Source organism: Trachypithecus francoisi, unplaced genomic scaffold (assembly GCF_009764315.1).
Source record: "Trachypithecus francoisi isolate TF-2019V2 unplaced genomic scaffold, Tfra_2.0 Lachesis_group21, whole genome shotgun sequence".
NCBI lineage: Eukaryota > Metazoa > Chordata > Mammalia > Primates > Cercopithecidae > Trachypithecus > Trachypithecus francoisi.
Window position 1 is genome coordinate 26,019,488 of NW_022681467.1, and position 71,137 is coordinate 26,090,624.

The window sequence follows — 71,137 nt, forward strand, 5'->3', positions numbered from 1 at the left end:
TTTTAACCTCGAAGCCACCCTGACCAAGGAGTATTTCACCGTCCACCACCCCTGCGGCTTTCTGACCTTGGTCCTGACCACCAAGGAAATACTTTACCAGCTCCCACGGCTTCTCCTTCCTTGGTCTGTGTACAGAGTCGTCGCCGCACTATGTGAGAATCCTTTAAGCTAGGTTGCTGGCCATTTTTTTTCCCCCACATTGCTGAAAGCTCGGGTTATTCCTTGCACTGGGTGGGTTCTGATTTCTCCCCTCTGAGGCCGCCACAAGGGGTGGGGCGCACGCCTCCTCACAAGAGAGAACAAGAGACCGCTCCAGCAGGGAATGTAATCACGAGCGAGCCCCCAAATTGTTATATATAAAGTTTCAGTGTCACAAAAGAAATAGCACTTGAATATAAAATTTTCTTTTTAATTCTCAGCAAGGCAAGGTACTTCTATAGAAGGGTGGGCCCTCCAGATAGAGCAATGGTGAGTGCACACGTGGACAAGGGAGGGAAAGGGGTTGTATCCCTGATGCACTGGCCCCTGCTGCTCTGTCATTCCCCTATTGGCTAGGGTTAGACTGCACAGGCTCAACTAATTCTGATTGGCTAATTTAAAGAGAGTGACGGGGTGAGTGCTTTGGCAGGAAAAAAAGTGGTTATGCAGTGTGGAGAATAATGAGTCAGGGTGGAGCAGGTAGCAGGTAACCGCATGAGTCAGGGTGAAGTAGGTAATCAGAATGAATCAGGGTGGAATAGGTAATCGGAAAAGGTTGCTTTATGAGGAAGTTAAGTTTAAAAGTAGAAGGCAAAGAATTGAACACACTGACATATTAATTCTTTGAAGAGAAATTTAGAATTCATATTTAACAATATGGACACAGGATGGGGGCGTGGTGGGCCAGACTGGTCTTGGAAAATACAACATTCAGGCATGAAAACAGGAGTGCCTGTTCTTACTTAGGTCTGCAGGCACAGGCCCAAGGGTGGAGCCATCACCAGGAACCCTACATTTCTGTACCCAGCACTACCCTGCCCCCCTTCCATATCACAATGACCCTCTTGTTTGCAATGAGGGCAAGGTCCTGGGGGTGGCTCGTAACCCAAAGGTTTGGAACATTCTCTACTCCAGAGTCCTGGATTCCTGCAATGATGCTGTCTGTAATAATTTTGCAAAGGTGGTTTCAATGCCTTAATGTCAGTAAGGGACTCATGTTCAGGTTATGATAAAAGATTGTGGAGACCAAGGTTCTTTTGAAGTCTTATGGTGGCTGCCCTTAGAGACAATAGATGGCAAATGTTTCCTATTCAGACCTTTAAAAAGTGTTAGACTCTTAGTTAATCTCTTCAGGATTGGGAGGGCCTGGAAGAAAAAGATCCAGCTATGTTAACAGAGATTCTTCACAGATGCAAATTTTCAGCACAATGAGTTTTGATATCCATGCATTCCAAAGATGCATAGAAATTCTAGTTACTTATAAATTTGGAGGAAAGAAGGCTGGAATAAGATGCCTACTTTAGATAATAGGGAAGTCTAATTACTTCTGAATAAGGAGTTCTGATAAGGAGTTTTGTCTCTGAATGGTCTGCTCGATGGTCACCAGGTGAACTTTGCTCGCCCCAGTGGCCAAATCTGAGAGTGGTGTACATAGGTAAAAACAGAGAAGCTGAAGAAAGGTGTGAGGAGAGCAAAAATCACCTGGTGACCATCAAGCAGCCCCAGGGACAAAAGCTCCTTATCTGAGGAATTTAGAAGTATAATTGTTACTGGAAAGGGGTCCCAATCCAGACCCCCAGAAAGGGTTCTTGGATCTCACACAAGAAAGAATTCAGGGAGAGTTCACAGTGCAAAGCAAAAGAAAATTTATTAGGAAAGTAAAGGAGTAAAAGAATGGCTACTCCAGGCCGGGCGCGGTGGCTCAAGCCTGTAATCCCAGCACTTTGGGAGGCCGAGACAGGCAGATCACGAGGTCAGGAGATCGAGACCATCCTGGCTAACATGGTGAAACCCCGTCTCTACTAAAAAATACAATAAAACTAGCCGGGCGAGGTGGCGGGCGCCTGTAGTCCCAGCTACACGGGAGGCTGAGGCAGGAGAATGGCGTGAACCCAGGAGGCGGAGCTTGCCGTGAGCTGAGATCCGGCCACTGCACTCCAGCCTGGGCGACAGAGGGAGACTCCGTCTCAAAAAAAAAAAAAAAAAAAGAATGGCTACTCCATAGGGTTGGCCATTTTTATGGTTATTTCTCGATTATAAGGACTAAGTTCTGATCTTATTTTGCTGAAATTCCTATCTAAGAGGTCTGGGAAGTCATGCCCTACAAACCATTAATTCTCATCAGATGGGTTTTATTTAACCCTATATATCCTCACTTACTTTCCAATATGACTCTGGCATAACATCATGTGACAAAGAAGAAAGTAAAAATATTTCACCCAAAAACGTGTTTCTTTGCCATATTTTGAAATGGCGCTGCAGAGTTGTCCTTTATCGGGGACACACATTCTGTAAAGAATCTCTATTAATATAGCTAGATCTTTTTCTTCCAGGCCTAATATAATTAGATCTTTCTTCCAGGCCCTCTGAGATTAACTAAGAGTCTGGCAGCTATTTTTTTTTTTTTTTTTTTTGAGTCTAGCAGCTTTTAAAAGTCTGAATAGGACACATTTGTCATCTGTTCTCTCTAACGGCAGCCACTATAAGACTTCAAAAGAACCAGGCCGGGCGTGGTGTCTCAAGCCTGTAATCCCAGCACTTTGGGAGGCCGAGACAGGCGGATCACGAGGTCAGGAGATCGAGACCATCCTGGCTAACATGGTGAAACCCCGTCTCTACTAAAAAATACAAAAAGCTAGCCAGGCGAGGTGGCGGGCGCCTGTAGTCCCAGCTACTCGGGAGGCTGAGGCAGGAGAATGGCGTGAACCCAGGAGGCGGAGCTTGCAGTGAGCTGAGATCCGGCCACTGCACTCCAGCCTGGGTGACAGAGCGAGACTCTGTCTCAAAAAAAAAAAAAAAAAGACTTCAAAAGAACCTTAGTCTCCACAATCTTTTATCTTAACCTAAACATTTCCCTTCTATTGATCCCAGGTCTTTAGACGAACTCAACCAATTGTTAACCAGAAAATGTTTAAATTTACCTATAGTCTGGAAGCTCCCACTTTGAGTTATCCCGCCTTTCTGGGCCAAACCAATGTATTTCTTAAATGTATTTGATTGATGCCTCATGCTTCTCTAAAATGTATACAACCAAGCTGCGCCCAAACCACCTGGGCACATGTTCTCAGGACCTCCTGCGTGCTGTGTCATGGTCCATGGTCACTCATATTTCACTCAGAATAAATCTCCTCAAATATTTTACAGAGTTTGAGTCTTCATCAACATGTCTAAAGTCGGCATCTGGTTCCAGGCGTCTTTCAAAAATTTTGTAGTAACCAGAATTTATATGTGAAACTCATTGTGCAATCCTTGCTGACATTAAGGCACCAAAATAACTACAAATGTAACCATTTGTCATAACCTCCGTGGCTAGTATGGTCCAAATTACCCTCAAGCTTTTGCCTTAAGGTTCATAAATGCTCCTAAGGAATATCCACCACAGCGCTCTCAGTCCTCTCTCGCTGAGGCACCTCGCTGCACTCTTCTGCAGTGTTCTTTCTTTCTAATAAAACTTTCCTTTTTCAGACCTATACTGCTGTTGATAAATTCTTCTTATCAGCCCTTGAGTTGACGACTTTCCGATGCCGGGGCTCTGACCCTTAAACCGGCAGAGGCTGAGATGTAGTTAAAGAGATTTGATTGACTACTCCCTACCTTCTGAGGGGTTGCTTAACATTCCGTTGTAAAGAGGTAACAGTCGCAGGGGGCTCTTTTTCACACACCCTTATGTCCAAGTTTGAATGAGAAATAGGGAACAATGGTTAAAGGTGTAGAGATACAGTTAGGAAAATTGCCTAATAATTGGTCTGCTCAAACGTGTGAGCTGTTTGCACTCAGCCAAGCCTTAAAGTACTTACAGAACCAGGAAGGAAGCAGCTATACCAATTTTAAGTATGCTGTTGGAGTGGCTCATACATTTGGAAAAATTTGGATTGAACCAGGTCTTATTAACAGCAAAGGCCAAGACCTGGTCCACGAGGAATTAATCACCCAAGTATTAAATAACCTTCAGTTGCCAAAAGAAATAACTATTGTCCATGTCCCAGGACACTAAAAAAGCCTTCTTTTAATTAAAATCCCAAACTCACAAGGTTTTCAACAAAAGTAACATTTGCTGAAAGTTAACAGTGTAACTTGTGTTATCCTAACCTCTAATCTTATGGCCTTGGGCAGTCTAGTCCACAGACATGAAGGAAGTTTGCTCTGGGAAAAAACAGTTATCATCTTTGACATTTAAAAAAATGGAGAATTTATGTAAAAGGAATCTTGTACGGTAAATTCTCATCCTAAAATAAATTAACTGGTTGTTTAAAGAAGGGGATGTTTACAAAAAGTCAGAAAGTTAAGTCACGCCAAAGATTGTCTGTGAAAGTCGTGAAAAATCTTATAAAAGGGAATTTATGCAAGAAATGTTGTATAATTTAAAAGTAATTAGGCCTTCTGAATGTAAAACTATTGAAGAAACAGGTTATGTGCAAGGTGTGTAAGGAAGTAAAATATACTTTTGGTAAAAGGATTAAAAGGAGGCATAAGAATGTGGATTTTTACCTGCATTAAAAGGTTAAAAAATTATTTTGAAGGTTTAAGCAAGTTTTGAAATGTTAATTGTAAAGGAAATTCTGTGTGTAAACATATTGGCTAAAGTTAAAGGGGTATCATCCAGTTTTTCTGTGAACTGGACATTAAAATAAAAGCACAATGGGTTTTTCTTAAAGCAGTAACCTGCTCTTTAACAAAAATTATAAACCGTTAAAAAGAGTCTATAACAATTTTGCCTTATGGTCAGACATTAAAATTGGATAAATATGTGTACAAGGTTTTATTAAAATTGAGTTTAACATTAATAGCACACTAATATAAAGGTGAAATTTAGCTTATCCAATATAAAATCATATAGGAAGCATTATCAAATATAAAATAGTGTTTGGCTTTCTTTGGTTTAAAAACTAACAAAAATAGGTGCTAAAGAGAATTCAGAAGGAAAATGGATATTGCTAGACCAGGGAGAAATGTTATCCAAACCCTATATGAGGGAAGTCTTGTTCCAGCTGCATCAAGGGACCACCTACTGGAGGCCCCAAGCCATGTGTGATGCATTTGTCAGAGTTGATGGGTACATAGTAATTTACAGCCTGGCTAAACAGGTTACAGACAGTTGCTTAGTAAAAGATTACCCCTTGGGGGAAGGAGTCCAGGCTTAAGTCCATTCCAAAGTATCCAGATTGACTACACGGAGGTGCCTCCAATTGGTCATCTAAAGTATTTATTAGTATAGTAGATCACCTTACTCATTGGATAGAAGCTATTTCCTTTTCAAGTACAACTGACAATAATGTAGTCAAAGCATTACTTGAAAATATTATACTGAAGTTTAGATTAATAGAAAACATTGATTCAGATAATAGGACTCATTTCACTGTACATGTCATTAAGAAATTAGCCCAGGTACTGGATATAACATGGGAATATCATACTCCCTGGAAGCCATCTTCATCAAGAAGAGTGGAAAGAATGAACCAAACTATTTTTTAAAAAGCCCTTTGGGAGGCCAAGGCAGGCAGATCACGAGGTGAGGAGTTCAAGACCAGCCTGGCCAACATGGTGAAACCCCATCTCTATTAAAAATACAAAAAATAGCCGGGTGTGGTGGCACGTGCCTGTAGTCCCAGCTACTAGGGAGGCTGAGGCAGAAGAATCGCTTGAACCTGGGAGGTGGAGGTTGCAGCGAGTCAAGATTGTGCCATTGTACTTCAGCCTGGGCGACAGAGTGAGACTTGGTCTCAACAACACCAAAAAAGCCACCTAACCAAATTAGTCTTAGAGGTTCGGTTGCCATGGATAGATGCTTTCCCATTGCCCTGTTAAGAATCTGAACTGCTCCTTGGAGAGATGTTGGCTTATCCCCTTATGAAATGTTATGTAGGTTGCCCTGTTTGCACTCCACTGCTGACATTCCCAACTTCGAAACAAAAGATCAGTTTCTCAGAAATTATATACTTGGTTTATTTTCCACTTTCTCTTCCCTCAGAACTAAAGGTCTTTTAGCACAGGTACCACCCCGAGAGTTTGCAGTACACCAACATCAACCTGAGGACCATGTCCTCATCAAAAGTTGGAGGGAAGGGAAACTGGAACTGGCTTGGGAAGGACCCTACCTAGTGCTTCTAACCACCGAGACCACAGTTCGAACAGCAGAAAGAGGATGGACTCATCACACCTGGGTCAAAAGAGCACCACCCCCTCCAGAATCATGGACAGCTATTCCAGGGCCAACTCCAACCAACCTAAAGCTAAAACGGGTTTGATTCTCTTATATTGCATCTCTTTCTTTTCTCCTTCTATTGCTAGTCCTCTCATTATTAATGTAACTAGGTCAAGTTTGCCCCAAACTATTAGTTTTGATGCTTGCCTTGCAATGGCCTGTGGAGATTTGCCAAATCAGAGGCAACTTTCCACTTCAGAAAAGTATCTTTGTCCTTCCTGGCTCTCCTCAAACTGAAAATCTGTTAAACGGGATCAGTTAGTCTGGGGAGATTTTGATGATGATCCCAGTATGAACTGAGAATCCTGCCCTCCTAGAACAGAACTTTTATGCCACAGCTGGTCTAATGTCTTATGGACTACCAAGGAGCAAGGATGGACCGCCTCATTGAACCAGTTTTCAGTACAGATTACCACCTCTGCTCCCTAGAGCACCGTTTCTATGGTATAGGAGCAGAAGTCTCAGGGAAGGACACCATAGGATCCTTTGAAATGTGCTTAATTGCCTCCTCACCTCCTGCACCCCGTTCTCCCTCTCCTAAGTTCGCTAACCAGACCTTCTTTTGTTATGTACCCAATGATAAAACCAAAGTAGCCATTGTAGAAGTTATAGATTTAAAACGAACTATAGCAATTGAAACAGCGTACCAGGCCGTAAATGCTTGACTGAAATGGATTAAATATTCTGTTTGCATGCTAAACAAAAGTGACTGCTTGTGCGACAGGCAGGCCAGAGACCCAAATTGTCCCCTTTCCTCTTGAGTGGTCCTCTCACGGACAGGGCATGAGCTATGTGGTAGCTCTCTTCCAGAACCCCACAGCCTGGGGCAATGAGTCATGCAAAACTCTTTCACTGCTGTTCCCTTTCACAGCTGTTTCCTGAGGTCAAGAGCCCTGTGGGTCAGCCCGGAGGGCCCTGATGTTAACTTCACCTGTGCCTTTCACCGCAGGGGGGAACAGTTAGCATTCCTTGGAGACTTAACAGACTGCAGTGAAACCAAGCTTTTTCAAGAGCTTACCAATCAATCTGCCCTTGTTCATCCCCGAGCAGATATGTGGCGGTATTGCAGGGGACCATTGCTGGGCACTCTGCCAAGTAATTAGAGCAGCACTCGTGCCCTAGTCCAGTTGGCCATCCCTTTCACCCTAGCATTCCGTCAACACGATAAAAAAGAAAATTGTAAAATAAGTGCTTTACATGGGTCCTTTGACCCCCATGTTTATATAAATGTTACTGGAGTTCCACGAGGAGTACCAGATGAATTTAAAGCCCGAGATCAAATAGCTGCAGGATTTAAGTCAATATTTTCGTGGGTGACAATTAATAAAAATGTAGATTGGATAAATTACATCTATTATAATCAGCAGCGGTTTATTAATTACACCAGGGATGCTGTCAAAGGAATAGCAGAACAATTGGGTCCCACTAGCCAGATGGCCTGGGAAAACAGAATGGCCCTAGATATGCTATTAGCAGAAAAAGGTGGTGTTTGTGTTATGATTAAAACTTGAGTGTTGTACCTTTATCCCAAACAGCACTGCCCCTCTGGGAACATAACAAGGGCCTTACAAAGACTTATCGCTCTATCCAATGAACTAGCTAAAATTCTGGAGTTGCTAATCCTTTCTCAGGGTGGCTAGAAAGGTGGTTCAGTAATTGGAAAGAAATCATAGCCTCAATTCTTACTTCTCTTGCAGCCGTAATAGGTGTACTCATTCTTGTTAGGTGTTGCATCATACCATGCATCTGTGGGCTAGTGCAAAGATTATAAAAGCAGCACTTACTAAAATCTTCCTTAACTCACCTCCACCTTATTCAGATAAACTTTTTCTTTTAAAGGATTAAGTCGAGCAGCAAAGCCAAGACATGTTAAAAAAGTTTGAAGAGGAAGTACTATGAAAATTGAAAGGGAGAAATTGTAGGATATGATAAATTCCTCTTCAAATGTTTTAGCCTGTAAGTTGTTAAGTACAATGAGTTCTGAGATCCTCTCCAAGGAACCAATGTATCAGTACGTTCAGGTCCCCTGTTCTTTGTTCTCCATTTTAAAGTTAAACTTCCTTGTTCTCTTTGCCTCCTTGCTCCTAGTTTCAGTAAACCACCTTTTCCACCAGGTCTAATTGGTAGTTCACATCTATTCCCCTGATCACCTGCTCTTTCCTGAATTACCCTGATCACCTGCACTGATCTGAGTCACCGTTAGTCACCTGTCCTAACTGTCCTTCCCGCCAAACTACTCACTCCACCACTCCAACTCATACCCTGCTCTCTTTAAAACAGCCAATCAGAATTAGCTTAGACCGTGCTGTCCAACCCTAGTCAATAGGGGAATGACACAGCAGTAGGGGCTACCTGTGTCAGGAATAAAAACCCCTTCCCCTCCCTTGTTCAGGTGTGCTCTCACCATTGCTCCATCCACAAGTCACACCCTTCTATAGAAGTAAAATTGCCTTGCTGAGAAAATCAAATTTATGTTCGAGTGCTATTTCTTTTGCAGCACCAAAAATTTGCTTCTAACAAAGGTGCTGTAAGAGTTCAAGAAAGATAAAAGAAACATGAAAAGAGGTCCAACAGTCAAAGACAGGTTTATTTTGGAGAATAAATCTGAGAGGGGCCTCTATCCAATTTAAGTCAGGAGTGCTCTTTCTCACATACTAAGGGTGTTTATTGGTTTCAGGGTGAGAGAGCTTATCACAGGCTTGGAATGCTCCTGTATAAGGGAGAACTCTTGGAATGTTCCTGTATAAGGGAGAAGTCTATTGAAGGTTGGAATGTCTCTGGTTGGAAAGGTGTTGTCTTGAGGGTGACATCTCTCCAGGCTGGCATGTCTGTGGTTGGGGAGGACTTTAACTTATGGTTGGAATGTTTCTGGTCAGAGATGTCATTTGTGGTTTATGGTCATGCTGACCTTAGCCATTAGGCTGATGGCCTTTGGATTTAGGTGGTTTTTGATCAAGGGGAACTTTAGAATAGTGGTGCTTGTCCAGGATGGTGATACTCCTGCTCTGTCAATCCAGATCTTATGGTTATAAAAAGGATGAGAGGCAGAGTGTTCTTTCTGGCTACTTCGTGCTGATGAGGGGACCGAGTGTTTTCTGGTCTTAGATTAACTGTAGTAGTAACGCTATTTGTAGATGTTTTTGGGTAGTTGTCTGCAAAATGGCCATGATCCTGTCAGTTAAAAATCTTTGAAAAAAGTTAATTAGGCAGGGTAAGAACATTAGTCTTAGGCATATTATTAGGAGAGGTCCCAGGAATGGGATGACCCATGCTATGATTTTGTTCCCAAACCAAGAATCTATTTGGTTGTTTTGGTATTCCCTTAGCTTTTTAGCCCTTTCCTTAAGTATTTCAGCAGTGTCTCTTACTAGGCCTAATTGGTTGACATAGAAACAACATTCCTCACCCAATGACAGGCAGAGGCACATGTTTGGAAAGGCCCATGTGTTATTTTCTGTTAGTAACCATTATTCCTGCTATGAGGATAATAATTAAGCAAAATGGTACAGTAATTGAGATTCTCTGTCAGATATTCCATCCCGAGGGTGCTACAGTACATAATCCTACTGCAAATAGTAGAGTGAGTAAAACAGTTCCCACAACGGTGGCGTAATAAATACTTTCCATTAAAAAGGTTTAATATTTGTCTTAAAAGGAGAGGTAGGAACATCTAAAAGTATTTGGTGAGGTAGGGGTGAGACTGAGTAAGATAAGTAGTTCTCACTCAGTTACTTACTTTTTGTGAGCTTAAGATTTCCTATTTCTTTACATTCATATTTAGGATATTTCTTTGGGCTATCAGGGGTTGCTTCCTCAGCTTTCTAGGTTTTGACTCGAGTGTGATGTATCCAGAAGTTGATTCCTGTTTTTCTGTTTGGTTTTGTTTTTTAAGATGGAGTCTCGCTCTGTCACCAGGCTGGAGTACAATGGCAAAATCTCGGCTCACTATAACCTCCGCCTCCTGGGTTCAAGTGATTATCCTGCCTCAGCCTCCCTAGTAGCTGGGATTACAGGCATGCACCACCATGCCCGGCTAACTTTTTTATATTTTTGGTAGAGATGGGGTTTCACCAAGTTGGCCAGGCTGGTCTCGAACTCCTGACCTCAAGTGATCTGTTCGCCTCGGCCTCCCAAAGTGTTGGGATTACAGGCGTGAGCCACCGCACCTGGCCCAGAAGTTGATTCTTGTAAGAGATGCTGTCTCAATTACCCTGGGTTCTGTGGACTCACTAGATGTGGGAGTGAAGGATTCCAGGCACTCTCAGTTATTAGTTGTCAGTGCCAGCAGTGAAGAGGTTTCCTCCTGTGATGGTTGGGGGGCTTAGAGGCAGCGCCTGCTGAAACGTCTAGTTTTCAGTTCATAGGGCTTTAAGAAAGCAAAGCTTATTTTGGAAACTCGTAGTCAGAAAAATTAGAATTTAATTTAAAATAATAAAAATTGAAAAATATTAGGCACCACTAGAATTTAACAACAGGTGTGCTATAATTTTTGAAACATAATATTCTCTCTCCAGTTTCCCTGTTTTTTTTCCCCAAGACGGAGTCTCGCTCTTATCACCCACGCTGGAGTGCAGTGGCACGATCTCAGCTTACCACAACCTCCGCCTCCCGGGTTCAAGAGATTCTCCTGCCTCAGCCTCCTGAGTAGCTGGGATTGCAAGCACCCACCACCACACCCGGCTAATTTTTGTATTTTTGTAGAGACAGGGTTTTGCCATGTTGTCCAGGCTTGTCTCAAACTCCTGACCTCAGGTGATCTACCTGCCTTGGCTTCCCAAAGTGCTGGCACTATAGGCATGAGCCACCACATCCAGCCAAGAGTAATTATTTGTTACACAGGCCTTAAAAAAAAAGTTAACAGTGTAACATGTATTTAAGACTATCGAAAAAACAGTTTACATATACTTTTGGTAAAAATATTATAAGGAGGCATGAAAATGTGGAATTTTACCTAGATTAAAAGGTTGAATAATTGTTTTAAGTTGAATAAAATAAAAATGAAGGTTTAAGCAACTTTTGGAAGGTTAATTGTAAAGGAAATTCTGTGTGTAAACATATTGGCTAAAGTTAAAGGTATATCATCCAGTTTTTCTGTAAATTGAGTATTAAAATAAAAGCACAATGGGTTTTTCTTAAAGCACTAACCTGCTCTTTAACAAAAATTATAAAGGGTTAAAAAGAGTCTATAGACCAGCCACAGTGGCTCATGCCTGTAATCCCAGCACTTTGGGAGGCCGAGGCGGGCGGATCACGAGGTCAAGAGATCAAGACCATCCTGGCTAACACGGTGAAACCCCGTCTCTACTAAAAATACAAAAAATTAGCCAAGTGTGGTCACGCACACCTGTAGTCCCAGTTACTCAGGAGGCTGAGGCAGGAGAATAGCCTGAACCCAGGAGGCAGAGGGTGCAGTGAGCCGAGATTGCTCCACTGCACTCCAGCCTGGGTGACAGAGCGAGACTCAGTCTCAAAAAATAAAAGGGTCCATAAAAATCTGACCTTATGATCAAAACATTAAAATTGAGTTTAACATTAATAACACACTAATATAAACGTAAAATGTGGCTTATTTGGTATAAGTCATACAGGAAGCATTGTCAAATATAAAATGATGTTTGGCTTTCTTTGGGTTATATTTGTATAACTATGTTATTGGTATGTGTTTCAAAGTTATGGGAGACTCCTATAATTCTGATATGTCTTAGTGTACATTATCAGTAGTAATTATAATTGTTATATTAAAATTTTTATGTGCCACAGAGGTAACGGATTTGTCAACTGTGTCTTTAACTACGGCTACTCTAAAACTTTTGGTCATCCATAAACAATTGTTGTCTTGTTTTGGTCCTCTTTAGAACGGTTTTATAGTCAGCTATAAAGCTGTAACAGGTGCTCTTGAATGCAGGTTTCTGATAACTTTGGAGACTGTGACATCAGAATATAGGAAAAATGGTTAGGACTCTTGAAGAGTTCATTAATATCAAGCAGGACAGGAATTAACTGCATGAACTGAACTAATAAGAGACTGGAGTGATCTTTTTGATATTTTGCTTAAAATATTGCTGATACTTTGTTTTGCTTTTCAAAGTCAAATAAACTTTTCTTTATTTATTGTATTTTATTTTATTTTTAGATGGAGTTTCACTCTTGTTGCCCAGGCTGGAGTTCAATGGTGCGGTTTTGGCTTACCACAACCTCCTCCTCCTGGGTTCAAGCAATTCTCCTGCCTCAGCCTCCCTAGTAGCTGGGATTACAGGCATGTGCCGCCACCACACCCGGCTAATTTTGCATTTTTAGTAGAGATGGGGTTTCTCCATTTGGTCAGGCTGGTCTCGAACTCCCGACCTCAGGTGATCCACCCGCCTCGGCCTCCCAAAGTGCTGCGATTCCAGGCATGAGCCACTGCACCTGCTCTCGAAACTTTCCTTTTGAGTTATTAACCGCTTTTAACAATTTAGTATACTCCCATGAACAAAATCTGTAGCATACTTGTTTCTGTCTCCCTGATTTTCTCCAGAATTTGGAAACTATCTGTGAGTATTCTTAAGTTATGGCAATATAGTTATTTGCACAAGTGTAATAAGAATCTATTTTCTTTTGTAACAGTATACAATTGAAAGAACTGGTTATTTTTACCAAGGCCTTGACTGGAATGGTATGCTTTCTTTTAAGGAATCAACCTTGACTTACGAAGCTAAGAAAGCCCTTGGAAACTGGCCTCATCTTTTGTGTACACAGTCCCTGTACAGAGCTTCTGATCTGTGGTAAGTAAAGAATGCCACTTTCTGAAAGGCCAGGAACCCCAAGTTATCAGGTATTTAACGGTACAACTCCATGGCTAGGCTCAGCTTTACAGTCTTATCTTAGATTCTTTCTATGGAACAATACATGTTACACTGCTAACTTTTAGCAACTTTTACCTTTGATAGTAAGTTTGAGATTGTAATTATGCACTAGATGTAGAGCCTAGGACCTAAACAGAAGTGCAGATAAGGTCTGACTTACTTCAGCATTTAACTCCATGTGTCCTAGGCCCTACCTAGCTACAAAGCAGGCAAGTTGTACAGCTAAGAGTTATAGTGGCATTTTGTAAAGCATTCAGGAGGCCCAGTCACTTTTTTTTTTTTTTTTTTTTTGAGACGGAGTCTCGCTCTGTCACCCAGGCTGTGGTGCAGTGGCCAGATCTCAGCTCACTGCAAGCTCCGCCTCCCGGGTTCACACCATTCTCCTGCCTCAGCCTCCCGAGTAGCTGGGACTACAGGCGCCGCCACCTCGCCCGGCTAGTTTTTTGTATTTTTAGTAGAGACGGGGTTTCACTGTGTTAGCCAGGATGGTCTCGATCTCCTGACCTCGTGATCCGCCCGTCTCGGCCTCCCAAAGTGCTGGGATTACAGGCTTGAGCCACCGCGCCCGGCCCCACTTTTTTTTTTTTTTCTTAGATGGAATGTCGCTCTTGTTGTCCAGGCTAGAGTGCAATGGTGCAACCTCAGCTTACTGCAACCTCCATCTCTGGGTTCAAGCTATTCTGCTTCAGCCTTCTGAATAGCTGGGATTACAGGCACCCGCCACTATGTCCAGCTAATTTTTTGTATTTTCAGTAGAGACAAGGTTTCACCATGTTGGCCAGGCTGGTCTCAAACTCCTGACCTCAGGTGATCCACCCACCTTGGCCTCCCAAAGTGCTGGGATTACAGGCGTGAGCCACCGTGCCCGGCCCCCTAATCACTTTTAAATTGTACAACATTTCTTGTATAAATTCCCTTTTATAAAATGTTTACAATTTACACAATCTCTCACATGCCTCAACTTTCTGACTTGTTATAAACATCCCTCTTTTTAAACAACCAGTTAATTTACTTTAGAACAAGAATTTACCATATAAGATTATTTTTTATATAAATTCTCTTTTCTTTAATATCAAAGATGATAACAGTCCTTTCCCTAAAGAAACTTCCTTCATGTCTGTGGACTAGATAGACTTCCTAAGGCCACAAGATTAGAAGTTAGGGTAGTTAACGAAATAGTTCAAGATACAGTTATCTTTATTAAACCAATATTGATGTTTCATTATTTAAAAATTATACAAGCAAAGATTATTCTGTTTGGATTGAATTATAGTTTTGTACCCTCTATGCCAAATTTTGACACCTCATAGTATTTGGCAGAGATAAGTATGAAGTTGTGGCCAGGTATAGTGGCTCATGCCTGTAATCCCAGCACTTTGGGAGACCAAGGCAGGCGGATCACCTGAGGTCGGGAGTTTGAGACCAGCCTGGCCACTGCACTCCAGCCTGGGCAAGAGTGAGACTCCGTCTCAAAAAAAAAAAAAAAAAAAAAAAAAGAAGAAAGTGGCCATCCTGCAAGCCACATAACTCACTCTGCAGGGCTTAACTTCTCCTTTGGCATCATAAATTTAGAGAGTTCTGCAATTTTTTGTGTGTTTTTTTAACAGACCCAAAGTATTTGGTACTGTAGAGAAGGGAAACATGGCTTCCCTCCACCTTTCATGGTTCTTTGGCTGGGCTATGAATTAAATTGACATGAAACTGACTAATAGGAGAGAAACCATATTTAATTACGTATCTGTGTGTGTAAATCCCACAAAATATGAGACTGAAAGAAGGGTCAGATGATTGAAGTTTAAGGAATAGGGTCTTAGGGCTTCTGGGGGTTGGTGGAGACACAGTTATGGGAGGGTGAGGGGAAGAATTATTGTATGGTAAATAACGGTTGTATTGCTATGCAGATAAAAGTCTCTGGGTGGTCAGGTGCAGTGGCTCAAGGCTGTAATCGAGGCAGAGGCAGGCAGATCACCTGAGGTCAGGAGTTTGGGACCAGCCTGGCCAACATGGTGAAACCTTATCTCTACTACAAATACAAAATTAGCTGGGCATGGTGGAGTGCGCCTATAATCCCAGCTACTTGGGAGGCTGTGGCAGGAGAATCACTTGAACCCAGGAGGCAGAGGCAGGCTGCAGTGAGCCGAGATCACAACATTGCACTCCAGCCTGGGCAAAAAAAGTCTCTAGGGCTCTAGGGTAATTCTTCTGGAGCAGCCCTTTTCCTGATACAGGCACCTTTACTAATGTAGATTTCCTTGATAGATGTAAATTTCTTTTACCAAAGAATAACTTTCCAGAGCTACTCTTCTGTCTGCAGTTTCTCTGAATAACCAGCTCAAAGTATGTCAAAGAAGTATATTTGGGGGTGGCACATTCTGGTTTCCCACAGTCATATTTTGGGCATATGTATGTCCTGAGCCCCAACAGTGGCAACACTTCTTGAACACCTGCCTGCTAAATGAGGGGTCTGGCCCCTTCCCTAGTGCCTGCTCACCTCTCACCCCAAGCATTAGCCTGGAGAGTGACTGATTGCTTGTTAAGTAAATGAATGTCTTGGAAAATAACACAACAGGCAGGCCAGAATTATTTGTAGAAGTCAACATGCACTGAGCATTTACTAGGTGTCAGAATCTGTGCAATATGTTGTATACCCATGGAGGCACCAGTTTGAGTCTGCGTTCAAATCCTGGCCCTGCACTTACAGGCCATAGTACTGTGAGCAACCACTTGTGTAAAGTTAATGAGAGGCCAGCAGGCTGGGGGAAGAAGACGAGCCTGGGTCCTCCTAAGGTGTAGACATAAATGATTGCCAGTCATTATTCTGGAGGTCATAAGATATGCAACTTCCCCAATTACTCCTGCAAATAACACCACTATTGTAGGTTGGTCTTTTGAGATATCTTTCCAGTTGGTGTTTGTTGTTTTGTTTTGTTGTTTTGTTTTTTTGGGACGGAGTCTTGCTCTGTTGTCCAGGCTGGAGTGCAATGGTGCAATCTCGGCTCACTGCAACCTCCACTTCCTGGGCTCAAGCAATTCTGCCTCAGCCTCTCGAGTGGCTGGGATTACAGGTGTCCGCCATCACGCCTGTCTAATTTTTGTATTTTTAGTAGAGATGGGGTTTCACCATGTTGGCCAGGCTGGTATTGAATTCCTGACCTCAGGTAATCCACCCACCTCGGCCTCCAAAGTGCTGGGATTACAGGCATGAGCCACCACGCCCGGCCATCTTTCCAGGTTTTTTGCAGCTCTGACACCCCATGGCTCCACCTAAACCTGATGGCTCTACCTGGACCGACAACCCTGCTCCTGTGGTCCCACCCAGAAGCAATTCAGCCTGCAGGAGGACAGCTTCAACCCCCTATGAGTTCATCTCCACCCCAACCAATCAGCAGCAAGCACCTGTTACCTGGCCACCCCCAACTCTTCCCCCACACTGCCTTTGAAAAACCCCTCACCTACAAGCTTTGAAGATGATTTGAGTACAAACTCATCTCCCATGTGGCATGGCCAGCCTCGTGTCTATTAAACTCTTTCTCCGCTACAATGCCGTGGTCTTTCCTTATGCAGTGGGCAGGAAGAACCCCCCAGGTGGTTGCAGTATTTGCCAGGGTAGCTCAATGAGCATCAGAGACCAGTTCTGCCATATACAAGGTGTATGACCTACACAAGGCTCTCGACTTCTCTGGGCCTGTTTCTTCATCTGGAAAACAGGGATAGTCATAGCATCTCTCCAAAAGGCCATGAAGCTTAAATGCATTAATTCATATCAAGCCCCAAGAACATGCCTGACACTGGCTCAGCTCAGTCCACACTAGCAGCTAGTATTTCTGTCCTATGAAGAGGGCACTATTATTGTACTCACTTTCCACATGACTTACTGAAGCGCCAGTATTTGAACCGATTTTGCTCCAGGGAACTCTCTTCCTGTGTGAAAGAAATTACGGAGATCTCTGGGTGGTGCCAGAACCAACTGTTTGCACATAGCTTTTGTCAACTGGGGATCAACCCTCATGAAATCTGGATGGCAGAGAGCACTGAATAAAGCAAGCCCTTTCATGTACAGTTCTACCATCAGGATCCTCCTCCTAGCTGGGCTGCAGGGCAGATTACAGACACACAGTAGGCTCTTGGTCTTGCCGGGAGCCACACCCACCCTCCGCCTGCCTTTCCCCGAGCTCTGGGCGGGGACAGCTTTATACAAAACGAGCTGCCTCTGGCCCCTCCCATGCAGAGCGAGTGGAGAACTGGACCAGCAGGTAAGTGGGCAGAGCGGGGCAGCTCAGGCTTGTGAGGGTGCCGCTGCAGCTACCAAGGCCGGCTGCTAGCTGGGAGCATGGGACACTGACCAGGATGTGGCAGGGGCACTTGTCTGAAGCCAGCAGGTGTCTCGTGGCCTTCCCCCTAGTTTCAGGCTGCCATGTCGGGAGAGTCCAAAGAGATAGGAGGGAAGAAAGGTTTCCTCCTCAACTGGCATGTTGGAGTTGGGACAGGCTGAGCCATTCAGGTGAATTCCAGACCCCTGGTGCCTTCAGACCAAAAGGCTGGACCTATGTTGGGTGCCACGGCTCATGCCTGTAATCCCAGCATTTCGGGAGGCTGAGGCAGGTGAATCGCTTGAGCTCAGGAGTTCAAGACCAGCCTGGGCAACATGGTGAAACCCCATCTGAACAAAAAATACAAAAATTACCCAGGTCAGACATGGTCGCATGGGTTAATAGTCCCAACTACTCAGAGGCTGAGGTGGGAGAATCGCATGAGCCAGGGAGGTTGAGGTTGCAGAGTGAGCTCAGATTATGCCACAGCACTTCAGCCCGGGTGACAGAGAGAGATCCTGTCTAAAAAAAAAAAAAAAAAAAGAGACTGGGCCCTCACTGACTTTACCTAGGTCCATCTCCATGCTATCTCCGAACAACTTGACCAGCTGAAGCCCCAGGAGCCTGGAAGGAGGCTGGGAGTTGGAATGGACGTGGAGGGGAGGGGAACTGGCCTGGGGGAGGCTGCTCCACCAAGGTCAGCCTGTGGGAGGCCTGAAGCCCTTCCTGGCCTTGGGAGGGAGGAGAAGGGGAAGAGAACTCACAGTCTGCTTCTGCTGCCAGCCTGAGTGCCTGTTATCTCGTTCCCCTTTTCCTGGTCCGCTGAGCCCAGAAAGGCTGGACATTCCCAGACCCTTTCACAGATGGAGAAACCAAGGCCTAGAGAGGGTGAGCAGCTGACCTGAGGTCGCACAGCTGGTCAGCACAGGCCTGGATGTCTGCCACAGCCTGAGGTCAGGGTTGGGGCAGGGTTCGGGGAAGCACTAACTCCTCCCTGGGCCTTGGTTTCCCCACCTATGCAATAGGGATATTGAGTTGAGATGAGTTCCAGGGGAGCTCTGGGGTCCCAGCAACGAGAGGTAGAGATGGCCTCCTGCTACATGTGGCTGTGAGCAGTGAGGGTGGCTGAGCTGGGCCCAGGCTCCCAGTGCTCCAGCTGCCTCCCGCTTCCTGGCACCTCCTTGCCTCCCTCTCAGCTGCAGTTTCCCGTTTTTCCTTGTCTCTGTGCCTCTTTTGTCCTTTCTCCCCATTTCTGCTTCTAGCTTTTGGTTCTTTCTGTCTCTTTGTCTCAGTCTCTTCTCTCTCACCCCTTCATCTCCCCATCTCTCCCTGTGGGTTTTGTGGTTTTGACCTCTCAGCCTCCCTTCTTCAGGGGCTCAAAGCCAATCCATTCCTACCCACTCTCATGAGGGTGAGGCTAGGGCCAGGCCCTGGGTAGACACCTGCAGGGCTCGCTAACTTCTCTAGGAGCCTGGAACCCAGGAAAGCATTAGCTCAGACCCTTGCCCAGGAGTGAGATGTATCCAGTGTCGGGCTACCACCTGGCACTGCCCCAGGGGTCACCCTGGCCAACACAACCCGCATAGCTGAAGCAGGTTTCCTCCAGTCTGGCCCACAGGGCTAGGTGCCTACCAGCTGGCAGATTACCCCTGCAGAGCGAGAACCCAGCCATGGTACCAGGGGCTCAGGTGGCCCAGCCTGCAGCAAGCCAGATGGTCACCTGGGCACTGGGGGAGAGGACAAGCCCCCGCTCACATGAAGATTACACTCCTGTGGGAGAGACCAGCGCTCAACAGATAGACAGATAAACTCCCGTAACTGAGCTGGTGTCAGTAATACTTTGATGGAGGAAAGCAGAGAGCAGGAGAATGCAGAGGGGGGCAGGGGGCGGTGGGTGGGTTGGAAGCTACCTGAGCTCCCTGGAGGAGATGGCCCAGCCCACACAATGAGGGTGCACTGGACCTGGACAGAACCCCACTCCCAACTCCCTTCACTTTCTTGGGCTGGGGGCTCACAGCTTTTGATGCAAGAATGCGAAAGAGAAACCTTTGCCTGGAACTGATCCTTCTAGCTTCTCTATCTGTTGCCCACCCATTATGGGGCATCTTGACTGTCTCATGTGAAGCCTTAGGTTTCTGGTCTCTGGCGATCACAGAGGGGTCCTGGATCCTTGGGAAGCAGATATGTCTCAGAGCCTCTCTCATCTTCTCCCGAGCCTGTACCCCATTTCCCTCTTTCCCTGGCCCAAGTCTCGGGACGTTGTCTGTAAGCGGAAAGAGATCCTGCTCAGCTTGGCCCCCATGGCCTCTTCAGAACCCCTTCACCCCGAGGCCTTTCTCAGGGCTCAGTCCACAGTCAAGCATGCCTGGATGTAAAGTTCAGCTCCCAGCTGTATGACCCTAGGCAAATTTATTTCCCTTTCTAAACTTCAGTTTCCTCATCTGTAAAATGGAGATAATCATAATGCCAGCCTCAGGACTATGGAACAAGATTTGATAGGTTATGTGTGCAAAGAGCTTAGCACAGGCTCTGGCACAATAAGCAGCTGATGAGTGGCAGCTATGGTTGTCACTGTTGTCGTGGTGATTTTTAGCCCTTTTGTTACAGCTTCCTAACCCGCCGAAGGTTTACTCCTGCTTCCTCTCTGGTGCTTCATGTTTCTCCTCACAACAGCCAGCACGATAACTGGATTAGAGCTGGTCTCCTCTGCCTACTCATGGAGCTTTTTGCTCTAGAGAAAACACCCAAGCTGTCACCACAGGGCCCTAGGAAACCTGCCCTGTCTCCTCCCCTCCCACCTTGCTCCCGCTGCTGCAGCCACACTGGCCTCCTAGCTATCCTTTGAACAGCAAAACCCACTTCTGGGACAGAGCAGGCATGGCTGCACCCCAGGGACTTTCCACTTGCTGTTTTCTCCCCTGGACCGTGCTTTCCACAGGCAGCTCACTCCCACACTCCCTTCATGTCCTCTCCATGACGGCTGCACATTCCCCATTCAGGAGCTTTGCTTTCCTCCGGAGTCCTTGCCACCATCTGACTTGCTCTGGGTTTCTGTTTTTGATTCTGCTTCGTGACCGCTTCCCACACCTTCCTGAGAGCAGGGATTGTGGTTGAGCACACAGTTGGTGCCCAAGAAATATTGGTTAAATGAATAAACAAGAACTGCAAGGTCACTGTAAAACAAACAAACAACAACAACAACAGAAAATGCAGACATGCATCTTTTAAAAGTATCCCAACACATTTTGAACACCAGCCATTCTAAGTCTCTCCTTTTCTCTGCGGCCTTTTTGCACATGTAGTGCCCTCTGCCTAAGACATTCGCTTCGTTGTCACTGATGACTGTTCCTCACTGTGTCCCTGAGGTCCAAAAGTATGCCTCGCTTTTGAGGAAGGAGATAATTCGGGAGTGGGCCAGGGCCATAGCGCAGATGGGTCACGTGGGGACCAACCCCACGGTGCCTGGTTTCCAGACAAGGAAACAGACCCCTAGAGCCAAATCCCATCCCTCAAGTGACACAGCGGTGGCAGCACCTGGGTCGGAATCAGAGAATGTGTCTTTGTGGGGAGCGGGGATTTAGGTTTTCAGTGCTTAGGACTTATTGAACATACAGGAAAGTCAGACTCCTTCTGCCCTGTCTGCCCTCATCTCCCCATCCAGCCCTCCGTGGGAAAGCTACTGATGTTTGTAAATGTTTAACTGGACACTCTCATTAGTTTAATAGCATTTCAGGTGGCAAAGGTCACCATCATCTGCAAATTCACGTACTCCCCTTAACTATTGACTTAGCCCTCTTTATTAGGTATATCATTTATTGCTTTTGCTATATCTTCATTTATTTTGCACCTTCGTCTGCTGTCTTGACCTGGAAGGGTGAGCCAGGCCTGTACCGCCGGACTGTGCTTCTGTCCATTTCTCCTGGAATGTCTGATGCTATTTCGGGAAATATTCAGAATACAGATAGTTACTACAGTTTTGACTCCTTTATGAATTAGAGTCTCGATATATGAAATGACTCTTGGTCTCAATTTATACTTTTGGTACCAAATTCTCTATGGAGGGCTCTTTGTTCCTCTGTTCCTCCCTCTTTCTCTCTTCTCCTTTTTTTTTTTCCATTTCTCTGCAAGACATTTGCCCACAAGTGTCTAAACAACTACTTTTGTTAAATTTTGATTTTTGATCAAATCCTGGTTAGGACAGGACCTAAGTTTCAGAGTCAGAAAGTAGGTGGTAAAGGAGATAAATGTATTCATTAGTTTTTGGCTACTATAATCTGTCAATATATATCCTGGAACGTGTATCTGTGTGCACTTAGTACACAGTAGTTTTTGTTTGTTTGTTTTTGTTTTTTGAGACAACAGTCTTGCTTTGTCGCCCAGGGTAGAGTGCATTGGTGTGCTCTTTGCTCACTGCAACCTCCACATCCTGAGTTCAACCAGTTCTCCTGCTTCAGCCTCCCGAGTAGCTGGGATGACAGGTGCCCACCGCCATACCCGGCTAATTTTTTGTATTTTTGATAGAGACAGGTTTTTACCATGGTGACCAGTTGGAAGCTGGTCTTGAACTCCTGACCTCAAGTTATCTGCCAGCATCGACCTATCAAAGTGCTAGAATTATAGGCGTGAGCCACTGCACCCAGCCTCTGAGTGTTTTTGTTGTATATAAGAATGACTTAAACAACATAGAAGTTTGTTTACAATTTAACAGTAACATTAAACAAACAAACAAAACAGTTCAACCAGGCAAAACGGGGCTGGTATGGGTGCGCTCTGCCACAAAATCCCAAAGGAGCCTAGTATGCATCTAACCTTCACTGCATGCCTCATAGCACAAAATTGTTGCTGGAGTTCTGGCCGTCACATCTGATTCCAGAGAGCCAAATGGAGGAAGAGCAGAAGGGCCACTCCCTTATTGTTCACTCTTTCCCCATCTGCCAGAAGAAATACCCACTTGTGACTGCAGCGTTTACCCCAAAATAACTGTGCCACAAAATACCTCGCTTCTATTATTATTTTTGCCTCGCTCTAGTATATTGACTTTGGAAACAAAAGACATCACTCCATTTATAGCATTCTGGTTTTAGTAGTTGTATTTCCATTTACAAAACATAGTCATTCTCAATTGCTGAAAATCTCAAATCCTAGCATTCCTACATGTGATGTCAACATTGCTTTCGAACAGTTGCTGGCCAAAGATTCATTTGATGAATCCAGTTTTTCTGAAATAGATGAGTCTGATGTTACTTCTGGTTAGAAATAACTCCAAAAACAGTTTTTACATTTTATTTTGACATTGAAAATCAGTCAGATTTAGGGTTGGGCGCGGTGGCTCATGCCTGCAATCCCAGCACTCTGGGAGGCCAAGGCGTGGGGATCACTTGAGCCCAGGAGTTCGAGACCAGCCTGAGCAACATGGAGAAACCGCGTCTCTACTAAGAAATAAAAAAAATTAGCTGGACATGGTGGTGCACGCCTGTAATCCCAGCTACTAAGGAGACCGAGGCAGAGGTTGCTGTGAGCCGAGATCAAGCCACTGTAGTCCAGCCTGGGCTACACAGTGAGACTCTGGAGACTCTGTCTCAAAAAAGCAAACAAACAAACAAAAAACACCAGTCATAATCAGTCAGATTTGCTTCAACCTCAAATAGTATATTTACATAAAATTAAATGAGCGCCGGCAACGAGCTGCACTTTTTTTTTCTAAACAGGAAACGGGCTAAGGAGACTACTCAGAGTCGCATATGAAGTCATTGGCTTGATGACAGGGCCGTGTGCAGCTACAAGGAAGGCTGGGAAATGTAGTCCTTTAGTTGGATGGCCATTTGCCTAACAAAAACTGGGTCTCTTTTTTATTTTTTATTTTTTATTTTTTAAGATGGAGTCTCACTCTGTTGCCTAGACTGGAGTGCAGTGGCATGATCTCGGTTCACTGCAACCTCCACCTCCCAGGTTGGAGCGATTCTCCTGCTTCAGCCTCCCGAGTAGCTGGGACTACAGGTGTGCGCCACCATACCTGGCTAATTTTTGTATTTTTAGTAGAGATGGGGTTTTCGCATGTTGGCCAGGCTGGTCTCGAACTCCTGACCTCAAGGGATCCGCCTGCCTAAGCCTCCCAAAGTGTCGGGATTACAGACGTGAGCCACCTTACCTGGCCGTTAACTACATGTTTTTGAATGCAACTGATACGTTTGCTGAAACAGTAATCTTAAATAATGATGGTTCATTGAGCCCTTACTATTTGGCAGGCACGATTTTAGCACTTTGCATGTTCCTAGCAACAATTCTGATGTTGGTACTGACAGCCTACCTGTTTTGCAAGAGAAGACAGGATCCTCTGAAGCACAGGAGATTAAGTCACTTGGCTCAGCTTGTAAGGGTTGAAGCTGGGATTTGAATCCAGACAACTAGTTCCAGATGCTACTGCAGGAGACAGCGTCAAGATGGCCTGAGTCTAGGATGGAGAAAGAGGCCAAAGTGGGTGGCCACTTCTTCCAAAATATTCCTGAGAAGCCAGAAATGCTGAAGGTTGCTTGCCATCCCCTCCATTGCTAATTACAGTAACAAACTGTTAAACACACTGGGCAAACCAAAGTAATATATCTGCTGTCTGGCTTTGGCCAGTGAGTTAATAATTTACAAATCCTAAGCTAAGTCATTGAGAAAGGCCCTTCCACCTTCAAAACGTCAGATTCCCAAGCAGCCCCTGCCCTCAAAAAGCTTCAGTCTCAAGGGATGTGCCTGCATGCACCCACACAAGAACAACCTGAAATGAAGGGGTCATGGGGCCCTGGTGAGGACACCTGAGAAGGCGAGGCAGCCAGAGGTCTCCTGGAGGACGGGATCTTGTAGAAAGCTTGGATGTGGACAGCAGAGGGGGCTGGTGCTCCAGGCTGGGAGGACAGCAAAGGCAAAGGTGTGCCACTGCTGCCTGGGAGTTTCCCCTCCCTCCTTGGGTCCTCTTGGCACGCCTGGAACAGGCCTCGCCTGTGCTGTTAGTCAAGTCAGCTTCCTAAGGGAGAGGACGGAGTCCTCTCAGAAGGGAGGGGGCAGAGCGGGACTGTTAGGAGACCTGACTGCGTTATACCCCAGGAGTGGCTCCTCCCAGAGAGGAAAAGGAGGTGGCCAGAAAGGCAACTGAGCATTGGGTTCGCTCAGTGAAGGTATGAGGAAGGAAGTCCCAGCCCTGTGAGTGAATTCTGTGTGTGGGAACCATGGGGAGGAGCCACCAGGATTCAAGAGTTTCCTGGGTGAGGCGTGGCCACAACTGACACTCCTGCTTTGTACTAGAAGGAAGGAGTATGGAGTTAAAGACTGCGGCGTGAACTGAGGAACCCTGGACAGGCCACTTGCTGCAGGGGACCCAGTCCAGATCCCAGGAGAGCCCCACTGCCCCTTCGGACCCCGTCTCCCATCTACAAAACGTGGAGATTGGCCCAGTTGACGTGTCTCTACAAAAAGGTGCATATACCACTGGTGAGTTAAGTTGATACCGAGTGGGGGAATCTTTTCCCTTTTTAAATTTTCATAGTCCTGTATTAATTCTCATGTGAATTAGACAAAAATAACGATGTCACCAAACCTGCCATTTCACGATAATGATCAGGAACCCTTAGTGGTGCTTACTGTATGCCTGGGAATGTTGGAAACAACATAAACTCACCAGCATCCTTACATCTCATTACAAGCCACGGAGTTCATACTATCACTATCCCCTACTTACAGATGAGGAGATGAGGCAGAGAGAGGCAAAGTCACTTGCCCAGGGTTACCCAGATTGCAAGCAGCAGAGCCAGGGTCAAACTCAAACAGCTGGCTCCAGAGCCTCACTCCTGGCATCTGCCATATTACTGCTCAGACTAAGGGTAGATAGAAGAAAGTTGTTAGTAACAGCACACGTGGGCTGCCACTGGTAGCTGGCAAGGGGGTAAACAGATGGCAAAATGGTTCTGGAGGGCTAGAGGAAGTGGTCTCCAACGGCCACCTAGAGAGTTCTATAATTTCAGGAGGAAAGAAAGCCAGATTGAAATCTCATTTCAGGTAACCATATATTTGCATCAGGCAATATGTTTACATGGTTCACAGATCAAAACTCTATTAAAAGATATACAGAGGCAGGGCCGGGCGCGGTGGCTCACACCTGTAATCCCAGCACTTTGGGAGGCTGCAGGCGGATCACGAGGTCAGGAGATCGAGACCATCCTGGTTAACACAGAGAAAGCCTGCCTCTACTAAAAATACAAAATATTAGCCGGGCGTGGTGGCAGGCGCCTGTAGTCCCATCTACTTGGGAGGCTGAGGCAGAAGAATCACTTGAACCCAGGAGCTACAGGTTGCAGTGAGCTGAGATGGCACCACTGCACTCCAGCCTGGTGACAGAGTGAGAATCTATCTCAAAAAAAAAAGATATACAGGGTCATCATCAACATCCCTGCAGTCCCCGAGTGTCCTTCAAGGGTTGCTTTGTGCAAGTACAAGCAAAGAAAACATATTTTTCCTACTCTTGTATGACCAAAAGGCCTTTTCCTGGTTCCATTTACCTGCCTTGATTTTGTTTCAAGATTATCATTATAGCCTGGAGACCTTTCCTTATCAGCCAGCAAGATCTGCTTTCCTTATTCCTTATTCCTTCAAACAGGTATGTGGTATTCCAACAGGTCCCTTTAATTAGCCACTTCTCTGTTGGTAGCCACCCAGGAGAAAATTTCCCACAACTTGCTATTACCAACAAGATCACAATCTATAATAACCTTGTACATGAGTCATTTTGTCAGGCTTTGGGACAATCTCATGGTGAGAAATGGCACCTGGCGTAGTTTTCCTATTGTGAATGAAGTGATTTTTTTTTTTTTTTTTGAGACGGAGTCTCTGTTGCCCAGGCTGGAGTGCAGTGGCCGGATCTCAGCTCACTGCAAGCTCCGCCTCCCAGGTTCACACCATTCTCCTGCCTCCCGAGTAGCTGGGACTACAGGCGCCCGCCACCTCGCCCGGCTAGTTTTTTGTATTTTTTAGTAGAGACGGGGTTTAACCGTGTTAGCCAGGATGGTCTCGATCTCCTGACCTCGTGATCCGCCCGTCTCGGCCTCCCAAAGTGCTGGGATTACAGACTTGAGCCACCGCGCCCGGCCGAAGGTGATAATATTTTCATGTGTTTAAAGCTTATTTGTACCTTTTTCTCTGAATTGTTCATATCCTTGGCCCTCTTCTATATCGGGTCTCTTTGTTCTTGATTTTTAAAAACTCTTTATATATTAGGAAGATGAGCCTTCTGTGATTTATGTTGCAAATATTTTCCCTATGTTTTCCTTTAACTCTTGACCTTGCTGTTGGTATGTTTTGCAGAGGCTGCTTTGTTTTCTTTTGTGTGTTGTATTGAACTTTTCTTTCACGAGTCATAGTTAGGAAAGCCTCCCCTTGTTTTCTGCTAATAAAAAGCCAGCTTGGGCCAGGCGTGGTGGCTCACACCTGTAATCCCAGCACTTTGGGAGGCCGAGGCAGGCAGATCACCTGAGGCCAGGAGTTCGAGACCAGCCTGGCCAACATGGTGAAACCCTGTTTCCACTAAAAATACAAAATTAGCTGGCATGGTGGCATGTGCCTGTAATCCCAGCTATTTGGGAAACTGAGGCAGGAGACTCACTTGAGCATAGGAGCCAGAGGTTGCACTGAGCCGAGATCATCCCATTGCACTCCAACCTGGGCTAAAAGAGCGAAACTCCATCTCAAAGAAAAAAAAAAGCCAGCTTGTTCACAAGAAGGGGAGTAATAAGAGAAAACACTGGGCCCCAGGTCCCAGCATCTTGCTAGGTGGTGAAGTTGAAATTACTCACCTGGTGTTCTTCTCTGCCAGCCCCACCGCAGGCTGATCTGGGGAAGCCTCTGGCCCAGGGCAGATACCGCCATGGCCTTCCTGATGCACCTGCTGGTCTGCATCTTCGGAATGGGCTCCTGGGTGACCATCAATGGACTCTGGGTAGAGCTGCCCTTGCTGGTGATGGAGCTGCCTGAGGGCTGGTACCTGCCCTCCTACCTCACTGTGGTCATCCAGCTAGCCAACATCGGGCCCCTCCTGGTCACCCTGCTCCATCGCTTCCGGCCCAGCTGCCTTTCTGAAGTGCCCATCATCTTCACCCTGCTGGGCGTGGGAACCGTCACCTGCATCATCTTTGCCTTCCTCTGGAATATGACCTCCTGGGTGCTGGACGGCCACCACAGCATCGCCTTCTTGGTCCTCACCTTCTTCCTAGCCCTGGTAGACTGCACCTCTTCGGTGACCTTCCTGCCCTTCATGAGCCGGCTGCCCACCTACTACCTCACCACCTTCTTTGTGGGTGAAGGACTCAGCGGCCTCTTGCCTGCTCTGGTGGCTCTTGCCCAGGGCTCGGGTCTCACTACTTGCGTCAATGTCACTGAGCTATCAGACAGCATACCAAGCCCAGTACCCACGCGGGAAACTGACATCGCACAGGTACCCAGCATCACCTGGAGCCATCTCAGCACTTGGCTTGGTCACAAATGTAGGGGAGGGAAAAATCTGCTCCCCTCCATCTTTCTAGGTTCTTTGGTTGGTCTATGAATTAAACTGATATAAGGCAGATTAACAGCAGGAAACCCATTTTAATTACTTACATACATACACATGGGAGTCCCCCCAAAATATGAGACTTAAAACAGGGCCAGATGATTTCAGCTTATATAGCATCCTAAGCTACAAAAGGGAATAGGGACTTGGGGCTTCTGCAGGATGGTGGAGAAAAATTATGGGAGGGTAAAGGAGGAAACTTATGATGAATAAACGTTGCACTGTTATGCAGATAAAAGTTCCTCAGGTGATAAAGGCCGCCACCTTTCTCTTCCTGGTTCAGATACCTCTTCTTGGTACAGATAAGATACCTTTACTAATAAAAATGTCCTTTAGATGTAAATTTATCTTACAAAATGGTAACTTTTCAGAGCTACTCCTTAGCCTGCAATTTTTCAAAATAACCATCTAGAAATAAACAATATGCCAATAGGTCAATTTTGGGGTGGCATATTCTGCCTCCTACAGTCATATTTTGGGATGGCATGTCCTGAGGGCCTCTGTTTCCTAGATGGTGGGTGGAGCAGTGTTCTTCTTTAGGTGGGGGCTCTCCCCTTAAGTGGGGGCTCTCCCCTTAGGTGGGGGATTCTCCCTTTAGGTGAGGGCTCTCCCCTTAGATGGGGGGCTCCCCCCTTAGGTGGGGGGCTCTCCCCTTAGGTGGGGGCTTTGCCCTTAGGTGGGGGGCTCTCCCCTTAGGTGGGGTCTCTCCCCTTAGGTGGGCGGCTCCCCTGCTCAGTCAGTCTCTGGCTAGCCCCTCCTCTGAACATGTTTGTGCTTGCCACTGCTGTGGGGTAGCAGAGTGGTAAAAGGTGTAGCTTCCAAGTCAGAAAGCACCAGGTGGAGTCTGGCTTTGCCACATTCTCCCTGTGACCTTCAGGTAAGGGCCGAAGCATTCTGATACCTCAGTTCCCTCTAAAATGGGGGATGCTGGTCCCCACGGCACAGGCCTGTTAGGAGGCACAGGGGCTTATCCATGCCCGGTGCCCGTGCTCAGTGGGCAGTCAGTATGAGCAGTCATTATTGCCACCTTATTAGTTATGTTTATTTATTAATTATCTATTAATAATAACAGGTGATCTGTATTCTGTATTATCAGTGTCATGATTGTTGTTATGCAGTCTGATCCCCTTCCCCGACCAGGGATCTGACTGACCTGTCTTGTCCTTTGCAGGGAGTTCCCAGAGCTTTGGTGTCCGCCCTCCCTGAAATGGAAGCGCCCCTGTCCCACCTGGAGAGCCGCTACCTCCCCGCCCACTTCTCACCCCTGGTCTTCTTCCTCCTGCTATCCATCATGATGGCCTGCTGCCTCGTGGCGTTCTTTGTCCTCCAGCGTCAACCCAAGTGCTGGGAGGCTTCCGTGGAAGACCTCCTCAATGACCAGGTCACCCTCCACTCCATCCGGCCGCGGGAAGAGAATGACTTGGGCCCTGCAGGCACGGTGGACAGCAGCCAGAGCCAGGGGCATCTAGAGGAGAAAGCAGCCCCTTGCTGCCCACCCCACCTGGCCTTCATCTATACCCTGGTGGCCTTCGTCAATGCGCTCACCAATGGCGTGCTGCCCTCTGTGCAGACCTACTCCTGCCTGTCCTACGGGCCAGTTGCCTACCACCTGGCCGCCACCCTCAGCATTGTGGCCAACCCTCTTGCCTCGTTGCTCTCCATGTTCCTGCCTAACAGGTGTGCTCTCATCCGGTCCTAGGGAATCCTAGTGGGGGAACACTTCATTTCAGAACCCAGAATTCCAAACGCGCCCACTGGGCTGTGCATGTAGTGGTTAAGAACGTGGTTTTCAGAGCACTCTGGTCCAAATGCCAGCTCTGCCACTTGTCAGCTGTGTGCGATAAGACAAATCACTTCAGTTCTCTGTGCCTCAGGGATATTTATCGGAAAATGGGAGTAGTAACAGTTCCACCTCCTAGGACTGCTGGAAGCATTATATGAGCTGATTCTATAAAGCTCTTAGAGCAGTGCCTGGCACGTGACAGGTCCAGCCTAAGTGCTGACCATCATTGTCATCAGCCCATGAGGAGGAGCAGACAGCCACTGGAGTTCCCATTTATAAGGGGAAACCCTGAGGCTTGGAGAAAGAGCTTGACCTGGTCTAATTCCCAGAATTTCAGCCCTGCCCTCCTGCCTCTGATCTCCAGCTGATTCCCTTAGAGCCACAGTTCTAGAAGAATGGCTGGGCAAATCGATAAAATGCAGATTGAACCAGCCTAGACTGGGACCGGGGATTTCAATTTTTAGTAAGGAACCCAAACAGTTCTGAGGCAGGGGCTTCAGACCCCTGTATGAGACATACCACCTTGGGATCTTGACATTTGAGGTAGGTCCTACAGCTTCACATCCACGTTGGCCTGCCTGCCCTCACTGGCCTGCTTATACCCACTCTCCCAGCCCAGAAGGAGGACAGTGAGGACAGAAGATCTTGACAAAAAGCTTGCCAGGAAGCTGGATTTTCTACCTTGGGACCTAGAAACTGGAAAGAGGATGGAGGATTTGAGGGAAGCAGGACCAAAGGCCCCGACCTGCAAATCCAAGAAACCCCAAATATTAGAATTACAGAATCTGAGTCATGGAATCCAAGAATCTTGGAGCAGAAAGAGTCTTTGAGGATATAGGCAGACCTCCATCTGTTCTTATCCAGGGCGTGGACCAGTCTTGGTGTTCTGGAGACTGGAGAGTGGGACCCCAGAGACAAGGACTTCTGAGGAAGGACAGTGTCTTCAGTTGTCAGATGTAGGTTTGCATGGAAGGCCACCTGTAGAGAGATGCTCCTAGCAGCAACAAGCCAGCTGCCAGGGCCCCTGGAGATCAGCAAACTCCACATTGCAGAGGCAGGTAGCTGAGGCCAGATGGGGAGGGGTCCCCTGAGGAGGCACAGCAGGGTTTGCTGTACCAATGCCCCGATCCAGCCATCTTCACTTCAGCCCAGCTTCCTGGCTGAGGCTGGGGGTGTATTGCAGGAGGAAATAGCAGCAGGTAAACACTAGATGGACCCACAGCTGAGCCAGGCTCTGCATTCTCTGCTCCTGGAGGTCACGCAGACTTGCAAAACTCCCATTTGGAGGCTCAGAGACTAGTCTCAGCTTAAACAGTAGAACCGGGATTTGAACCAGGACCATCCGGTGCCAGACTCCATTGTGTTTTTCTTGCTGGGGTGCCAGGCCCTACCGTTAATGCTGGGGATGACCCAGGCCAGCCCTGCCTGCTCAGGAACCTCCCTGACCACTTGAGCCAGGCAGCCTGGAATTTTCCACATAGGTCTAAACTAACTCTGGAGACACTGGCCATCCACATGGCCCCTGGCGGGGGCGGGGAGTCAGAGGTCAGGCTTCTCGCCTCCACTCACCTCCCCCACTCTCCTCTAGGTCTCTGCTGTTCCTGGGGTTCCTCTCCGTGCTTGGGACCTGCTTTGGGGGCTACAACATGGCCATGGCGGTGATGAGCCCCTGCCCCCTCTTGCAGGGCCACTGGGGTGGGGAAGTCCTCATCGTGAGTATCCGGCCGGTGGGGCTGCTCCCACTCCATACCCCTCAACTCTGTACCCCTCAGCTCCTAGCCACGGCCTGGGAGAGCCTGGGCGCAGCCCTTTCCCGCGAGCAGAGTCTGTGAGGCTCTCCCAGGAAGCGCCAGGTGGGAGGGGTGCCCCTTCCTCATTTGAGAGTGGAGGCTTAGGGAATCGAGGTGACTGGTAGGCCTCTTCCCACCCTGTGGCCTTCTCTCAAAGGCCCTTGACTTGATCATGAGCACATGAACCCAGAAAAGCCATTGGGTTCTCCTTTGCCGTTGGGCGGTCAACTCATGGGACCCGTCAGCCCCTCAGGATCACTCCCAGAAGGCTCTCCTTGCACCTGGAGAGTATTCCATGGGTTTCCCTGAGCCCTGTGAGAGTTCTTTGCCCTGGCACTCGCCCTGCAAGCCCTGTCACTCTGCATCTCTTCCCTCCTGTCCCCGCAGGTGGCCTCGTGGGTGCTTTTCAGCGGCTGCCTCAGCTACGTCAAGGTGATGCTAGGCGTGATCCTGCGCGACCTCAGTCGCAGCGCCCTCTTGTGGTGCGGAGCGGCGGTGCAGCTGGGCTCGCTGCTCGGAGCGCTGCTCATGTTCCCTCTGGTCAACGTGCTGCGGCTCTTCTCGTCCGCTGACTTCTGTAATCTGCACTGTCCCGCCTAGGCATGCCACCAACCCCGCCCCCATCGCTAACGGACGGAACTGGGATCCAGAGAGGCAAGGTCACAGAGCAAGTGGCAGGAACAGAGATGCAGAGCCTGAGTAATTGAATCATGAACGCAAGTTCCCACTAGGGACTGTGGGGAAGATGCGACCTCGAAATGCAAGGTGCAGCTCTATCCCCAACTCTGTGTCACAGTACCTGTGACTACAAGTTCGAATCTCCTTTGCTTTGACTTTCAAGAGAGGGCTGATTTGCAGCATCTAGCTGGAGGCAGGCCCAAGGGTGTTAGAAGGGAAACAGCTGGGAGGGTGAGCGGTCCCTTCAGGCTGTGTGACCTTGGGAAAGTCACTTGGCTTCTCTGTGCCTGTTTCTTCCTGCATGCAATGGGGATTACAGTAAGTACCAACTACCTCACGGGCATGGCACAGAGACAAAAGGAAGAAGCAGCCGGCATAAAGCAAGCCCTCCTGTGCCACCTGCTGACCTGAGAGTCCATCACAGTAACAAGAGTGGCAGTCAGCACAACCTAGAAGTAGCCAGAAGGGTTGAGACAGGCACCTGTCCTCTCTCCTTTGCCTCTCAGTCTCACAGAGGGGCTTCTACAAGACAAGCAGCTAGCGGTAGAATCTTGGGTATCTTGGCTTTCGGATTCCCAGTGTGGAGAGACATAGTACCCTACACACCCCTTCCTGTCATCCTTCCTGGCCCATAAAGCCCACTTGTTGGAGAGTAAGTACCTTCCTGGAAGCAGGAGAGATGATTTGCCGGTGGGGCTGGAGAGGGCCCATCCTTGAGCCTCTGAAAGTGAAATCCCCAACCAGGCTGGGGACCAGACACGCAGAACCCCTGAAGTATTCTCTCAAATGGAGGTGGCCGAGGTGATTGTTATTTTGTTTTAGCTTTAGGTTTTCATTTTTTTAAATAAAGACATTCCCTGCTTTTACACTCAGATCTTCCTTCAAAGGAGAAGTTCAGGCATGGCACAGTGGCTCACGCCTGTAATCCCAGCACTTTGGGAGGCCAAGGCTGGCAGATCACTTGAGGCCAGGAGTTCAAGATCAGCCTGGCCAGCATGGCAAAAACCCATCTCTACTAAAAATACAAAAATTTGCTGGCCATAGTGGCGCATGCCTGTAGTGCCAGCTACTCAGGAGGCTGAGAATTGCTTGAACCCCGGAGGTGGAGGTTGCAGTGAGCCGAGATCGTGCCACTGCCCTCCAGCCTGGGTGACAGCAAGACTCTGTATCAAAAATAATAATTTTGAAAAGAAGAAGTTTAATGTACACCCTCAAAATGTGTACTTAGTTTCCACTTGGCTCTAAGCTCAAGGCTGAGCTCAGAAATGAACAGAATCAAGTGCTTAGAGGATGTCTGGTTCTGGGGCTTTTTTTTTTTTGAGATGGAGTCTTTGCTATGTCACCCAGGCTGGAGTGCCATGGCGCGATCTCAGGTCGCTGCAACCTCTGCCTCCCAGGTTCAAGTGATTCTCCTGCCTCAGCCTCCTAAGTAGCTAGGATTACAGGTGCCCACCACCACACCCAGCTATTTTTTTTTTTTTTTTTTTTTTGAAGCAGAGTCCTGCTCTTGCCCAGGCTGGAGTGCAATGGTGTGATCCTGGCTCACTGCAACCTCTGCCTCCCAGGTTTAAGTGATTCTCCTGCTTCTCAGTCTCCTGAGTAGCTGAGACTACAGGTGCACGCTACCACACCCGGCATACTTTTTGTATTTTCAGTAGAGACAAGGTCTCACTATGTTGCCCAGGCTGGTCTCGAACTCCTCAGTTTAGGCAGTCTGCCCACCTTGGCCTCTCAAAGTGCTAAGATTATAAGAGTTAGCCACTGTGCCCAGCTCCTGGGACTTCTTTTTAGAGTTTTGTTTTCTTGCCACCACCACTCTTCTCTTCCCTTTTAATTTATTGTGAATAGGTAATATAGTCATGTGTTTCAAAAAATCAGAAAATATAAGGTGAACACAGAAAAGTTTTCACCTTTTTCCTCTCTCTCATCTGCCCAGTTTCTCTTACACACACACACACACACACACCACACACACACACACACACACACACACACACGAGCACTTTTATCAATCTTTGTTTACCCTTCCAGAGATTATACAAATGGCAAATACAGTCTTCTCAGACCTCTTTTTTTTTTTTTTTTTTTTTTTTTTTTTTTTACAGAAAACATAGTAAACTGTTGTGCACATTGGACTTTTCATTCAACAATGAAAACAGCCTCCTTGTTTTTCGTCATGGCTGTGTAGTATTCTCTTGTGTGGAGATGCAATGTTTATTTAACCAGCCCTCTGTAGAAACACATTTGAAGGAGTTGGAGACAAAATTAAAGTTCTAATCCAGAAAACCTTTCCACAAAAGTAGAAGAGAAAACAGTTTTATTATTAAATAAGCATTAAACCAGACTGCAGTGGGCATCACAGGTAATCCACAAAAGAGATTACAAAGAGAAAGAAATTTCATCCTCCTATATAACCAAGCAGGTATAACCTATTGCACACAAGTCCTCACATAATAACTAGGGCCAAGGGTGATGGCTCATGCCTGTAATTCCAACACTTTGGGAGGCCAAGGCGGGCAGATCACTTAAAGTCAGGAGTTCGAGATCAGCTTGGCCAACATGACAAAACCCCATCTCTACTAAAAATACAAAAATTAGCCGGGTGTGGTGGTGCATGCCTGTAATTCCAACTCGGGAGACAGAGGCAGGATAATTGCTTGAACCTGAGAGGCAGAGGTTGCAATGAGCTGAGATTGCGCCACCATATTCCAGCCTGGACAACAGAGCAAGACTCTGTCTCAAAAAAAAAAAAAAAAAATAGTCCTCAAGTCAGATGACTACACAACACGATTTGCAACATATTTCATCCTGAATTCACCTGGTAATTGGAGTGGCCATCTGCGTTAGCTAATTGTCTTTATCCAGAGGAGATAGAAACTCACATCTTTATGATAGATGATGGACTGTTTTGCAGCTTGGAGCCAGGCACTGAAGTTAGGCTCCCATCCTCCCATGGAGACTGGATGAGAAGGGTGCTATCTTGATGTTTACCTTTCAAAGAGATGACTCCTAGGTCCTTGGGAAAACATTCCTGGCTTGTAAAACTGGTAGGAGGTCGTTTGGCTTTTAAAAAGACTCCCATCTTAAAGGAACAGATAAATAATTGAGAAGTTTTCTGAAGTGTTTGCTCTAGAATATTTAAGAACAGGAAACGGGATGTTTCTTTCCCTTTTCTGCACCAGGGAGAATTAGTTTATTTTTCATATTTGCCCTTACAAGGGCATTTGGGTTTCCAGTCAGTCCCTCCCAGGAAGGATGTTGGAGTGGATAATGATCAAGGAGTTTCTCTGTGCTGATGTAGGAAGTTGCCCCAGAATTAATTATATGTGTGCACACACACACAAAGGAGATGCAGAAAAGCATGTGGAGTGTGGCGCAACCCATGCTAATGTCACCTGTCAAGGACTGCGTGGAGGGTGCATTGGCATTTGGAAAAGGCAGCTCTCTGGTTTTGCTTTCATGCACCATCCTTGCAGGTCTTTAGCCCTTAAGGTACTGTAGAAGACCTAGCTCTTGTCAACTTTGTCAGCACATGTGGATGAGAAAAGCACCTCCCTCCCAGGATTGCTGTTAAGGATGCACTGAGCTAGCATGTGCCAAGTACTTGGCACCACACTGGCAAACAGTGAGTGCTCAATAAATATCATTAAAAAGCTGTCTCACTTTGGGAGGATATCCACCACAGACGCTTGATGTCCCCAAACTACACTCTGCCTGCCCCCACCACACCCCCAGCTGAAATGCAGTTTTGAGGCAGGCCTGACACACGTGATGCTCCTATAGACACCAAGTGACCAGCTAGGTAAATTATTTGCAGAATGAGATCAGGGCTGGATGTGTTGGTTTAAACGTGTAATCCCAGCACTTTGGGAGGTTGAGGCAGGAGGATTGCTTGAGCCCAGCAGTTTGAGACCAGCCTGGGCAACATAATGAGACCCTGTCTCTACAAAAAAATACAAAAATTAGCTAGGCATGGTGGCACATACCTGTGGTCCCAGCTACTTAAAAGGCTGAGGTGGGAGGATTGCTGGAGCCCAGAAGTTCAAGGCTGCAGTGAGCCATGATGGTGCCACAGCACTCCAGCCTGGGTGACAGAGAGATGCCATCTCAAAAAAAAAAAAAAAAAAAAAAAGGCCAGGCACGGTGGCTCGCGCCTGTAATCCCAGCACTTTGGGAGGCCAAGGGGGGTGGATCACCTGAGGTTGGGAGTTCGAGACTAGCCTGACCAACATGGAGAAACCCCATCTCTACTAAAAATACAAAATTACCTGGGCATGGTGGTACATGCCTATAATCCCAGCTACTTGGGAGGCTGAGGCAGGAGAATCACTTGAACCTGGGAAGTGGAGGTTGCGGTGAGCCGAGACCACGCCATTGAACTCCAGCTTGGGTAACAAGAGTGAACTCCGTCTCCAAAAAAAAAAAAAAAAGAGAGATCAGAACTCCAGACTCAGTCCAAGGGGTGGGCTTTCCCAAGGATGCCCCTGCGAGCTGGTACCTCAAGGCAGGTAGGAGGGAAGGAAGTGAGGTAAGGAAGAAGGTGCCTTCCAGGAGGAAACTGCACTTTTGAAGGCCAAGGGGTAGAGCCAGCAGGGTGCCTTCAAGGGCCTGATAGGAAGACAGGGTGGGGACCCAGAGAGAGAGACAGAGTACCTTGGAAGCCAAGATCATGGAGAGATGGAAGGCTGCTTTGGCCTGCGTGACATTGAAAGGGACCACACCAGATGCAAGCAGGCTCAGAAGCCATTGCAGCCATCCTGGAGAGAAATAACGTCACCCTGGGCAAAGAGCGTAACCCCCCAAGGGGTTCACCTTGCAGGCTGCCTAGTCAGAGCCGATTCATCAAGACAGGAGAATTGCAATAGAGAAAGAGTAATTCACGCAGAGCCAGCTGTGCCGGAGACCAGAGTTTTATTACTCAAATCAGTCTTTCCCAAGCATTCGGGGAGGAGAGTTTTTAAAGATAACCTAGTGGGTGGGGAGAAGCCAGTGCACCAGGAGTGCTGATTGGTTAGGGATGAAATCACAGGGAGCTGAAGCTGTCTTCTTGAGCTGAGTCAATTCCTGGGTGGGAGCCACAAGATCAGATGAGCCAGTTTATTGACATGGGTGGTGCCAGCTGATCCATCAAGTGCAGAGTCTGAAAAATATCTCAAGCACTGATGATAGGAGCAGTTTAGGGAGGGTCAGAATCTTGTAACCTCCAGCTGCATGACTCCTAAACCAAAATTTCTAGTCTTGTGGCTAATGTTAGTCCTACAAAGGCAACTTAGTTCCCAGGCAAGAAGAAGGTCTGCTTTGGGAAAGGGCTGTTGAAAGTATAAACTAAGTTTCTCCCAAAGTTAGTTCAGCTTATGCCCAGGAATGAACAAGGACAGCTTGGAGGTTAGAAGCAAGATAAGAGTACATTAAGTTAGATCTCTCACTGTCGGCCGGGCATGGTGGCTCACGCCTGTAATCCCAGCACTTTGGGAGGCTGAGGCAAGTGGATCACCTGAGATCGGGAGTTCGAAGCCAGCCTGACCAACACAGAGAAACCTCGTCTCTACTAAAAATACAAAAATTAGCCGGGCATGGTGGCACGTGCCTGTAATCCCAGCTACTTAGGAAGCTGAGGCAGGAGAATCGCCTGAACCCAGGAGACAGAGATTGCAGTGAGCCGAGAACACACCATTGCACTCCAGTCTGGGCAACAAGAGTGAAACTCCGTCTCAAAGGAAAAAAAAAAAAATCCTCACTGTCTCAGTCATAATTTTATAATTTTGCAAAGGTGGTTTCAAGAGGGACCTGCACTGGGCGTGGTGCACTGGGCCAACCTACCACATAGACCAAAAGGTTCTTCTTTTTGATCTTCTAGAATGTTTTTCAGGATGTTGGTCACCAACTGAACAAAGGGACTCTGCAGGAAAAGGACAGAACGGCCCTCCCTCTCTCCCGGGCTGGCAGGTGGGAGCTGAGAGGAAATGCATGTGAGGAGGCAGGGTGGGGCCTCAGTCTCTGCCCTGAGAACCTACAGCAAGAGTGACTGTTCCGGCTTAAAGCTGCCCACTCAAACCTCCAAAGTGGAGGTCCCCAGGAGACACTCCCTCCTGCCATGGTGCTGGGGTGGTGTACTCTGGGAGACTTTTTAATTTTATTTTTTTATTTTATTTGAGATGGAGTCTTGCTCTATCACCTCAGCTGGAGTGCGGTGGCACAATCTCAGCTCACTCCAGCCTCCACCTCCCGCGTTCTCATGCCTCAGCCTCCCAAGTAGCTGGGATTACAGGCACTGCCACCACGCTTGGCTAATTTTTGTATTTTTAGTAGAGAGGGGGTTTCAACATGTTGGTCAGGCTGGTCTCGAACTCTTGGCCTCAAGTGATCTGCTCGCCTAAGGCTTCCCAAAGTGCTGGGATTACAGGTGTTAGCCACTGCACTGGGCCACTGGGAGGCTTTTAGAACTGCCTGGAAACCAGAGCCAGAAGAATGAAGCCTATAGCAGGGGGACCCACCCACTCTGGCTCCCTGCTGTGCTTGACCTGGTCAGCCCTGCCCTAGATTTGGGTAAATCTAGCCCCAGTTCAGGAATCCTGGCCCCAGGCCCAGTTTCTGCCTTGCCCTGCCCTGTCCTTCCCTGGCTTAGGGAGAACTCTCTGCCTCTCAGGGCGCACCGCTTGGCCATGACTTGACTTATACCTTTTAACACTTTCTCTGCAATGGCCTGTGGGTCTGCATGTGTGTCCCCAACCTTGCAAATGGGGTCGTGTGCTGACAGTGGTCCTTGCTCTTCAAGTCTCTGAACTCCAAGAAGGAGGACCTGACTTTCAATTGTTCATTCTGAACAACCGCCACCCCCCTGCCGCCCACCCCTGAGGCTCAGCCTCAGATAAGAGTTAGGCAGGACTGGTTTCACAAGGTACAGGTCACAAAGACCTTATTGATAAAACAGGATGCAGTAAAGAAGCTGGCCAGATCCGCCAAAACTTGGTTGGTGATGAAAGCAACCTCTGGTCCTTCTCACTGCTCATTATAATATATATGCTAATTATAATATATTAGCATGCTAAGAGACACTCCCACCAGTGCCACGACAATTCACAAATGCCATGGCAATGGCCGGAAGATACCCTACATGGTCTAAAATGGGGTGTGGTGGTGGGCACCTGTAATTCCAGCTGCTCGGGAGGCTGAGGCCTGAGAATTGCTTGAATCCAGGAGGTGGAGGTTGCAGTGAGCTGGAGATCACGCCACTGCACTCCAGCCTGGGTGACAGAGCGAAACTCCATCTCAAAAGATTGGCACAAGCCAGTGTCCTCACTCAGAGTTCAGTGGTTAGAATGTAAGACACCAATTTTTCCCTCTTGATGGGGAAAACTATTACCATTGAGAGAATAAAGGCGAATAGCACTGCTAGTTGCCACAATATCCATTCTCCTGTTTCTTTCATAGTCATAGAACCCCTGACTTTTCACTGGGCACAAGGCAGCCCAGAGGAAAGACCACATTTCCCAGGCTTCCTTCTGGTCAGGATGGCCATGCGACTACATTTAGACAAATGAGATGTGATAAAGAATAATGTGGCCGGGCGTGGTGGCTCAAGCCTGTAATCCCAGCACTTTGGGAGGCCGAGACGGGCGGATCACGAGGTCAGGAGATCGAGACCATCCTGGCTAATACGGTGAAACCCCGTCTCTACTAAAAAATACAAAAAACTAGCCGGGCGACGAGGTGGGCGCCTGTAGTCCCAGCTACTCGGGAGGCTGAGACAGGAGAATGGCGTGAACCCGGGAGGCGGAGCTTGCAGTGAGCTGAGAGCCGGCCACTGCACTCCAGCCTGGGTGGCAGAGCAAGACTCCGTCTCAAAAAAAAAAAAAAAAAAAAAAAAAAAAAGAATAATGTGTGTAAATTCTAGGCTGTATACTTAAAAGACTCTCTACTTCCCATTTTCCCCTTCTTGCTGGCAGGAAACAGATGTAATGGCTAAATCTGGGGCAGCTGTCTTGGACCAGGAGGAGGAAGTCAACAGTTGAAAATAATACATATGCATATACATGCTCAGTCACACAGGATGTGGACTGGAAAGATACATACCAAAATGTTAGCCTAGTTAGCTCTAGGGGAGGGGAAGAATCTCAGGTGATTTTTTTTTTCTTCTTCTTCTTGGCTTTCTTTCTTTCTTTCTTTCTTTCTTTCTTTTTTCTTTCTTTCTTTCTTTTCATTTATTTATTTTGAGATGCACTTTCACTCTTGTCACCCAGGCTGGAGTGCAGTGGCACAATCAACTCACTGCAACCTCTGCCTCCTGGGTTCAAGCAATTCTCCTGCCTCAGCCTCCGGAGTAGCTGGGATTACAGGTGCCTGGACCACACCCGACTAAATTTTGTATTTTTAGCAGAGTTGGGGTTTCACCATGTTGGCCAGGCTGATCTCGAACTCCTCACCTCAGGTGGTCCACCCACCTCAGCCTCCCAAAGTGCTGGGATTACAGGCGTGAGCCACCGCGCCCGACTGGTACTTTATTGTACTCTGAATTTTTCTTTGAACATGTTTCAAAATCCAACAAAAATAAAGAAAAGTAAAAAAGAAGAGTCCTATAAATAGATCCTATTGTTTAATTCACCTACATTTGCTTCAGATCAGCCTCCAGAGGTCACATACACACACACACTTGGACTTAGATTTTTTGGAATATTTGGCAGTATTTTCTGTGGGTTATGGAACTTTTTTTTCAGATGTTCTTTTTACTGAACAGAATGTCTTGGAGATGATCCCATGTCCTATGTATAGCGTGACCTCATTTCTTGTAACCAGCACAAAGCACTCCCTGGCTGGGCATGCTGGGGTTTACTGGGTGGCCCCTGTTGGTGGACATCTGCACTGTTTCTCATGTTAAGCTACTGAAAACAATGCAGTAGTGAACGTCCTCATACCCGCCTCTCTGTGCACCCGAGAGAAGCTTTGGAGTCTCACACATGGGCGACTCTCTCGTGTAGGTTCTAATCTGGCTTCCCTGCTTATTTGCTGCATAACCCTCAGGCGACTTACTGTGCATCTCTGAGTCTCTGCCTCTTCATCTGTAAAATAGGGAAAATAACAAGCCTGACCCATAAAATTATTGTGAAGATAATAACAATTGAAATTTATCACGTGTTTACTGCATGCCAGGTGCTTTTCTAAGTGCTTCCCCTGAATTAACTAATTTAGTACTCACAACAGGATGACATGAGGTCATGCTTAGACAGCTGCCCTGAAAGTTTTTTAGAAGCTCCTGGGTTTCAGACAACCAGCATGAAATCTGACTAAATTTTCATATGGAAATGACTTCCACATGAAATATGGAAATACCCTTCCACGGACTTCTTAGGGTTGGTGGATGTATTAGTCTATTCTCTTGCTCTAATAAAGACATACCTAAGGCGAGGCACGGTGGCTCATGCCGGTAATCCTAGCACTTTGGGAGGCCGAGGCATGTGGATCACGAGGTCAGAAGTTCGAGACTAACCTGGCTAACATAGTGAAACCCTGTCTCTACTAAAATACAAAAATTAGCCAGGTATGGTGGCACACACCTGTAGTCCCAGCTACTCAGGAGGCTAAGGCAGGGGAATCTCCTGAACTTGGGAGGCAGAGGTTGCAGTGAGCCGAGATGGCACCCTTGCACTCCAGCCTGGATGACAGAGCGGGACTCTGTTTCTAAAATAAAATAAATAAAATAAAATAAAATAAAGACATACCTGAGACTGAGTAATTTATAGAGGAAAGAGGTTTAGTGGACTCACAGTTCCACATGACTGGAGAGGCCTCACAGTCATGGCTGAAGATGAAGGAAGAGTCAAGGGACATCTTACACGGTGGCAGGCGAGGGAACTCTCCCTGATAAAAACATCAGATCTCTTGAGATGTCTTCATTCTCACGAGAACAGCATGAGAAAAACCCGTCCCCTAATTCAATTGCCTCCCATGGGGTCCCTCCCATGACATGTGGGTATTATTACAATTCAAGGTGAGATGTCGGTAGGGACACAGTGCCAAACCGTATCAGTGGACTTGTGGACCTTGTAAAGTGCAAACATTCTCTGGTGTAAATTAATGGCCACACATTCCTCCCAACCCTTGTCCACACTCCTTTGCAATGTGACTCTGCTATTCCTCCCATCCCAGGTGGAGTCTGTTTCTTCGCTGACTTGAATCTGAGTGAGCCATGGGACTTGCTTTGACCAATAGCATGTGACAGAAGTGACATCCTGTGGTTTTCAGAGTCTATGCCTCAAGAGACCTTGCAGCTTCAGTCTTGGGCTTGGACCGTTGGACCCTTGGGCCGCTATGTAAGGGATGATGTCTGACCTAACAGAGCAAGAGCGACCCCAAGGAGGAGACCACAGACATTCCTGTTGACAATCAGCACCAATTGCCAGTCATGTGGATGAGGTCATGTTGGACCTCCCAGCCCCCCGACCCTCCTCTTAAATTTTTTGGAAGAGTTTGAGAAAGATTGGTGATAGTTCTTCTTTAAATGTGTGGTAGAATTCACCAGGGACTTGTCAAGGGTTTTTCTTTTTTGGTTAACTTTTGATTACTGCTTCACTACAGGTCTGTAAAGATTTCCATGTCTTCATGACTCAGTTTTGGTATATCATGTGTATCTAGGAATTTCTCTCTCCTTCCCTCCCTCCCTCCCTCCCTCCCTTCCAACAGAATCTCACTCTGTTGCCCAGGCTGGAGTCCAGTGGTGCAATCCTGGCTTACAGCAACCTCCACCTCCCGGGTTCAAGTAATTCTCCTGCCTCCGCCTCCTGAGTAGCTGGGACAATAGGCACGTGACACCATACTAGGCTAATTTTTTGTATTTTTAGTAGAGATGGGGTTTCACTGTTTTAGCCAGGATGGTCTTAATCTCCTGACCTCGTGATCTGCCTGCTTTGGCCTCCCAAAGTGCTGGGATTACAGGCGTGAGCCACCATGCCTGGCCAGAATTTGTCCATTTCATCTAGCTTCTCTAATTTGCTGGTACACAATTGTTCATAGTATTTTCTTGTAATTCTTTTTATTTCTGTAAGGTCAGTAGTACTGTCCAAACTTGCATTTCTGATTTTAGTAGTCTGAATCTTCTCTTCTTAGTCAGACTAGCTAAAAGTTTGTCAATTTGATTGATCAATTTTTTGTTTATTTATTTATTTTTTATTTTTTTGAGACAGGGTCTTGCTCTGTTGCCCAGGCTGGAGTGCAGTGGCATGATCTCAGTTCACTGCAACTTCTGCCTCCCAGGTTCAAGTGATTCTCCTGCCTCAGCCTTCCGCATAGCTGGGATTACAGGTGTGCACCACCAGGCTCAGCTAACTTTTGTATTTTTAGTAGAGATGGGGTTTCACCATGTTAGCCAATCTGGTCTCGAACTCCTGGCCTCAAGTGATCCACCCACCTCTGCCTTCCAAAGTACTGGGATTACAGGCATGTGCACCATTCCCAGCTTCACTGATTTTTTACTACTGATTTTCTATACTCTATTTTGTTTACTTCCACTCCAGTCTTAATTATTTTCTTTCTTCTGCTAGTTTTGGGTTTAGTTTGTGCTTCTTTCTCTAGTTCTTTTTTTTTTTCTTTTTTTGAGACGGAGTGTCGCTCTGTTGCCCAGGCTGGAGTGCAGTGGCGCAATCTCAGCTCACTGCAAGCTCTGCCTCCTGGGTTCACACCATTCTCTGCCTCAGCCTCCCGAGTAGCTGGGATTACAGGCATGCGCCACCATGCCCGCTAATTTTTGTATTCTTTCTGTAGTTCTTTAAGCTGTAGAGTTAGGTTGTTGTTTTGAGACCTTCTTCCTTTAAAAAAAAAAAAAAAAAATTTTTTTTTAAAAATTTTTTTTATTTTTTTGAGATGGAGTGTTACTCTGTCACCCAGGCTAGAGTGCAGTGGCGTGCTCTCGGCTCACTGCAACCTCTGCCTCCTGCGTTCAAGCGATTCTCCTGCCTCAGCCTCCCAAGTAACTGGGATTACAAGCATGTGCCACCAAATCCAGCTAATTTTTATATTTTAGTAGAGATGGGGTTTCACCATGTTGGCCAGGCTGGTCTCAAACTCCTGACCTCAAGTGATCCACCTGCCTCAGCCTTCCAAAGTGCTGAAATTACAGGTGTGAGCCACCATGCCCAGCCCCTTTCTCCCTTTTTAGTGCAGGTCTTTACAGCTATAAATTTTTCTGCTTTCACTGAATCACATAAGTTTTGGTATGTTGTATTTTTATTCTCATTCTCTCATGGTATTTTCTACTTTCCCTTGTGATTTCTATTTTGACACATTAGTTGTTTGAGCGTGTTTTTAATTTTCACATATTTGTGAATTGTCTTGGTTTTCTTCTGTTGATTTCTAGCTTCATTCCATTGTAGTCAGAGAAGGTACTTTGTATGATTTCAATCTTCTAAAATTTATTGTCCAGGTAGGGTGGCTCACACCTGTAATCCCAGCACTCTGGGAGGCCAACTCAGGCAGATTACTTGAGGTCAGGAGTTCAAGACCAGCCTAGCCAACATGGTGCAACCCTGTCTCTACAAAAATACAAAAATTAGCTGGGTATAGTGGTGGGTGCCTGTAATCCCAGCTACTCTGGAGGCTAAGGCATGCGAATTGCTTGAACCCAGGAGGTTGAAGTTGCTGTGAGCTGAGATAATGCCACTGCACTTCAGCCTGGGCAACAGAGCAAGACTCCATCTCAAAAAAAAAAAAAAAGATAAAAAAAATTGATGTTTGTTTTGTGGTCTAACAAATAATTTTTCATGTACTCTTGAGAAGAATGTGTATTATCTTCTTGTTGTGTGAAATGTTCTATAGTTGTCTTTTAGGTCTTGTTGGTTTAGTGTTGTTCAAGTCATCTACTGCCTTCTTTTTTTTTTGAGACAGAATTTTGCACTTGTTGCCCAGGCTGGAGCACAGTGATGTGACCTTGGCTCACCACAAGCTCCTCCTCCCAGGTTCAAATGATTCTCCTGCCTCAGCCTCCTGAGTAGCTGGGATTACAGGCATGTGCCACCATGCCCAGCTTATTTTGTATTTTTAGTAGAGACAGGGTTTCTCCATGCTGGTCAGACTGGTTTCGAACTTCTGACCTCAGGTGATCCACCCACCTCGGCCTCCCAAAGTGTTGGGATTACAGGTGTGAGCCACCATGCCCGGCTTTAAATTTCTTTAATAGCTTTTTCACTGTTCTGTTTGTTTGTCTTAATGGGTGGTTTAGGCTTACTACATACATCTTAACTTATCAGAATTGACTTCAGATTTACACTAACTTAATTCCAATGATATACAGAAATATTACTCCTATATATTTCTTTTTTTTCTTTTCTTCCTTTTTTTTTTTTTTTTTTTTGACAGAGTCTTGCTCTATTGCCCAGGCTGGAGTGCAGTGGTGTGATCTTGGTTCATGCAACCTCCACCTCCTGGGTTCAAGCGATTCTCATGCCTCAGCCTCTCCATAGCTAGGATTATAGGCACGTGACACCACACCTAGCTAATTTTTGTATTTTATGTAGAGATGTTGGCCAGGCTGGTCTTGAACTCCTGACCTCAAGTGATTTGGGAGGCCTGCCTTGGCCTCCCAAAGTGCTGGGATTACAGGTGTGAGCCACTGTGCCCAGTGACTCCTATATAGCTCTATTCTCTCTTCTTCCTCTTTGCACTATTCTTTTTATATATATATTACATCTACATATGTTACAAAACCAACAGTACCTTGTTATAATTATTACTTTATATAGCTTTATGTCTTTTGAAGAAGCTGAGAGAAGAAAGGAGAGCAAGTATATATTAAAAGACTTTATTTTATTAACTTTCTTACTTATAATGTCTGGTTCTCTTCATTTGTTCCTGTGGATTCCAGTTCCCATCTGGTCTCACTTTCTTAATCCAATACAGCTCTGCTCCCACTCACCTCCTGTGTGCTATTATTATCAAAATATATTACATTTCTATATGTCTTGGCCCTACAATACAATTATATACAAATTATTTTTAAAAATCTGTTAAGAGAAGGTGAATAAATATGCATTCTTACTGCCTTTCATAACAATCTAATTGCCTTTCTCAGAGCACTTTGGCTTTTGTATGTGTGGATTCAAATTACCCTCTGAAGAACTTCCTTTAGTATTTCTTGTAAGGTAAGTTTCCTGGCAACAAATTCTCAGTTTTTGTTTATCCAGGAATATCTCTTCCATTGTCACTTTTGGAAGATAATTTTGCTGGATGTAAGATTCTTGCTTGGTAGCTTTTGTTTATGCACTTTGAATATGTTGTCCCACTGCCTTAGGGCCTCCATCGTTTCAAATGAGAAATCTGCTGTCAATCTGATTTGGAGTTCCCTTATATGTGATGAGCTGTGTTTCTCTTGCTGCTTTCAAGATTTTCTTTTTATCTTTGGATTTCAACATTTTCCTTTTATGTATCTGGTTGTTGACCACTTTGCATTTATTCTACTTGGAGTTCATCAAGCTTCTTGAATGCATAATTCATGTTTCTCATCAAATTTGCGAAGGCTTCAGTGATTATTTTTGCACATTTTTTTCTGTTCCTCTCTCTTTTTCCTCTCCTTCTGTTACATATGTTATTGTGCATATGTTGGTGCACCTAGCTGTGTCCCACATTTCTCCAAGGCTTTGTTCATTTTTCTTCATATTTTTCTCTCTGCTCTTCAGACTGCAAAATCTCTATTGATCTGTCTTCAAATTCACTGAATCTTCCTTCTGCTGGCTCAAATCTATTGTTGAGCCCCTCTAGTGAATTTTTCTTTTGTACTTTTCAACTCCAAAATTTTCATTAAGTTTTTAAAAATAATATCTTCTTGTTTACATTCTCTGTTCATGAGACATAGTCATCATTAGCTTCCCTTCTTCTTTTTTACTTTTGTATTTCTTTTTGAGATGGAGTCTCTCTCTGTTGCCCAGGCTGGAGGGCAGTGGCACAATCTCAGCTCACTGCAACCTCCGTCTCCTGGGTTCAAGTGATTCTCATGCCTCAGCTTCCCGAGTACCTGGGACTACAGGCACCCACCACCACATCCAGCTAATTTTTGTATTTTTGGTAGAGATGGGGTTTCACCATGTTAGCCAGGCTGGTCTCAAACTCCTGACCTCGGGTGATCCACCCACCTCAGCCTCCCAAAGTGTGGGGATTACAGACATGCACCACTGCACCTGGCCTAGCTTCCCTTATTCTTTAAGCATGGCTTCCATTATTTCTTTGAACATATTTACAGTGGTTGCTTTGAAGTCTGTGTAAGTATGACCTCTGAGCACTCTCACAGGTAGTTTCTGTTTATTGTCTTTCCCTGTGTATGGGTCATATGTGTCTATTTCTTTGCAAGTCTTGAAATTCTTTGCTGGAAAATAAACATTTAAGATGATATATTGTAGCAACTTTGGGTCCCGGATCACTACCAAAATTGCCACTGCTTCTGAGGGTACTCTTAGGCTTAAATTTCTGCATACTCTGTCCTAAAGAAAGTCAGTTCCTTTACGGACAACTTTAAAGATCTGTGTTGTTATGACCTGCCTCTCTCTTGGGCATCTGTGACACTGCTCTGGAGCTGGGGGTGGAGACAATGGCTCACTTCTCTCAGAGTAACCTTCTTGCTTTATGAGCAGGGCTGAGTTGGGGCAGTAGTCTTAGTCTCTGGTCTTCTCAGCTTGCATCTCCAGGCATGGAACCTCTGCTTTAACAAGTAAGCTAAGACAAAAGCAACTGGGGCCTCAATATTCTTAGCCTGCTGCACTTGGAGTAGCCACCACTCTATGAGTGGGGTCTGGGTAGAGGAAGGAAGATCCCAGTCTCCCAGCCACACCTACGTGGAGTTTAGCCTCTGCAAGATATAACTGAGGGGAGGATGACAAATGCTGGCAGCCGTCCCTTCCCTGGGAGATGCTGTACCACCGACTAGGAGCTTGGGGAGAAATGACACCCATCTTCTTGTCCTTGGCTGCTCAGAGTGGAGTTTCCATTACGGTAAAATGGAACGGAGGGGAGACAGAATGGATTGTGTCTCACATTCTACAAACTCACTATTCTTACCAGATTGAGTAGATTTTCTTGAATAAGTGTTTCTTCACTTGCTGTATGCTCTTAGTACAATTTCCAGAGACTTCAAATGATTGTTTTTTAGAAATCATCATCAGTTGTTTTCACCAGAAAGCAGTCTGCAGTGTTCCTCCCTCCACTGTTCTGGAAGTGAATCCCCTGCAGAGCTTTTTATGACCCAGCCTCTGAAATCATGGAGCATTACTGTTGCCCTACCCTCTCACCCAGAGTTAAGGATAGCAGTCAGATTCTCACCTTCTGATGGGAGGAGAACCAGACAGTTTACAGCACATTTCAGAAACTGCCACAAACCATAGGCCAGGCTCTGCCCTGTGCACTTTACATAGATTATCTCAATCAATCCTCACCACATCCTAAGATGTAGGTGCTATTATCTTTCCCACTGTATAGAGGGAGGAAAGGGAGGCAGAGATGGGTGAAGGCCACCCAGTTCAAGGTAATAGAACTGAAATACAAACTCCAGTAGTGTGGCCTCTCTACACCAGCAACCATGATTCTGTCTGCCTCTCAGCCTCACATGGTCAAAAAAGACAGGGAAGAGTGCTCCAGGCCAAGGGGGCAGCAGCTGCAAAGGCCCAGGGCAGGAGTGAGCTTGGCACCTCAAGGGCCTGAGGAGGAGCCCAGAGGGAGGGATAAGCAGTGGAGACAGGGATGGAAGCAAGCTTAGACCCTGTGGGGAGGGGGTGGACTCGGAAAGGATTCAGGTCTTGATCAAAAGTGGTGGGAGCCATTGGAGGGTTTAGGCAGGTTGGGAGTGATATGCACTGACTGATTCCTGTTCTGAAAAGATTCTTCGTTGGGATCCAGTGGGAGGGGCAGGAAGGCACATGGGGCAACCCTTCCCACAGTCTTGTGGGCATCGTGGTCAGTTGTGGGCACCTTCCAGGAGTGGGCCAGCCCTGGAGCACCTGAATGTGAGGAGTGAGGACCCTCCAGGAACCTCCTGGCACATGGGAGTGTGTGTGTGTGTGTGTGTGTGTGTGTGTGTGTGTGTGTGAGAGAGAGAGAGAGAGAGAGAGAGAGATTGTAATCTTGGCAGCCAAAAATCAATGCCTGTTGGGGTGGAGAGCAGGATTTTCCCCTTGAAGTTTCTGGACCACCCCTTGTGCACATGGGCAGGGAGCTCTGCTGGTTCCCTCCTGCTTCTTTAGTGATTGCAAGGCAAGCCTGTGGCTTCAGGCAGGATGTCAGATGGGGCAGTGCTGGAGAAGATGGGAGGATTCCCTGGAGGGATACCCCAGGAGGGCCTTACACACACCTCCTCCAATGCATACCTCCTCTACAGAGGGAGGAAGGAAGTGGAACAGGGAACCCTCTAGCTCATACTACGAGTATTCACTAGCAAGAAGACTGGCAAGCCGAGGGCAGAGGGAAAGTTTGGTTAGATCACTTCTCCCCCTAAATCTGTTCTAGGCTCTAGAGCTAACAGAAGCCTTTCCTGCAAAGAACTGAGAAGGCCTCTCCCCCTCTAACCCCAACACGCACAACCTGTGTTGGCTCATAAAGATCTGGTCTGCCAGTGCTCAAAAGACCCTCAAAAATGGCCCAGACCTGGAGTAACACATTGCCATTTTTGAGGTTCCTTTTTGACACTGCAAATTCTGTCCTCAGCACCCACTTTCCTAGGATGGAAAACAAGAAATTTTCCCCACCTCCTAAGCAGATTGATAATATTAATATGTAACACTGAGAGAGCACTAATATGGAAGATGGCATTGAGTTCCTAATGAAATAGGCAATCATCTTATGAATGAGACTAATAAGGCTCAGAGAGGTTAAGTAACTGAAAAAGGTCACACAGCTGGTAAGTGATAGAGCAGACTTTGAACCCAGGTGGTCCAGCTCCAGAGCCAGTAAGCATGATCACTCCAGTGTGCTGCCTCCTTGAAACTGGCCATTAGAGGATTCATTTCCTCCTGGGAGTGGCAAACGTTTAACATCTCTAGAGGGGTAAACTCCTGTTTGAAGCATTTGCCAATTGCCATAGTGTAAATACTCACCATTGCTGACTTCAAGCTACAAACATGATGTTACTGAATGTAGAGTTGGGTACAGATACACATAATTAGGTCTCCCAAGTTGGTGCAGGCCACTTAATTGAGCAGCTTGAAAATTCAAGAAGGGACCAAACAGAATGTGGGCAAGGGAGAATTTAGTGTCTGTAATTTTTTTTTTTTTTTTTTTTTTTTGAGATGGAGTCTTGCTCAGTCACCTAGGCTGGAGTGTAGTGGTGTGATCTTGGCTCACTGCAAGCTCTGCCTCCTGGGTTTACGCCATTCTCCTGCCTCAGCCTCCAGAGTAGCTGGGACCACAGGCACCCACCACCAGCCCAGCTAGGTTTGTTTTTTTTTTGTATTTTTAGTAGAGATGGAGTTTCACCATGTTAGCCAGGATGGTCTCAATCTCCTGACCTCGTGATCCAGCGTCCCAAAGTGCTGGGATTACAGGCGTGAGCCACCACGCCTGGCCTGTATTCGTTTTTTCTCACATTGGTATAAAGAACTATCTGAGATGGGTAATTCATTTTAAAAAATGGCTCACAGTTCTGCAGGCTCTACAGGAAGCACGGCTGGGGAGGCCTTAGGAAACACAATCATGGCAAAAGGTCTTGAAGGGGAAGCAGGCATGTCCTACATGGCTGGAACAGGGTGGGCGGAGCTGCCACAAGCTTTTAAACAAGCAGATCTCGTAAGAATTCATTCATTATCCCAAGAACAGCAAAGGAGATGGTTGCCCCCAAGATCCGATCACCTCCCACCATGCCCCTTTTACAACACTGGGGATTACAACCCCACCTGAGGTTTGGGAGGAGAAACAAATCTACTATCAGTGTTTTGTTTTGATGGAGTCTTGCTCTGTCGCCCAGGCCGGAGTGCAGTTGCACGATCTTGGCTCACTGCAACCTCCGCCTCCCGGGTTCAAGCAGTTCTCCCACCTCAGCCTCCCGAATAGCTGGGATTACAGGTGCATACCACCACACCTGGCTAATTTTTTGTATTTTTAGTGAGACAAGGTTGTACCATGTTGGCTAGGCTGGTCTCAAACTCCTGACCTCTAGTGCTCCACCTACCTTGGACTCCCAAAGTGCTGGGATTACAAGCATAAGCCACTGCGCCTAGCCCACATCAGTGTCTTTAAAGAGAATTTTCCCCACCAATGGGCTTGTTGGAGCATCTGGCAATCTGAAAAGCTAATTTTGATTCAATTTTTTTCTTTTTTTTCAGATGGAGTCTCACTCTGTCACCCAGGCTGGAGTGCAATGGCACAATCTCGACTCACCGCAACCTCTGACTCCCAGGTTCGAGCAATTCTTCTGCCTCAGCCTCCTGAGCATCTGGGATTACAGACGCGTGCCACCACACCCAGCTTTTTTATATTTTTATTACAGACAGGGTTTCACCATATTAGACAGGCTGGTCTCAAACTCCTGACCTCGTGATCCACCCGCCTCAGCCTCCCAAAGTTCTGCAATTACAGGCGTGAGCCACTGCACCTGGCCAATTCTTGTCTTACACACACAGAAACTGAAGTGAGCTTTATGCAAAGTGAGCTTTATGCATTTGTGCGACACTCACTGAGCATATACCCTGCCTGAGTGGGGCCCTGGATGGAAAGGACCAGCACTAAAGATGCAAAGTTGACCTAGATCAGGTTCCAGCCTGCCTAACAGAGCGTGTGGGCCAACAACAGGTACACAGGTATGCACACGTTGCTCAATGGAGCCTTCCTTCAGGTGGCATGCCAGTCCAGACTGTGGGTTCTCGTCCCGGACTTCCTGGCTTCAAGTTCAGGCTGAACCACTCACTGGCTGTTGAAACTGCCTTTGCAAAAATTGTAACTGAGAAAATTATGACAGTGAAAGAGATCAGACCTAACTGACTCCATCTTGCTCCAAACTGCGTTCAGAATTGGTGAGTTCTTGGTCTCTCTGACTTCAAGAATGAAGCCGCGGACCCTTGCCCTGAGTGTTACAATTCTTAAAGAGGGTGCATCCAGAGTCTGTTCCTTCTGATGTTCTGACGTATTTGGACTTTCTTCCTTCTGATGTGTTGGTAGTCTCCCTGGCTTCAGATTCATAGTGAGTGTTACAGCTCATAAAAGCAGTGCATACCTAGAGTGAGCAGCAGTTATTGCAAAGACTGAAAACAAAAGCCCTTCCCACAGTTGCCACTGGGACGCCAGCAGCCTGCTTTTATTCCCTTATCTGACCCCCACCCACATCCTGCTGATTGGTCCATTTTACAGAGATCTGATTGGTCCATTTTGACAGAGTGCTGATTGGTGCTTTTACAATCCCTGAGCTAGACACAGAGTGCTGATTGCTGCATTTACAATCCTTTAGCTAGACACAAAAGTTCTCCAAGTTTGCACTAGATTAACTAGACACAGAGCACTGATTGGTGCGTTTACAAACCTTGAGCTAGACACAGAGTGCTGACTGGTGCATTTACAATCCTTTAATTAGACATAAAAGTTCTCCAAGTCCCCACCTGACTCAGGAGCCCAGCGGGCCTCCCCTAGTCGCCTAGTGGCGGTAGATGGGACGCGGGAGCCCACAGGGGCGGTAGGGGAGCTCGGGCATGGCGGGCTGCAGGTCCCGAGCCCTGCCCAGCGGAGAGGCAGCTGAGGCCCGATGAGAATTACCAGTGCGGCGCGGTCGGGCCGGCAGTGCTGGGGGACCCGGCTTACCCTCTGCAGCTGCTGGCCCGGGTGCTAAGCCGCTCACTGCCCGAGGCTGGCGGCGCCGAGAGCGGGCAAGGGCTGCTAGCACGTTGTTACCTCTCACAACATTCAAGCTGTCCTTGTGCATTCCTGGGAATAGACTGAACTAACCTTGGAAGTAATTTATAGTTTGACTCAAACAAAATTGATAGTAGCCCTTTCCTGAAAAGATCCACTTCTTGCCTGGGGACCGGTCTGCCTTTGTAGGACTAACAAAATAGCTCCAAGATTAGAAATCAAGGTTTAGGGGCCATGCAACCTCCAACTGCAAGCGTCTGAACCTTCCCAAGTTGTTCCTGGGGACAGTATCACTATTGCAAAACCTCAGATCAGTGCTTGAGATATTTTGCAGACCCTGCACTACAGCAGCTGATGGATCAGCTGACACAACTCAGATTGGTAATCTAGCTTAGCCAGTTCTGCAATCCACCCAGAAACAAGGTGAACCCATTGTGCTGGGTGGTTACACTGTTTGACCGTGAGCTAGTTACTTAACCTTTCAGTGCCTCAGTTTCCTCACCTGTAAAGAGAAAAGATAATACTACCTACCTCCGAGGGCTCCGAGCAGTACCTAATACATAATAGAAGCTCAATAAATGTTAGCTGTTTTTATTATGTAACTTCGGAAATGCAACTGTGTGCTCAGAAAGAGAGAGAGAAGGGAGAATGATGTACACAATGTGGGCGATTCTGCCTGGACGTGATCCCAGCTGTAAGCGAGATCTGGGGGTGTGGATCCACTGCTCAGAATCCCACACACCCCTGAGAGAGAACAGAACCTAAAATTACAGTCTGCAAATGCATGCAATCGGCACCATACACTGTTGTCCTTTATGGTCCGTGCATTTATTGCTGCAAAGGACTATATTTAGAAAACTGCCCATATTGTACTTTATGAGTGACTTAAAGGATTTTTAGGAGTTTTTAAAAATTTTTGTTTATTTTTATAAATTTCTTCTTGCATTAGAACCTAATACTCACATTAAATGCTCTCCCACAGTAAATATATTTCAAAATGACAAGTGCTAGAATAAATGGGTGAGGATTTTCCAAAGGCTGTTTTGCTGGTAGTTGGAGGTAGGGAAGGCAAAGCTAGAACCCCAACCTCTGAACTCTGAGTCCAGTGTTCTCTCTTCTGTAATCAGGACGGGGGGGGGGGGGGGGGGGGGACAACCCTGACATACTTCCAAGAACCCTGGACTTCAGCTCCTGGCTCCCTACTCAGAAGGGAGGGGTGGATCCTCTGGGGCCCAAGGCAGAACCTGAACTGAGTTCCCATTCTAAGAAGGTGTTTGGATTAGAGGTAAAAGGGAGACAGGGATTCTAACCCCAGCTTCACAGCTGGCTCTCTCCGTATGAGCTCCCTAAGCCTCAGTCTCAGCCTATATAAAATAGAGGTAATGACACCTATCTTAGTGTGTACAGAGGTTAAATATTCTTGCGCACAGCAGCTCCCCAAGTCCACATTCCCTTCCCTCCACCCGCCTATGCACACTGGCTGCAATGTAGCTTTGGGCCAGTAGGTGGTGATGCCGCCCAAGAAGCAGGAAAAAAGCAGGTAAAGAAAGGGATATGCCTGGATGGTGGATCGACTGAGGTCCTGCTGATCCCAGGCCAGGAAGTGGGGGCATTCAGAACTGAGATTGGAGTCCAGGCTACTTGAGTGCTTGCCTATGCCCTACATATGCAGGCACGCCAAGAGGCTCACATATGTGCATAACCAAGGACCAGCCTTGCACCTGAAGGAGGCCTTTCATATATGAGCTCCTCGAATCCACACGCTTGCCCTATGGATAGTGGTAATATGGTCCCATTTTACAGGTGAGAAAACTGGACCAAGAGAGGCAAAGTGACCTGCACTAGGTCACTCAGCAAGTCCATGGCAGAGATGGATTTGATCCACCCCTGCATCCATGTAATGGCTGCATCCACAGCCAACTCCCATGTAATTCCTGCAGGTGCTGATACTGTCCTAAGCATGTCTGCACCTATGAACTTATTTAATCCCCATGACAGCCCTATGAGGAAGGTATGAGTAGTATTTTTAGTCTCATGTTACAGAGGAGGAAATGGAGGCACTGAGAGGTTAAGTACCTTGCCCAAGGTCACACAACCAGAGCTATGATTTTTTTTCTTTTCTTTTTTTTTTTTTTTTTTTTGAGATGGAGTTTCGCTCTTGTTGCTCAGGCTGGAGTGAAATGGCGTGGTCTCAGCTCACCACAACCTCCAACTCATGGGTTCAAGCAATTCTCCTGCCTCAGCCTCCTGAGTAGCTGGGATTACTGGCATGCGCCACCACGCCCAGCTAATTTTGTATTTTTTGTAGAGAGGGGATTTCTCCATGTTGGTCAGGCTGGTCTCGAACTCCCTACCTCAGGTGAACCGCCTGCCTCAGCCTCCCAAAGTGCTAGGATTAACAGGTGTGAGCCACGGCACCCTGCCTGTTTTTTTGTTTTGTTTTGTTTTTGTTTTTAATAGTCATCCTAATAGGTGTGAAGCAGTATCTCATGCTTGCAATTCTGATTTGCATCTCCCTAATGATTAGTGATGCTGAGTATCTTTTCCTGTGTTTATTGGCCACTTGTACATCTTTGGAGAAATGTCTATTCAAATCCTTTGCTCATTTTTTCATTTGGTTGTTTTTTGTTGTCATTTTTCCTCTCTTTGCAATTAAATAACCTGCACACTGAGACAAATTACTTATTTGGGCCCTGCATTCCTTCTCTCATCCTGCATCCAGGCCTGGGCCCTGCCCCAGATGCTGGGGATGTGGTGGAGATCAAAACCCAGAGATTCCTGCCCCATGGGGTTTCCTCTCCAGTGGGACAACCAGACACCAGCGTGATGTCAGATGACACAGCAGGTTTTGGGGGTTTTTTTGTTTTGTTTTCTGTTTTTTTGTTTTGTTTTGTTTTTTGAGATAGAATTTCGCTCTTATTGCCCAGGCTGGAGTGCAGTGGCGCAATCTCGGCTCACTGCAACCCCCAACTCCCGGGTTCAAGTGATTCTCCTGCTTCAGCCTCCCGAGTAGCTGGGATTACAGGGGTGAGCCACCACACCCAGCTAATTTTTTTTTTTTTTTTTGTATTTTTAGTAGAGACGGGGTTTTACCATGTTGGCCATGCTGGTCTCGAACTCCTGACCTCAAGTGATCCACCCACCTCGGCCTCCCAAAGTGCTGGGATTACAGGCATAAGCCACTGCGCCCAGCCTGGTTTTATATCAAGGGGCATCGACAGGCAGCCTCAGGCCCCCTCCAGCCCTTATGCCTGGCACGTGGGCCCCTCACGGCAGGTTTGAAAAGTCTAGAGTTTCCAGCATTTTTAAAAAATTTGGAGCGTTAACATCAAAATATAGATTTATAGCTTCTCTTGAAAAGTTGAAAGCTGAGACCACTCAGGCTTGCTTTTCCACCTCAAAGCCATCACCTGGATCAAGGCACCAGCTTAAAGGGGCTGCTTCACCCAAGATATTAATAACATCTCTCCTGTGGGCAGCCACTCCAAAGTCTGATCATTGCAGGGTACAGAGGCGTGACCTCCCTGTCTCAGGTTGTGACATGTCCTAAGGGCTGGCCCAGCTCCTGATGGAGCTGGCCGAGGCCTCTACTGCAACTGCCTGAGCCCGCTTCCCTGGCTCCTCCAAAATCCTAAGAGCAGTCCCTGGAAAACCACCCACATGCAGATTTCCATCTCACAGGCTGCGTCCCGGGACCTTGACCTTCAAGACGGGGCATGAGCTCACTGGCTCCCCACAGCCTCCTCCTGGCCCACCTGAGTTTTTTTGAGTTTTCACCTCTGGTTTTATCCTGGACAGGACATAACTCCATAGTGATGGCAATAGGATGAGCTCACCCTTCCAAGCCAGGAGCCATGTGCTAGGCAGTATTCTCAGATATATTCATTTCATCCTCACAATAACCCTATCATTGTTACATACTTATTAAAATATCTAATTTTTTTTTTTTTTTTGAGATGGAGTTTCACTCTTGTTGCCCAGGCTGGAGGGCTGGAGTGCAATGGCGTGATCTCAGCTCACCGCAACCTCTGCCTCCCAGGTGCAAGCGATTCTCCTGCCTCAGCCTCCCGAGTAGCTGGGATTACAGGCATGCACCACCATGCCTGGCTAATTATGTATTTTTAGTAGAGATGGAGTTCCTCCATGTTCGTCAGGCTGCTCTTGAACTCCTGACCTCAGGTGATCTGCCCACCTCTACCTCCCAAAGAGCTGGGATTACAGGCATGAGCCACAAGTGCCTGGTCTAAAATACCTATATTTTTTAAAACCTGACAATACTAAGTGTTAGAGAGAATGCAAAATGGCAAAGCTACATTGGAAAACAGTTTGTCAGTTTCTTTCTTTCTTTCTTTCTTTTTTAGGCAGGATCTCACTTTGTCACCCAGGCTGGAGTGCATTGGCGTAATCTCACCTCACTGCAACCTCTGCCTCACACCCTCAAGTGATCCTCCTACCTCAGCCTCCTGAGTAGCTGGGACTACAGGCACGCACCACCACACCCAGCTAATTTTTGTATTTTTAGTAGAGACCAGGTTTTGCCATGTTGCCCAGGCTGGTCTCGAACTCCTGAGCTCCAGCAGTCCTCCAACCTCGGCCTCCCAAAGTGCTGGGATTACAGGCATGAGCCATATCAGTTTCTTTGTAGTTTTTTGGTTTTTTGGTTCTTTTAGACAGAGTCTTGCTCTGTCGCCCAGGCTGGAGTGCAGTGGCATGATCTTGGCTCACTACAACCTCAACCTAGTGGATTCAAGGGATTCTCCTGCCTCAGCCTCCCAAGTAGCTGGCACTATAGGTGCATGCCACCACGCCGGGTAATAATTTCTGATAAAATTATAAATACACTTACGATATGACCCAGTAATTCTACTCCAAGGTATCTACTCTAGAGAAATGACAGTGTATGTCCACACAAAGATCTATATACACATGTTCATAGCAGCATTATTTATAATTGCTCCCAATTAGAAGTGACCCAAATGCCTTTCCACTGGTGAATGGATAAGCCGTGGTGTATCCAGAAGTGAAACAGCATCCAAAAGGAAAAGACTTCCGATGCATGCAACAGCATGGATGCATCTCAACTGTGTTATGCTGAGTGAAAGAACCCAAACTCACAAAAGCTTCATACTGCAGGCTTCTGTCTATGTAACATTCTTGCAAAGGCAAAACTTATACAGACAGAAAACAAGGTATGGTGGTTGCTAGGTATATTTGTTTGTAAAGGCTACTGTAACAAAGTACCACACACTGAGAGGCTTAAAACAACTGAGATGTATTCTCTTTCAGTTCTGAAGCCAGACGTCTGAAATCAAGGTGTTGGCAGAGCCACTTTACCTCCGGAGGCTCTAGAGGAGAATCCATTCCTTGCCCCTTCTGGTTCTGGGTGGCTCCTGGTGTTCTTTGCTTTGGGCCACATCACTCCAACCTCTGCCTCTTAATTACATCTGCAAAGATCCTTTACCCAAATAAGGTAACATTCACAAAATTCAAGGCTTAGAATCGCTAACTTTTTTTTTTTGAGACAGAGCCTTGCTCTGTTGCCCAGGCTGCAGTGTAGTCATATGATCTCGGCTCACTGCAACTTCCAGCTCCTGGGTTCAAGCGATTCTCCTGCCTCAGCCTTCAGAGTAGCTGGGATTACAGGTGTGCATCACCACACCTGGGTCATTTTTGTATTTTTAGTAGAGATGGGTTTTTGCCATGTTGGCCAGGCTGGTCTCAAACTCCTAGCCTCAAGTGATCTGCCCACCTCAGCCTCCCACAATGCTGGGATTATAGGTATGAGCCACCATGCCTGGCCTAGAGTCACTAACTCTAGATGACCTTTATTCATCCTGCTATACCAGGGAATACAGGGAAGGGTATTGACTACAAGGGGCGTGAGGCAACGTTTTCGGCAATGGAAATATTCCATATATTAATTGCGGTGGTGGTTACGTAACTTACAAACTTGTCAAAACCTATGGAACTATTGAGCATGGTGGTGTGAGCCTGTAAGACCCAGCCACTCAGAAGGCCAAAGCTGGAGAACTGCTTGTGCCCAGGAGTTCAAGACCAGCCTGGGCAATATAGCAAGGCTCTGTCTCTAGGGAAAACACACACACACACACACACACACACACACACACACATACACACACACCTCTAAACTGTGCATTATACCCCCAAGTTACCCTAGTTGTAAGTGGTAGAACTGGGGCTGAATGAAGACTGAATGAGGCAGGCTGGTACCAGAGTCTGTTCTCAGTGTTATCAATGCACTATTTATTATTTTGGGGGGAAATGAGGTGGGGTGAGGGTTGTGGGTTCCACTGCAAAAGCTGTGACATGTCACGATTCTACAGTTCTTTGGCTTTTAGAATTTCTGCTTCAGAATTCCCTAAGGCTGAAGATGATGCACACTTTGGAGCTAAGAGGGCAGTTGTCTGGGATGCTCTGGCTGGGCTGGGGAGGGGAGAGGACGATGGAGGTGGATGAAAATAATGGGAGGGGGGTCTGACCCCTCTCCCCACAGAGCACTCACACCCTGTCCCCAGGGACAAGGCCTCTGTCCCCTCCATTCACTCACCCCAGCTGATGCCACACATCCCCACCAGAGGCCACCCCACCTCCTCTTATTGTCTGAAGGGCTCAGATGGAGGGGCCGCCCATTAACCCCTTCCTGGCCTCATTGCTTCACTCTGCAGCTGTCACACCAGCGGCCTCAGGCTGGAGCAGGAGAGGACTTGGTAGTTAATCACAATTAGAGAGCAGCATGTCAGCTGCGAGGCTGGCCTCCTTCATCAGCTGCCAGCCGGCCTAGGCCGAGGGACAGCCTGCATCAGCCACGCAGCAGGTTCTGAGACCTGCAGAGGCAAAGAGAGGATAGCCCCTTCCTGGTTCATACCTGGAGACTTCCCCCAAAATCCCAGTCAAGTATCCTCCATTGTCAGAGCTGCATCCAGTAGCTTTCATGCCCACCAAGTACCCCCTCACCAGCACCTCTGCCTGGTCCTCGCATGCTGGGCTTCTCCTCTCCAATGAAACGCCTCCTCCTCCAAGAGGCCTTCCCTGACCACCCTGGCTAATGTGGCACCGTTCCCAGTCCCTCTCTATCCCATGCCCTTCTCACCTGTTTCGTTTCGTTTTTCCAAAGCACTTGCCACTAGCTGGAATTGTCTTAGGTATTAACTGGTTTTGTGTGTGTATTCATTTCCTGGGACTATAGTAACAACCACAGGCCAGATGCGGTAGCTCATGCCTGTAATCTCAGCACTTTGGGAGGCCAAGGCAGGTGGATCACTTGAGGCCAGGAGTTCAAAACCAGCCTGGCCAACATAGTGAAACCCCATCTCTACTAAAAATACAAAAATTAGCCAGGTGTGGTGGCAGGTGCCTGTAATCCCAACTACTCCAGAGGCTGAGTCAGGAGAATCACTTGAACCCGGAAGGTGGAAGTCGCAGTGAGCCAAGATCACACCACTGCACTCCAGCCTGGCTGACAGAGTGAGACTCTGTCTCAAAAAATAAATAAATAAATAATTTTAAAAAAGAACAAATAACCACAAACTGGATAGGTTAAGACAACTGAAATTTATTCTCACAGTGCTGGAGGCTAAAAGTGTGAAATCAAGGTGCCGGCAAGGCCATGCTCTCTCTGAAAGCCCTAAGGGAGGATACTTCCTGGCTTCTCCCCGACTTTTATGGCTGCAAGCCTCCTTGGCCTTCTTTGGCTTGTGGATGCATCACTCCCATCTTTGCCTCGTGGTCACGTGGTGTTCTCCTGTGTCTGTTTCCCTCTTATAAGGACACCAGCCATTGGAGTAGCCCACCCTAATCCAGTATTACCTCACCCTGACCTGACTACAACGGCCTAAACCCTGTTTCCAAATAAGGTCACACTCACAGGTCCCGGGGTCAGAGCTGGGATGTATCTTTTTGGCAGACACAATTCTCCCACAACAGCATGTTTTCTCTATATTTTCTAAGAAACCAGGGCTCTGTTGGTTCTTGTCATGGAATGTATTCTTTACGCAGCCATATTTAACTTAAAGACAGCACATTTTATGAAAGTTTCTACCCCAGGCCAGATCTGGGTCTGGGAAGAGGGGACTCCGCTGGGAGTCTCAGGGCAGGAGGAGAAGCCTGCAGTCTGAAGCAGAAACATGGTAGCAGGTTCCCCCATAAAGGTGGCTCCCACACATTTCCAGGATTCTGGGGTCCAGCTCACAGAGAGCTCTGGGAAACACGTGTTGATCTGACAGATGAGGAAGAGGGGAAGGCAAAGTGCAGCAGGTCCAGTGAGACCCGAGGGACCAACTCAGGCAGGAGACTGGGGAGAATTCACCAAGGAGCTGAGCACTCAGGGAATGGCACATATGCACTTAGGCAAACCAGAGGGAGCCGGGCACTGAGCTGTCTCTGCAGGGAACAGGAAAGTGGCTGGAGAGGATGCTGCCTGAGTGGGGCCACATAAGGCCAGGACAGCTCAGAGTCTGAACTTCGTCCAGATTGCCGGGAAGAACCATTAAGAGATTTAAAACATGGATGTGGTGATGTCAAGTATGCACCTCATTGATCTTTTCAATTTTAGTTTTTAATTAGGTAGTACATTCAATTGGTTTAAGATTCAACAGGTATAACAGGATATGGCTCAAAGTGTCCCTTTTCCCCAGCCCCCAGCTACCCAGTTCCTCTCCCACAATCACTATTATAAGTCTCTTCTACACAGTCAATGCAGATACAAGCAAATGTCCTTGCTTTTTAAACATACCAGCTTCTATAATTTAAACACTGTTCTGCACCCCGCTTTTTAAAAATATCAAGGTATAACTTACATGCAGTGAAATGCACCTGTGTAATCAACACTCCAATCATGACACAGAACATTTCCAGCATCCCAAGAAATTCTTCTATGCTCCTTCCCAGTCCATCCAACCACCCCAGAGGCAGCCACTGCTCTGCTTTCTGTCACCATAGATTGGTTTGTTTTGCCTCTTCTAGAATTTCATATAAATGGCATCATTACAACATGCTATTTTTTGTATACAGCTTATTTTCATTCAGCATGTTTTGAGATTCATCCATGTGGTTGCATGCATTGGATCACTCATTTAAACTCCAGTGCAATATTTCACTCCCAGTTTATCCATTCACTGGCTGATCGATCTTGGGCCACTTCCAATTGTTGTCTATCACATGTTAAACTCTGTCAAACATTTGCATAGAAGTCCTTGTGGAGCTATATATACATACATATTCATATTTTGAGCAAAAACTTAGGGCTCAACTTGCTGGGTTATAGGAGAGGTGTATGTTTAACTCTATGAGAAACTACCAAACTGTTTTCCAAAGTGAAACATCTTAAATACCACTGCATATCAGTGCATTGAGAGTTTCCTCATGTGTTTGTGGCTATGTTGTGTCCATTGTATAAATGTCCCATAATTTGTTTAACCAGTCCCCTATTACAGGACACTTAGGTTGTTTCCAGTCTTTTGCTGTCACAATGCTGCAGTGAATAATCTTGTAAATGTGTCAAATGTCACCTGGGTTAAGCACACCTATAGGACACACTCCTAGACATGGAACTCCTGAGCGTGCATAGACTGATAGTTATTTCCCAATATCCAGACTTCACTTTTTCTGATACTTTTTTTGAGAGAGCCCCATTCTGTCCCCCAGGCTGGAGGGCAGCAGCGCAATCTTGGCTCACTGTAACCTCTGCCTCCCAAATTCAAGCGATTTTCCTGCCTCAGCCTCCTGAGCATCTGGGACTACAGGCACACGCCACCACGCCCAGCTAATTTTTGTATTTTCAGTAGAGACCGGGTTTCACCATGTTAGCCAGGCTGGTCTCGAACTCCTGACCTCAGGTGATTCACTGGCCTCAGCCTCCCAAAGTGCTGGGATTACAGGTGTGAGCCACCACACCTGACCATGGACTTAACTTTTTCCTTTGAAATAAGAGCTTCATCTGGACACATGGTGCCTGGAACACAGATCATATTTCTCAGCCTCCTTTGTAGATTACTGTAGCGATGTGATCAAGTTTAGCCAATGGAATGTCAATAAGAAGATTATATGTGACTTCCAAAAGAGTCTTTAAGGGAACCTTCCTCCCTCCTTGGCTCCTTTCTCCTTTCTACTGACCAAAAGACTCACCATCTGGGGGCTGGGCACAGTGGCCTGTAATCCCAGCAATTTGGGAGGCCGAGGCAGGCGGATCACAAGGTCAGGAGATCAAGACCGTCCTGGCTAACACAGTGAAACCCTGTCTCTACTAAAAATATAAAAAAATTGGGCCAGGTGCAGTGGCTCAAGCCTGTAATCCCAGCACTTTGGGAGGCCGAGACGGGCGGATCACGAGGTCAGGAGATCGAGACCATCCTGGCTAACATGGTGAAACCCCGTCTCTACTAAAAAAAATACAAAAAACTAGCCGGGCGAGGTGGCAGGCGCCTATAGTCCCAGCTACTCGGGAGGCTGAGGCAGGAGAATGGCGTGAACTCGGGAGGTGGAGCTTGCAGTGAGCCGAGATCCGGCCACTGCACTCCAGCCTGGGCGACAGAGCGAGACTCCATCTCAAAAAAAAAAAAAAAATTAGCCAGGTGTGGTGGCACACACCTGTGGTCCCAGCTACTCAGGAGGGTGAGGCAGGAGAATCGCTTGAACCCAGGAGGCAGAGGTTCCAGTGAACCGAGATCAGGCCACTGCATTCCAGCCTGGGCTCTAGATTGCCCGCTTTAGACTTTATTTACATGACAGAAAAATGCCTCTATTGGCTGAGTGTGGTGGCCCACGCCTGTAATCCTAGCACTTTGGGAGGCCAAGGCGGATCACCTGAGGTCAGGAGTTCAAGACCAGCCTGGCCAACATGGTGAAACTCCATGTCTACCTAAAATACAAAAGTTAGCTGGGTATGGTGGCAGGCGCCTGTAGTCCTAGCTACTTGGGAGGCTGAGGCAGGAGAATCTCTTGAACCCAAGAGGTGGAGTGAACCAAGATCACACCATTGCACTCCAGCCTGGGTGACTCCGTCTCAGGAAAAAAAAAAAAAAAAGAAGAAGAAGAAGAAAAGAAAAATGCCTCTAACACCATGACCTTTTTTTTTTTTGGAGCCTCACTCTGTCACCTAGGCTGAAGTGCAGTGGTGCGATCTCAGCTCACTGCAACCTCTGCCTCCTGAGTTCAAGTGATTCTCCTCCTGCTTCAGCCTCTGCTTCCTGAGTTCAAGTGATTCTCCTCCTGCTTCAGCCTCCTGAGTAGCTGGGATTACAGGTATACACCACCACGCCCAGCAAATTTTTGTATTTTAGTAGAGACAGGGTTTCACCATATTGGCCAGGTTGGTCTCGAACTCCTGATCTCAAGTGATCCGCCTGCCTCAGCCTCCCAGAGTCCTGGGATTACAGAATTGAGCCACCACGCCCAACCTAAACCATGATTATTATGGGGTTTCTGTCATGCGCAATCACCAGGTTACAGATTCTGTGCATTTGTGATTTTGAAAAGTAGTGCCACTGAACTTTGCTTTTAAAAAGGTCATTTTGGAGGATGGGGTGCAGGCAGCTTGAAGGGCAAAATAAGGGATACAGGGAGACCAGTGAGACAACTGGGCAGGAATCAAGGGGGGAATAATGCCTAAACCCTTACAAGGGTGGGGGCAGCCCAATCTTCTCCAAATCTAAAGGGGAGAAGGATAAACTGGAAATGATGAAACGATCTGACACCCCACCCTCAGCCCACGCTTGCAGGTGGCCCTGTTGCCATCTGGTCCTGGCCCACTTACCTACTTCACTGATCACCTCCACTCCCCTCGCACAGTAAGTGCAAGTTACTCTCCCCAGAGTGCGCCTTACTTGCCCGTACTGCAACCCCTTTGCAATAGCTGAAACCTCTTCCCGCAATGCCCTCATCTGCCTTTACCCCCACCCCTTCACCTGGTCATCTTAGACCAGACTTCCCCCAGAGAGCCATCTGGGACTCCTTCCTCTCCCGAAGGGCCTCCCTGGGCCCTCATCCCCTGTGCGGTCCTTACTGTATCACGTGCAGGGCTGCATTCTGATGGTCTGTTTATAAGTTCATCTGCATCTCGAGGCTGAGCGCCCTTTCCTGGTGAGGATGGCAACTGAGAGGGGCCCAGCTCCCGACAGGGCATTTAAAAATGTGGCCCACTTACCTGTTCTCAGCACTTTACCCTAAACTCGTGCAATACAGCAACCCGGTATAAGGTTGAGAAAGGGTGAACAAATGAGTGACTGAGGAATGAATGAGGCCCCACCAGGGGGCGATGGCGCTTTGCCACGAAGCCCGGGGCGGGGGAGGAGATGGGAAAGCTGCTTTCCCATCGCCCCCTCCTCTGCGGGTCTCGGCGCCCCCCTCCCCATCCCCACCAGGGAATCGCCTCGCCCCGCCCGCCCCCTCGGAGCCTCAGATAATTAACTCGAACCAATAAAACGCTGATTGCGGCGCCTTTGTGCGCGCCGCCTCGGCATTGTCATGGAAAACGGGGTCCCCTCCCCAGCCGGGCTGCCCACCCCTCCCCGGCCCCCGCAGCTGGCCCGGAGTCGGCCCGAGCCACCTGGACGGGACCAGGGGACCCCCAAGCCGTCCGGCGCCCCGTCCATCTGCTCCCCACCCCCACCGTCAGCTGCGGACCCGGCCTGGCCGGGAAGGGTGGGCGAGGGCTTCCCGCCGCGCCTCCGAGGCCCGCACCTCTTCCCTTCCGCGCAGCCCCTGCAGGGCCGGAGCGAAGCGCACATCCCGGTGCCTGGCCCACGCAACTGGGGTCTGTCCCAGAGACGGCGGTAGAGGTGTGTTCCCGGGGAGGGAATAACAGCAGCGGTGGAAGCCTGAGTACAGAAGGGAAACGGTGGAAAAGCCCCGCACGCAAGCACCATTCCATTCCTAGTCCCCCAGATAGCCTTACAGCAATATTCTATCCCGCCGGGCGCGGTGGCTCATGCCTGTAATCCCAGCACTTTGGAAGGTCGAGGCGGGCGGATGACCTGAGGTAGGGAGATCGAGACCAGCCTGACCAACACGGAGAAACCCCGTTTCTACTGAAAATTAAAAGAAAAAAAAATTAGCCAGGCATGGTGGTGCATGCCTGTCATCCCAGCTACTCGGGAGGCTGAGGCAGGAGAATCGCTTGAACCCGGGAGGCGGAGGTTGCGGTGAGCCGAGATCGCGCCAATGCACTCCAGCCTGGGCAACAAGAGCAAAACTCCCTCTCAAAAAAATAAAATAAAATTATATAGAGAGAGAGAGAGAGAAAGAGAGAGACTATCCTATTCTGTGTGTGTGTGTGTATTAACAGGCGACAAATAACACGGGAAAACAAGTTGGATGTAACTAATTTAAAGAATGCAGTGGGCTTCGGTTTTTTAATTTCTTTTACAGGATTGTTTCCCCTTCATCCACACTCCCCATGGCTGTCAGTTTAGGGGGTATTTCCCCAGAGAGTTTTCTCTGCATGCACACTTATAAATGTGTCTGCACATACACACGTATTAAGCTGGATAGAATCCAGCGCTACTAGTTACGGGTCGCTTTATTTTACCTGACAAATAATGCAGGGATCTTTTTATGGCATGGTTGCTGAGGAAAGAGGCTGGGCTGCCGTAGACCACACATCGGCTCCCGCCTGCCCCTTCAGCCTGGGCGTGCCCTGCCATCAAGCCTGTGTGCCTGTGCACCACCGAGTTCATCTGTGGGTAGAGGCTCTGCCCCTTGTGTCCTTGTGTGAATGGGTGGGTGGGGTCTGCGTGTCCCTGGGCTCCTGGGAACCTGTGAGGCCTGTGAGCAGCCTTTCATCAGAGAGAAGTGGAATGATAGTAATAATAACTGTAAAGAAAAAATACCCAAAACTTGGAAATAAGACAAAAAGGGTGTCTGTGTACCCTTCAATATCAAGCCAAGGCACTGTCCGATGAGCTCGGGTCACCTGATTCTAAGCAAAGTTACCTGGTAACTTCTAAAAAGTGCACAAGTTGCAAATGATTTCTGACCTATAGAAGAAATAACGCTCAAGTTTATGGTTTTGGTGCCCTGTAAGACATTAACCAATGTCATAGCTAACTTTGCCATCTTATCCTCCTTTGAATCCGCTTTGCTATCTTACTGGTTCTGTCATTAATGAGTTAAATAACACTTTGACATGTGCTCATTATATATTTGTATAAGATCCATGTTTTCAACTTTATGAAAATAATTTTTGAGGCCGGGCGCGGTGGCTCAAGCCTGTAATCCCAGCACTTTGGGAGGCCGAGACGGGCGGATCACGAGGTCAGGAGATCGAGACCATCCTGGCTAACACGGTGAAACCCCGTCTCTACTAAAAAATACAAAAAAAAAAACTAGCCGGGCGAGGTGGCGGGCGCCTGTAGTCCCAGCTACTCCGGAGGCTGAGGGAGGAGAATGGCGTAAACCCGGGAGGCGGAGGTTGCAGTGAGCTGAGATCCGACCACTGCACTCCAGCCCGGGCAAGAGCGAGACTCCGTCTCAAAAAAAAAAAAAAAAGAAAATAATTTTTGACCCAGTTACCCTTTCTCAAAGGCTCACTCGGTGCCAGGCACCATGCTGATGGCTTCCCATGGATGAAGAGGCTCAGAGGTGGGCTCTGGGGTGAGGCAGATCTGGGTACAAGTTCTCCTTTTGCCACTCACCAGCTATTAGACCCCATGCAACACTTAAATAAGCACCTACTGTGGACTGGATCCATTCACATTCTTATCCCTCATTCAACTCAAATTGCACAATAACACTGCACGATGAGGTATGTTTTCACATTTTTCCACTTTGTGCACGTCTCTGAGCACATGCCTTCCCTCCCTGAGCCTCAGGGTCTCTGGCTGTAAGATGGGGTTCATAACAGCTGCCTCCCAGGATTGTGTGAAGAGGTACTACAATGCTTGCAAAAGCAATCTGGTCAGCAGTAGGAGGCTCGGGGATGCGGAGTAATGTACCCAAAGCCCCAGAGCTGGTCCCAGCTCTTCTGGCTCCAAAGCCTGTGCTCTGGCTCCTCCTACTTCAGTCAATCAAGGCTTCATTTCTTTTTTTGTTTTGTTTTTTTGTTTTTTGTTTTTTGTTTTTTTGAGACAGAGTTTCGCTCTTGGTGCCCAGGCTGGAGTGCAATGGCACGATCTTGGCTCATGGCAACCTCTGCCTCCCAGGTTCAAGTGATTCTCCTGCCTCAGCCTCCCTAGTAGCTGGGATTACAGGCATGCGCCACCACGCCTGGCTAATTTTTTGTTTTTAGTAGACAAGCTTTCTCCGTGTTGGTCAGGCTGGTCTCAAACTCCCGACCTCAGGTTATCCACCCGCCTCGGCCTCCCAAAGTGCTGGGATTATAGGCCTGAGCCACCTCACCTGGCCTCAAGCCTCCATTTCTACATCAATAAAATGGGGATATCAAAACCTCTGGGAGCTGTTGCTGGTTGATAGAAAACTCTGCCTGGCAGAGGGGTCAGCTGTTGTGGCAGCTGTAGACAGTTCTGTGGTTGTGTGAAGGGCTGCCCCTGTCATGTATCAAGGTCATCTGTGGAGTTACCTTTTTTGTTCATTCTTTTTAAGGCTGGCACCTGAAAAGATATTTTTTCCCCCACCTCAACAAGGAGAGCATTTGTGCTCTGAGCTCCAGGCTCTGGCTGGGGGTTCCCTCGGCCTCCCAAAGTGCTGGGATTACAGGTGTAAGCCACCACACCTGGCTCTATGTACTTTATTTTGTGTAGTTTATACCTTAACCAAAAGGCAGAAAGAGAGGGAGGGAGGGAGGAAAGGAAGGAAAGAAAAGTGGGTATAGTGAGCCTTGCTTGGCCTGGCCTCCAAGACAAAGTGAAGAGGCTGGCACCCAGGTTTCTCTACAAATAGTGGGCAGAGTGGCACCAAGATATGGCGTTGACAGCAGACAGAAGAGAGAGGCTGGTGTTGGGTCTGCCTTTCTTTAGCCCCCATCCTAGGCGTCTCCCAGTGGGACATTCCCTCCATAGTGGAAGGCAGAAAGTGGGACTTTGGAATCACTCCTACTGGCTGTGTGACCTTGGCCATGTTGCTTGCCTTCTCTGGGCCTCAGGCTCCTCATCTGGAAAATGGGAACAGTACTCTCAAAGAACTTCAGTCGACTGGGCATGGTGTCTCACACATGTAATCCCAGCACTTTGTGAGGCCGAGGCAGGCAGTGTGTGGCAGAGCTGGGATTAGAACCCAGGGAGGCTGACATCAGAAACCATGCTCTTAATCATTATGAAAAGGAAGAGGAGGAAAAGGAGAGGTGAGGGGGAAGAAAGACTAGACAAAAGAAAGAGAGGAGGAAAGAGGAGGAGAAAGAGGAAAGAAAAGAGAAGAATGAAGATGAAAGAAGGAAAAAGAAAAGAAGGAAAAAGGTAGAAGAAGTGAGAAGGAGGTAGAGGAGATAAAGGAAGAAGAAACAAGTGGAGATTTAAGGGGGAGAGAGAAGTCAGCACCAAGGAGGGAGAGAGACTCATCCTTAGGGGTCTGGAGAGGGAGGCTGCCCTCTGCTCCCACTCATGTCCCACATGCATTGAGCTGCTTCCTGAGCTGCACAAACTCCTGAGGTCAGGAGTTTGAGACCAGCCTGGCCAACATGGCAAAACCCCGTCTCTACTAAAAATACAAAACTTAGCCAGGCATGGTGGCACGCACCTGTAATCCCAGCTACTCGGGAGGCTGAGGCAGGAGAATGGCTTGAACCTGGGAGGCAGAGGTTTCAGTGAGCCGAGATTGTGCCACTGCACTCCAGCCTGGGCAACAGAGTGAGAGTCTGTCTCAAAAAAAAAAAAAAAAAAAAAAGAACTGCAGAGAGGCTTGAGACACTGGCTGAAGCACCCTCAGCACAGAGGGTTTGCTTTGGCCAGTGTTCCACAAATGCAGCTCTTACTGGCCTCAACCCCATGTATGAGGGAGTGCCAGCCTTGCTGTCACTGGGCTTATCAACAGGTGGGAGATGATGTTGGAGTCCTGAGTTCCAGTCCTGATTTTTTTCCACTTACTATCTGTGTGACCATGGGCCTGTCACTCCTCAGTAAAATACCTTTCTTCCTGAGTTGTCATTTAATTCATTCATTCAACTTCGGGCAATTTCCTATGCTTTTCTGTGTTTCAGTTTGCTCATCTCTAAAATGGGGATGATAATAGCCCCCACTGCAAGGGTTGCTGTGAAGATGAAAGGAATTTGCACTTAGAACAGTGCCTAGCACAGCAAGGAGTCAGAGGCACTGTCTGGTATCACTATTTGTGCCCATCTGTGGATGAACTCCCGCTGTGTGGTGGGCACCAAGGGTGCCTGTGGGTCTGGCAGTCCAGCTGGGGGCTGCGCATACCCTTCATGCAGGGTCATGCAGGTGGATGACAAGGGAGCCCCACAGCACTCTGCCTTCCAAGGCCACTGCAGTAACTGGGCCAGATGCACGGCTCTGCCAAATGAGGCGCCAGGAGAGGCTGTCACGGGTGCACAAAGGCAGCTCCCGAACTCATCATGGGCGGGGCCCGAGGGAAGAGCTCCAGCCACCTGGCTCAGCAACTGTTCATGAGGCAACCTGGCCCCAGGCCTGGGCTCTCCTTCCTGTCTGTGCAGTGAGAGGATGAGGCAGCAGGGCAGGGGCCAGAGACAGGCCCAAGATGCTGGGCAGAGAGACATAAGAGCCAAGTCACAGGGCTTGGAGAGAGAGAGGAAGACAGACTTCTAAGACCAGGAGGAGAAGAGAAGGGGAGGGAAGAACATTAACAATGAACAGCTAACACTCAGCTAGCACCCATGGCACCCTTCAAGAGAGACACTGTTAGCATCCCACTGTGCAGCCCAGGAAGCCAAAGCACAAAGAAATTAAGTGACTTGCCCAACGCCACGCAGCCAGTGTGTGGCAGAGCTGGGATTAGAACCCAGGGAGGCTGACATCAGAAACCATGCTCTTAATCATTATGAAAAGGAAGAGGAGGAAAAGGAGAGGTGAGG

General features: G+C 47.2%; 1 protein-coding gene and 1 long non-coding RNA gene across 2 annotated transcripts; one reads left to right on the plus strand and one right to left on the minus strand.

The window, feature by feature from the left end:
- Positions 1-22,633: 22,633 nt before the first annotated feature.
- Positions 22,634-24,645, minus strand: LOC117068588. The gene is made up of 3 exons (XR_004431181.1): positions 24,356-24,645; positions 23,863-24,006; positions 22,634-22,774 (listed from the first exon to the last, which is right to left on the minus strand). It is a non-coding gene; the product is annotated as an uncharacterized LOC117068588 (long non-coding RNA).
- Positions 24,646-24,727: 82 nt separating this feature from the next.
- Positions 24,728-33,251, plus strand: SLC52A3 (solute carrier family 52 member 3). The gene is made up of 5 exons (XM_033185970.1): positions 24,728-25,028; positions 27,403-28,020; positions 29,306-29,811; positions 31,506-31,629; positions 32,095-33,251. Exons 2-5 carry the CDS (start codon positions 27,454-27,456, stop codon positions 32,305-32,307), a joined length of 1,410 nt encoding a protein of 469 aa, XP_033041861.1. The 5' UTR covers positions 24,728-25,028; positions 27,403-27,453; the 3' UTR covers positions 32,308-33,251.
- The last annotated feature ends 37,886 nt before the right edge of the window (positions 33,252-71,137 follow it).

What these genes read in the sequence shown, in the direction of transcription:
- SLC52A3 (XM_033185970.1), top strand. Translation starts at nt 27,454, where the DNA reads ATGGCCTTCCTGATGCACCTGCTGGTCTGCATCTTCGGAATGGGCTCC. An exon ending in TCCATGTTCCTGCCTAACAG is followed by an intron (nt 29,812 to 31,505) that starts GTGTGCTCTCAT and finishes ACTCTCCTCTAG; the next exon opens with GTCTCTGCTGTTCCTGGGGT. An exon ending in GGGGTGGGGAAGTCCTCATC is followed by an intron (nt 31,630 to 32,094) that starts GTGAGTATCCGG and finishes CTGTCCCCGCAG; the next exon opens with GTGGCCTCGTGGGTGCTTTT.